This window comes from Chenopodium quinoa, unplaced genomic scaffold (assembly GCF_001683475.1).
Source record: "Chenopodium quinoa cultivar QQ74 unplaced genomic scaffold, ASM168347v1, whole genome shotgun sequence".
In the NCBI taxonomy this organism is placed as follows: Eukaryota; Viridiplantae; Streptophyta; class Magnoliopsida; order Caryophyllales; family Amaranthaceae; genus Chenopodium; species Chenopodium quinoa.
In genome coordinates, this window is record NW_018743285.1 from 2,898,639 (window position 1) to 2,970,727 (window position 72,089).

At 36.2% G+C, this 72,089-nt stretch overlaps 5 protein-coding genes and 1 long non-coding RNA gene across 6 annotated transcripts; 2 read left to right on the forward strand and 4 right to left on the reverse strand.

Annotated features, from left to right (window-relative positions):
• Positions 1-11,739: 11,739 nt before the first annotated feature.
• LOC110735562 (vacuolar iron transporter homolog 4-like) lies at positions 11,740-12,700 on the reverse strand. Its single transcript, XM_021915753.1, has one exon. The coding sequence runs from the start codon at positions 12,606-12,608 to the stop codon at positions 11,943-11,945; it is 666 nt and encodes a 221-aa protein (XP_021771445.1). The 5' UTR covers positions 12,609-12,700; the 3' UTR covers positions 11,740-11,942.
• A 5,010-nt stretch (positions 12,701-17,710) lies between these two features.
• LOC110735734 (vacuolar iron transporter homolog 2-like) lies at positions 17,711-19,170 on the reverse strand. Its single transcript, XM_021915915.1, has one exon. The coding sequence runs from the start codon at positions 18,595-18,597 to the stop codon at positions 17,923-17,925; it is 675 nt and encodes a 224-aa protein (XP_021771607.1). The 5' UTR covers positions 18,598-19,170; the 3' UTR covers positions 17,711-17,922.
• Positions 19,171-23,698: 4,528 nt separating this feature from the next.
• LOC110735813 lies at positions 23,699-25,042 on the reverse strand. Its single transcript, XM_021915999.1, has one exon. It carries the CDS (start codon positions 25,040-25,042, stop codon positions 23,699-23,701), a length of 1,344 nt encoding a protein of 447 aa, XP_021771691.1.
• A 2,136-nt stretch (positions 25,043-27,178) lies between these two features.
• On the forward strand, positions 27,179-29,709 carry LOC110735735. Its single transcript, XR_002514170.1, has 5 exons — positions 27,179-27,882; positions 28,194-28,519; positions 28,609-28,650; positions 28,756-28,846; positions 29,504-29,709. It is a non-coding gene; the product is annotated as an uncharacterized LOC110735735 (long non-coding RNA).
• Positions 29,710-31,930: 2,221 nt separating this feature from the next.
• On the forward strand, positions 31,931-41,940 carry LOC110735736 (transcription factor VIP1-like). The gene is made up of 4 exons (XM_021915916.1): positions 31,931-32,794; positions 37,628-37,760; positions 41,175-41,259; positions 41,409-41,940. Exons 1-4 carry the CDS (start codon positions 32,193-32,195, stop codon positions 41,735-41,737), a joined length of 1,149 nt encoding a protein of 382 aa, XP_021771608.1. The 5' UTR covers positions 31,931-32,192; the 3' UTR covers positions 41,738-41,940.
• An 848-nt stretch (positions 41,941-42,788) lies between these two features.
• LOC110735737 (galactinol--sucrose galactosyltransferase-like) lies at positions 42,789-47,237 on the reverse strand. The gene is made up of 4 exons (XM_021915917.1): positions 45,765-47,237; positions 44,436-44,613; positions 43,727-44,094; positions 42,789-43,576 (listed from the first exon to the last, which is right to left on the reverse strand). Exons 1-4 carry the CDS (start codon positions 46,995-46,997, stop codon positions 43,013-43,015), a joined length of 2,343 nt encoding a protein of 780 aa, XP_021771609.1. The 5' UTR covers positions 46,998-47,237; the 3' UTR covers positions 42,789-43,012.
• Between the last annotated feature and the right edge of the window lie 24,852 nt (positions 47,238-72,089).

A 72,089-nucleotide genomic window follows, 5' to 3' on the forward strand; every position in this document is an offset into this window, starting at 1 on the left:
CTGACTGGATCATTGCCATGCAAGAGGAACTTAACGAATTTAAACGAAATCAGGTATGGCATCTTGAACCTAAACCAGTAGATAAAAAAGTAATAGGTTTAAAATGGGTCTTTAGAAACAAACTTGATGAACATGGAACAATAATTAGGAACAAGGCTAGATTGGTTGTAAAAGGCTATAATCAACAAGAAGATATTGACTTTGAGGAAACTTTTGCTCCTGTTGCTAGACTAGAAGCTATTAGAATATTTATTTCATTTGCTAATTTTATGGGTTTTAAGTTGTATCAAATGGACGTAAAATGTGCATTCTTAAATGGTTTATTAAAGGAACATGTTTACGTTGAACAACCCCCTGGATTTGAAAATCCAAACTTTTCTAACCATGTCTTTAAACTTGATAAAGCGTTGTATGGATTAAAACAAGCCCCTAGGGCATGGTATGAAAGACTATCAAAGTTCCTTCTTGATAATGACTTTAAAAGAGGAAAAATCGATAAAACCTTGTTTTTAAAATCTAAAGGAACTCATATATTAGTTGTACAAATCTACGTTGATGACATTATTTTTGGTGCAACTAACGAATCTTTGTGTAAGTATTTTGCTGATTTGATGAGCAGTGAGTTTCAAATGAGTATGATGGGGGAACTCAATTTCTTTCTCGGTTTGCAAATCAAACAAACTGAAACAGGTATATTTATTCATCAGCAAAAATATGTCAAGGAACTTTTGAAAAAGTATGACCTTGAAACAGCAAAGATTAACCACACACCCATGGGCACTAATGTTAGACTAGACGAAGATCCCTTGGGAACTTGTGTGGATCAAACAAAATATAGAGGTATGATTGGTTCCTTATTATATTTAACTGCAAGTAGACCTGACATTTCTTTTAGTGTTGGTCTTTGTGCTAGGTTCCAATCCAATCCAAAAGAGTCACATCTAACTGCCGTAAAAAGAATACTGAGATATCTTAAAGGAACGGCTGACTTAAGTTTATTCTACCCAATAAGTGATACATTCGACCTTAAAGGATTTGCGGATGCTGATTATGCCGGAGATTTGGTAAATCGCAAGAGCACGTCAGGTATGGTTCAATTCTTAGGCTCTTGTCTAGTTTCTTGGAGTTCCAAGAAACAAAACACTGTTGCTCTATCCACTGCTGAAGCAGAATATGTAGTTGTTGCTGCATGTTGCTCCCAATTAATATGGATAAAGAAACAGTTGCGTGACTTTGGCATAATATTAGAATGTGTTCCTATATACTGTGATAATACTAGTGCCATATGCATCTCAAAAGATCCAGTACATCATTCTCGTGTGAAACACATTCATATCAGACATCATTTCCTTAAAGATAATGTAGAAAAAGGCTTAATAAGATTAGATTATGTTAATATTGAATATCAAATTGCTGATATCTTAACTAAGCCATTAAGTAGGGATAAATTTGAGAAGATGCGATTGGAACTCGGAATGATAAGGCTAAATTGAGTTGTTCTCTATCCAACCCCAAGGTACGTCATTTCAACACGATTGAGCACAGCTATATATAACCTTGGTGTGAAAAACATAATCTTGAATCATGCAATGAGAGAGTGTGCAAATGTATTTTGTGTGTGATCATATGTTTATGTCAATGAGTGAGAAAAATCGAGCCATGTTTACTTTCTGTCGTGTTTCAGAGTTTTGGAATTAGTCTTGCAACTGCCCATTATATATCTCTGAAACCTAAAAATACTTTAAGTGCAAGGGCACTGTCTAAATTAAATCGCAAAGTAGAAAATGGTGTAACAATTTTTGTTGAAAAACCGAGGGAACAAACTCAGGGGGAATCAATTTTTGAAGAAGATGAGGTCGAAAGTGAGGTTGATCTTTCTGAAGGGGAAAATGAGTTAGAAGAGAAAGTGGAGGGTGTATCAAAAAAAAAAAAAAAAAGATATGAAGGAGACCGAGGAACAGAAGGAGACAAAAGACATGATGGAAAACAAGGGATGTTAAAAAGGGTCCTACTTGGGTGACACCTATTCTACTAAGAAAAATACACAATTCACGTCTTGCTTCCAAGGAAGTCAACCCACCCAAGTCCCTAGTCCACATACACTTAAATCTGACTCCAAGGACATAAAACCAGATGAAGTTCCTAACTACCATGTTCCTTTTTCAAAAGAAACTTCACCAAGTTCCTTATCCTGACCCACCTCGTTCCTCTCCATTTGGTTTTGCTGCATTTAGTGGATATCTGCCCCTGTCCAAGCCTAAATAACCTACCTTATTTTGCAATCTATGTTGAACAATGATTTTATTTTGACATTTCTAGCTTGCCTTGAACTATTTTTGTTTTCGGTTTGTAATATTTGGAACTGGCTCTGTTTGTCTTGCTAATTGGTATTCCATGTTGATTGCATACTTTCTATGTGCGCATGCTTAAGCATTCCTGCATTCGGATTAACTACCCCCTCCGTAGCGTAGTACTATGTATAGCTTGTGCTCTGTCTTTTATTTTGATAATGCCAAAAGGGGGAAGAGGAGGACAAACTCAGCAAGGCCAAGTCAAACCGGTTTCATTCAAGTCGTCATTCAAATCAAGGGTAAAAATATTTCATGAATGATGCAAATTGTTACTTTGTTCTTGTTTAATTCTGTTGTTAGTTTTTTATATTAAGTGCCTGGATGATTATTTTGTCTGCCGAGTTTGTTTTGTTTGTCATCATCAAAAGGGGGGAATATTGTTGACCCTCTTGGTATTTTGATGATTGACATTAACAAAACAAACTTTGACTAATCATAGTTGTTAAGTCATGGTAGAACAAAAGGATTCAGGAAGCTGTTCCGGAGTAGGAGCACAAAAGGAATTGGAAGTCTTGATATTCATAAGCAAGCTTTCAAGACAAAGAGCAAACTCCAGTACTTAGATTCTCTGTAAAAGCACTAGAGTATTAATGTGGAGAAAGGAACTCAGTAAGGAACTTAATGGAAGTAAGGAACTTAATGTTTTAATCAGAAAACGTTTTTAACGTAAGATTTCAAATCAGTTTTATTCCTTAATTAAAGGATAAAATAAAATCAGTTTTTAAAGAGATATATTTTCTGTAAATAAATAAAAGATAAATAATTGTTTAATTAAAAGATAAGTTTGTTATTTTTAAATTAAATAATTAGTTAAAGTTTTATCTTTTAAATAATAATAAATATTTTCTAAATAAATATCTTTTAAACTGATTTTATCTTTTTGACCAAGTAATAGTTGGTTACCTAAAATTAAGGATGCATGTTGAAGCTTGAGAAAAAGTCAGGGAGACCTTTTTCCCACTCACTGATCAACGTGTACATTAACTTCCAAAAGTTAAGGAACATGGATCATGGGATGAGTGGGAAACAAGATTGAGGCTTTCTTTCTCTCTATAAAAAGCTTGCAACGACCTCTGATTTAATTGTGTAAAAACCAATCAGTTTTAAGAGCTTAAGAGTTTAGTATACTTACTTTAAAGCTGAGTTCCTATCTTGCTTATTCTTCTAAGTGCATTAAGAGTATCCTTGTAATTACTTTGTAATTTGGGATTGGGTTTGTGAGAGTTGTAATAGTGAGACTAGAGTGAATAGATCACACTGTAAGTGATTCAGAGTCGAATCACAGTGACTTAGAGAAACTGCGATTGATGGATCGTAGTTTGGGATACTTGAGTTCCTAGAGGAACTTGGGTCTAGGCAGATTTATCTCTTTTGTAATTGAGTTTTACATAGTGAAATAATTCTATAAGCCTATATAGTGTGTCCTTACTTCACTTAAATTTAAATTCCGCAAAAAGTTCACTAATTCCTTACAACTACAATTCACCCCCCCTCTTGTAGTGACTTAGTAGCTTGGCATCGAAATAACATATATGTTACCATTGCTATTTTCTACAGAAATTTGGGTTCTTTTACAATAAATTTAGTTGACCTCTACACTCCAAAGAACATAGCTCCAAGCCTCCAAACTTGGACAAGAATTCTTGGCCAAGGAGCTTGTAGAGTAAAAAATTGGTAAATAAATTGAAGAGTGTAATTTTTGTGGGTGTTGTATGATTTTGATACCGATATAAATAAAAAAAAAAATTGGTCATTGATGTAAACTGAATACACATCGGATAAACTGAATAGACACCAGATTATCAAAATTGAGATTAAATTGCTCCTTATAAATTTTCCTAAAAATAGTAATAATGATATGATAAAACTAAGTTCAATTTTATTTGGAAGTTTAAAAATTAAAGTCACAAGAATTAATTTTGGAGAGCAAAGAAGAATATCAAGAGTTTGGTTTGTTCAAAATAAAAAAGAGTTGAGTTTGGTTTGAAAATGGTGCTTTATTTTATCGGGAAGATGATAAGGTGAGAGATTTATTTATTTATTTACTTACTTATTTTAGTTAAATCAGTTTATTTGAAATTCTAGGCCTAAAAATAGTAAAGATATAGTGACACTTAGAAGATTTTAGAAAATTTTATCTACTTTTATTTCGCTAATTAATAACGTATGTACTCTTATTATAAATTAATGTAAAAATATCTATGTATAGTGTCCTTTTATTAAAATAAATAGTTTGCACCGACAAGTTTTTGTATTCCCTCCCTTTTTTAATGTTTGTTTCATTTGAATTTTTAAGAGACTGCATGGAAAATGGAATCGAAATTTGTTAAATTCGTCCTGATTTAATGCTTGAAATTATATATAATTTTTAAAAAGTTATAATTATACGTAATTTGAGATATTTTAATTATTTGAAGTGTATATGATAAATAAATAAGTAACTGAGGGTACTCAATTATGTTTTGAAATAAACTTTTGATGAATATGAATGACAAATATTAGGGTTGGTGAGTGTTTAGCGAATGCTAATTAAAGACATAGTGATTGAGAGATATTAATAAGGAGATAATTAAAAGCGAAACAAATAATAAAGCGAGAACACACAATATTTAACGTTGAAAGATAAATTCACAAAAATAAGTTCCTAAAATATTAGGAGTGATTACTGATAGTAGTATAATAACTCTAACAAAGGAGTAGTACAAAAGGAAAAGTAGATTCATAGTAGAGAAGTTGGATATTATACATAGATGTCAGGGTTGATATAGCAAGGCTTTTGAATGAGTATGGCTTCTTATGTATATCAGTATATATCTTGATTGAATTCCTATCACCAATATTTATAGTTAAAAATGACGGTTGAAAGAAATTACTAGAATTTTCCAGAACTCCCTTCATCATTCTTTAATTTTAGCCATAATATTGTATCATGAACCATATTTTTTAGTTGCTTTCAATGTCAAGAGTTCTTTAAATCATCTTAGTGGCTTGCATGACACAAGTTAATAGAAAAATCTAGACAAATGAAGAGCTATACTAACCATGCAATATGTATTCAGAAGTTTCTAGAACACCCATAAAATACTCCACCTGAATAATAGGCCTATAAAATTGGGCCACACCCAACCATAAGTGGCCCTTTGGACGATGGAAAAATATATAGGAGTGAAGATGAATCAATTCTATGCATGCATGCATTTCCAAGCTAAATGTCGTTTTCATTATTTGTGATTTAGTTTTGAGCATATATAAATTGCTCTTAATACATCAGTAAATACATCAATAATATAATACTAAAAACGAATCTGACATGACACTTGTCATGTTCTGATTAAAAAATTTCCCGCTACTTTCACTTTTTTTTTTTATTAATTTTTTTTCATGCATATTAATTGATATATCTTATAATATCTAACTTTCAATTTGACAACTATATTCTATATGCATTCAATGAAAATATTTTAACATATCTTTCATATATTTTATAATAGGTATTTTCTACTACGTATAATAAACAACATATACTACGTATATAAGGTAATATTATTAGAATAATGTACTACTCTAATATTCAGTATCATTCTACATCGTACTTTTTCCTTAGAAAGTTTTTTTGCTCCAACTAGGATTAACACTTTAACTTTTATTATATATTTGTTGATTTATTTATAATAATAACACTACAATTCAATAACTATAAATATAAAATTATAAAAAAAAAACCTTGATTATTAGTTGTCACAAAAAATAAGTCACTTAAATTTGTATAAAACGTTTGTGTCGGTTAAAGTATGCTGTAAAATATTGTGCTGGTCAAAACATGCCAACAAAATAAGGGCATATGGATTATATAACTACATTGCACGAGTTATAAATAAATAACATAAAATTTCATTCTTATATAAAATCCTATAATCATGAAATTTGTGTTTTTTTTAAATGTTTAGTGATCAATACGAGTAACTTTTGATATCAATATAACATAAAATTCAAGTTAGTTTTTTTTTTAAAAGAAATTCAAGTATTTGTTCAATTAAAAATATTGATTTTTTTAAAAAAAAAATTATTGTTAAATCAACATAGTAATTCATAATTAGGTTAAGTAAAAATGTGCGTTGTAGGAGACTTAAACTAGTTCATAAATAAATAATACATACTATCACAATATTGTTATCCATATGGTATGAAAACAATATACTCAGTATCATACAATCAATGTTTACTCTCGAATTGAAAACTAACACTTAATCTGATTCCCTAAATAAAAAAAAAATCCCTTAGATCCCTCCGTTCTGAAAAGATGGTTATGTTTATCATTATAGGTGTTCCCTTTGTTGATTACATCACTACAAAAATAAAAGCTTTTTAGCAACTAGTTTGACAATAGATTTTTAAAACGTTGCTAAATAGCAACGAAAATAATTTTTTCATTGCCTAATTAAAAGCGACATTTTATGCTTTAGTTTTTTAATAATTAATGACTACGTGTTTTTGATTTGTTGATGTTTAAAACAAGTTGTCTTATTAGTTGTTACTAAATGGCATCATATTTTTGTCTTGTTGCCATATAGCAACAAACTATGGCAACTGATATTTTATTTGTATTGATTTAGAAACAAACAAAAGGCAATGAATTTTTAAACTGTTGCCATTAGAAACAAGTCGTCTAAACTATTGTTGCTAGATGATAACATATTTTTTATTTGTAGCCATTTACCAATGTCAGTTAATGACAACGAAATTTTTATTTATTGCCATTGTAGATACTCTTCTTATTATTTGTTGCTATAATGACATCAAATTCTAGTTTGTTGCCATTGGAAACAAGTTGTGTTACAGTTTGTTGTTAATTTATATGTAGGTCACTTTTAGCTATTAAGTATAATATTATTTGGAGACACTCTTCTTATTATTTGTTGCTACAATGACATCAAATAGAAACGGATTTCAGTTCCGTCTCTAATTTAGAGACGGATTTTTTATTTCGTCCCTAATTTAGAGACAGATTTTTCGATTCCGTCTCTAATATTTTTTTCATTTATTATCAATTATGTGCATAGAAGTAAACAAATAGTACATGGTATAGTTGGTAAGAGTTTCACCATGTGATTTTGAGGTCACAAGATCGACTCCTACTAATTGCGATTCTTGAGAATGGGGATTCAAAGAGCCTTACATGCATGCAAAGCCGAGCCGAGTTGACCCGAGTGAGGTTTCGAATTAGTCAAGGGATCGGGTTGTAGTGTTGAGAGCAACCAATATTAATGATTTGTTGCTATTTTTAGGAACAAACATTAATAATTTGTTGCTATTTTTAGGAACCAGGATTAATAATTTGTTGCTATTTTTAGGAACCAACATTAATAATTTTTTGCTACTTTTAGCAACAACCAATGGTAATTTGTTGCCAAAATTGGCAACGCATGTACCAAGAACAGCAACCATCATAGAAACTATATTTAAATTAATGCAATATTGCAACAAAATTGCTTTGCAACTGGTAGCCAAAATCACATGGCAACAAGCCTTTTAGCAATAACAAATTTTCGTTTCCAACCCGTTGCTAACTAGAGTTGGCAATGGATTTTTGGTGAATAGCAACAAATTTTAGTTGTTGCTATATTGACTTAATTTTGTAGTGCATTACGACTATTTTCTATATATATTTTTTTACACATTTTCCCTCATACTTATACGTACGTACTTTAATAAGACCTGGTTATTGGACAAGTCGAGTGTAGGTCGGACACAAATTCTTAGGTGCATGCTTATGTAGCTATTCTAGCTGCATCACCCCTCAAACGCACCAAATACTTAATGAAACACAGCGGACCTTTCTTTCTTAAAATTTCTTAACGTTCTTCCCACGAGAACTTTCCTCTTTCTTAATTTTTTCTTTTCTTTTTTATGATTCTCTTTCTTTACTTTCATATTACAATAATTTTGATTGCAATTTTCTCTCTCCTTTTACATCTCTCTCATTCGATATTTTCTCTCTCCTCTTTCTTCTCTATAATTCGACATTTTCTCTATCCTCTGTTCTTTGGATTATAATGGATTTGCACTAGTGGAAAAAACGTTATTTGCAGCGCGCCCAAACCCCCCCCCTTTTGCATCGTTTTCGTGCGCTGCATATGTGGACGATGCAATTACTGGATATTATTTGCAGCGCGCATAAAACGCTGCATAAAACTGTTCTTTGCAGCGTGCCTAACCGTGTGCGTTGCAAAAAAAAGTTGAGTTATTTGCAGCATGCACAAGCTAATAATTGGACTATTTGCAGCTCACCCTATCTAGGCGCACTGCAAATAATTGGATTTTTGCAGCGCACCCTACCTAGGCACTCTGTAATAATTGGTTGTTATGCCTAATGAAATCATCAATGCAGGTTAGTTTTTGTGTTTTTTATAGCTTTAATTACATTAGCTTTTGGCTAAATTTGTAATTGTTTCTAATTTTATAATTTTATGATTTTGATGAACTTCAATTCACTGTTCATTAATTAATTTTGATGAATTTGATTAATTGATTTTCTGATTTTATAATTTTCATTTATTGATATTCTGATTTTGAGGAATTGAATCAATTTGATGAATTTTGTGATGCATTGTTTTATTAATTGATTTTGTGATTTTATAATCTGATGAATTTGGTGAATTTTGTGATGCATTTATTAATTGATTTTGTGATTTCATAATTTGATGAATTTGTTAAAGTTCAATAATTTACATTCTTCTAAATTTGATGAATTACAATATTTCGATTGGTTTTTCTGAGTATTGATTTAATTGATGAATTGTATTGTTGATATTTGTTATGAACATTCCTTATATTTGTGATATTTGTTGATATTTTTTTGAACACTATCATTTCATTATATACATTTCTTATAAACATTCCTCCCTACCTTATGAACATTCACTGTCCAGATTATGAACACTCTGTTATTGTTTATATTACAGACTGTATAAATGCAATTGTATTTAAAGAAGCCGAAGAATCTGAAATATAATAATGAGGAAAGAAGTTGCAAGTAAGCAACAAGCATATGATTCGTACAATGATTATGTCTTTAAGTTTGGTTTTATTATAAGGAAGGAGAATGTACGAACAGTTGGTAAGACTAATATTTGGCGAAGTAGGAAATATGTATGTTCAAATGCTGGTTTGAAGGATGTATGATTCTAAGAAGGATGTTAGGAGGTTTGAGAAGTTGGATTTTAGAACAAATTGTGGTGCTTTAGTTGAGTTCAATATTGATAAACAGGATGTATGGACTGTTGTGCTGCATGTTATGCAGCATGTTATGGAGCATAATCACCCTATGATACCAATTGATAAGAGACATTTGCTTAGGTCTCAATGAAAAGTCAATGAAGAACAATTGAAGGTGATTAGTGTCATGAAGTCTAGTGGTGTGCAAGTGACTAATTCTGTTCGTCTTTTGACGAAAGCTGTTGGTGGTTCCCCAAACGAACCTTGGGCGTACTAAGAAAGATATATATAATGTTTTGGATGCTGAAATAACCAAGACTTGATAGTTCAGATTGTAATTAATTGATCAAATATTTTGCTCATAGGCAAGCTAAGGAATTTGATTTTTACTACGAGTTTGAGGTATATGAAACTAATTCTCTTACTTATGTTTTTTGGAAGGATTGAAGAATGAAAAGGGACTATGAATGTTTTGGTGATTTGATGGTTTTTGATACTAGCTATAAAATCAACAAGTATGGTATGATACGTACCCCATTTGTAGGGATGAATCACTAGGCCATTGTAACAATATTGTGATGTTTGGCATGGGATTTATTCTTGATGAAAAAACTGGCAGTTTTATTTGGTTGTTTGAATCGTTCATGAGATCAATAGGAGGTGGGCCGGCTATTCGGGAAATTTTTCCAAGTTCTAGGCGTCGTTTGTGGACATGCATCTTAGGGAGAACTCAAAAACAAATATTGGAAAATTTAGAGCTATGAAGGGGTTCATAGTGCTATTTGATTATCTGATCAAGTATTGTGAAACTACTGTAGAATTCGAACATTATTGGCCAAGGTACATTGTTTTTATCCGATTGTAGGACAAATAAAAGAAAGTCACATTTTATAGGGCCAAAAGCAGAGCGGGCCAATGTGGGTCACATGCCAATAAACTATCAATTAAATAGAATAAATGACAAAGTCATAATTAAGTATATGTATGGATATGACCCATAAAAAGAAATATATATGAATGCAAAAATATTCTAGTAATTTTTTTATATTATCTATTTTCTTAAATTATTATATTGGAAAAATATTTGAGTCCTATATTGACCCTATACATTAAGGGCACTATGAAGGATTTATTTCTTCGTCAAGTGCAATGACTAGATATATAATGGATCAAATTATGGAGATAATTAAGTTCATTCTTTTGGGTCATCGTTATATCATAGATAGAGGTATTAACGATCTTTGGGCTAATAAAATAGGCCAAAACCCAATTGAACGGATCCTATAAGGTCACACAAATGGCCTAGATTGAGCATAAGAGGAAGAGGCCCATGATGGGCCTTATCACTCTAGCTAGGTGGCCGGTCATGAGGAATGGTTTGGAGGGCTTTGGGCTTCTAACCTAGTCTAGTTATAATAAGATTATAAATAGACTAGGCGCCTAGGGTTTTTTGTAGAACATTACTGTTAATCAAACCCAATTTAGCAAACACGAGACCCAACCCTCTAAAACTCCCCCTCTCTCTCTCACGGCTCTCTCCCCTCCTTGGCGCCGGTGTGTGTGCGGTGGTGGCCGGTTGTCCATAAAGGTGGTGATCGTGGTTTTCCCCTTCACTCGACCAATCTAGTATTGGTGGACAGCTCGTTCTAATCCCGTGGACTAAGTAGAGGAACAACGCTTGGGGCTCTATTCTCTCCCTGATTTGTCAATCAACTTGCTACGTGGAGATCACGCTCCAAAGATATAATTATATGATTCTTGTGTGTTATGCATGCGATCTTGTTTTAGGTGCGTATGAATATGATTCATGAAATTCTGCTTAGAGTACCTAAATCCTTACACTCTATCCATCAAAGACTCTATTTATTAAAGGCCTTTTAACCTTGTTCATGATCCTATTGTTATTGGATACTCTATCCCATAATCAGGTCTAATGTGTTTTTAATGCAAGTATTATCCATTTATCAAAATATTTACATACCCCAAAAAAAATTATTATTATTATGTACAAAAATATTTTCCAATTCCGAATGTAAATGTTATTATATTACTTCCAATGTTGACTTAACACCTTTCGTTGTTTGTGGGATCCAATCAATATTTTATATTATTTATTTTTCTTAATAATTGCATAAAATCACCAACTTTAACAATTTTTTAGGAAGAGAGGGATTACAATAAAACAAAAAAACAACTTTTTATTTTTTTGAACAGAAAACAAGTATGATACAACTTTGTCCAGGCCAATTGTTATTATTTCTCACATAGTGTAAGGTTTTTTTTTTTTTTTTTTCAAGCGAGGCAATGTAAGCTAAGCTACCCTCTTAATGACTACATTAGAATAAAAATAGCTAACAATACTTCGTAGTAATTAAGTTACAGCCCATGGGACCCAATCAACTTGGTTAAACCAAAGGTAATACCCATAGCAAACCAACCACCCAACAAAACCCTCAAAGAAGCCCTTAAAATCGGTGCTTTCCCTAGATACGCCCCTAACCACCCAAACACCACCAAAGCCACCGTAACAGCCGCCGGCACAACCCCGAGCCTCACCTTATGATTCTTTACACTCAATGCCGCCAGCAGTGGCACCACGGCCCCCACAGCAACCGCAAGAGCAGAAGCAAATGCCGCTTGTATAGGGCTTGGCAAACTCTCCTCCTCATCCTTATTATCCTTCTTCTCTCTTTTCCTTTGAGCTAGCTCGATGTCAACCTGCGAGTAGACCGACACGTACTCTCCGATGGCCATGCTGCACGCGGCAGCAACAAGGCCAGCGAATCCAGTGAGTATCATGGCCTTAACATCTTGCTTCACTGCACCTACACCCATCATTAGGGAGGCTGTAGTAATAAGCCCATCATTTGCTCCTAGGACCGCAGCTCGTAGCCACTGAGCTCGTTTCGTGTAGTCTAAATCATCGTTTTCCCCCTCTTCAGCACGTTTTTGACCTTGATTATTGTCTTCATCATACACGGTGTTTGCTCGGATTGTTTCTAGCTCAACGGTGTTACGATGCACGGTTCGTCCAGGCTCCATTTATAAGGAAGAAAAATAATTTATTGTTTTGATTGATGAATTCGAAAATTGTAGGTTTTGAAGAATTGGAAGGTATTAGTGAATGTGCTTGATACATGGCTCAAAACCGTGTTATTATAGATGTAGGTTAATAATAATTTGATAAATATATAAACTACGTAAGTGGTTATGGAGTTGTCCACTAAGATAAATACTTGTCCACTAAGATAACTAATTGCATGGAAAATGCTTCTGAATAACGTAAATGGAAAAGTAATGAAATTTGGTTTCTCCTTTTGACGCTTTGTTCATGCTTAGCTTCACTTAGTCATGCAATGTAATTGAGGTTTTTAAGTTATAGAATTGATTGAAAATGGATGGGTTATGTGATATTTCACGACGAGAAGAATTTGAACCATGTATAAGCTAGTCCGAAATTTCATCCCAAATCATTTAGCAATGTGAGAAGTAGATTAATTACGATCTACTCAAGCATAATTGATTAAACAATATCTTTTCTTTTTCACGTACTACAACTCATAGGTACACCATACTTCACAACACGTATTTTATGCTTCCTCTCCCCACCCTCTCATATGTGAGTGTTATGAGGATCAAAAAAGTCTAAAAGGTAGTAATCAACTCAATATCGATCGTGTGGTCATTATATAGGGGTTGGACATTTTGTAGGGGTAAATTTCTTTCTAACCTAATTGCTTATACTAAAGTTCAGGCGTTTAGATTCAAGGAAAAAAAAAAAAAAAAAAAAAAACCAACATCAACATTATTGGCTCTACTATCATGTTATACTATATTTTGAATAATATTGAGAACGGGCTTGGAATACCCAAGAACAAGGGGAAGAGTTTGGACCACACACTTACAAGCTTATAAGTAGTTACTCTACCGTATAACCAATTCACGCAATGGAGTTACGTACGTAGCTTCTCAAAGAACTAATTGTCTAAATGGTTAACATGGAACAAATCGCATTTTTTAACATGGGAGCTCAACAAAGGTTTAGTGAAGCCCCTTTTCTTCCTCTCAAAGGAAAAAGCACAATTGTACTTATTATTCCGAATAATCTATGTATTTGCTTAAAGCCTCCTTCATTGTTTAAACAATGGTCTTAGTTTGATAATGGTTAAGTACTTTATGTGTTTCAATGGATTCTTATATTCAAATTCCTTAATCTATCTTATATTAGCAAGAAGATTTTTGTTGAAATAATATGAGTAAGATATAACTAATCTACATGTAAATTGAGATTATACATTGATGATTGAATGAGAGGCTAGGGAAGTTAGAAACTGTTTTAGTTTCTTTATGTGATCAGACTCTCCTCTAACAAAACTTTAGTTTGGCTCTATAAAATTTATCAATTTCTTTGAAATGGATTTCTAAACCGAATAACAACTGTATAACAAACGTCTAACTTGAAACATGTATTAGTAAGCATGATGTAAGCTAAGTAATCCAAATTTTTGGTATAAGATTCAACAGGCCAAAGAAAGAGATATTTAAATATATCCAAGCCCTTGTTGTAAATTGTATGTATTCTCTTAAATTCTTGATACTCCTTTAAATTTCCACTAATAACAGAAAAAAGACCTACGAGAGATGGATTGCTGAGTGTGAGAGCACCAAATTAATAGTAGGAGCTAAGTCAAATGCAACTTTTAAGCATTTTTTATCAACTAGGAGTGTGTTATCCACACGAACACCACGAAGGTCCCATTATTTAATTCATTTAATCCTCCAACTTTAACTTGTACCCAACTAATTTTTGGAGTGTCCTTAATTGATATATTTCTCATGAATTATATATTACCAAAAAATAACTAACTTACCTTGTCCACTCTTACGGGTATGACAAAATTGCACGCAACATATTTTTGAGATTCATGTACTCTTTAGTCGAAAAGATACAATGAATACATTACTCTACTCAAGAGTTGGCTAATTAATTAGGTAAATTTTGCTTGTAAAAAAAATTAGGTTGATTTAAACTACAAAGTGTTTTGTTAACAATTATTTTATGGGAACTAAATTTCTAATGTTATCTTCTAATATTAACTATCAAGAAATAAAAATAGTTATTGGCAATTAGTAATTGTGAAGGTGATTTTGATATGATTCATCTGATTGTATATTGAAAATTGATTATTTATATATATTTCGACACCCCATAATTTCGATCAACATATATGTCAATTTGTATTAGACTGAACTCAATCAACAACTCAAGTAAGCATAATGAAAACAAAAACTTTAAATTTCATGAAACTTGAAGATAAAAATTGAATTAAACTAAGAATATGCATGGCCTTGTTTTTTTTTTTTTTTTTTAATGCAAGCCGAGAATTAGATAAACAAAAAGAGTTCAGCAATACAAAGCGGTTAAGGAGGTCTATCCTCCATAATTACAGTAGCTAGAAAGTTAGGATAATTGTCCAAAGTAATCATATTACAGCCATTGCTAGCATTCGTTCTACACTTCTTTGCCAAAAGATCTGCTGCCCTGATGCATCCTCTTGATTCATGGCTGAGCTGGACACTAGGCAACCCCTCTAATAGGTCCCTGCATTGTTTGACAATAAGCATGTTAGCATCTTAATATGCATGGCCTTAAATCCTCAACTTTTAAATTAAAAAATTAATTAATGGTAAACTTTGGGTGAGATGGACTCACCATGAGTCCGCCGTCAACACTCACAACACCATTTTTTCATCAACCCTTGCTAAAATCGAAATCTAACCATCATCACCTCGTTACCCACTTCAACCGTCTTCCTCCACCACCACTTCCACCATCTTCGTTATTCTAGGTTTCTTCGTCGGCGTTTTCAGCGGCTTGGATTCACAGTGAGTCCGGTCTCACGCAAAACCTTCTCTTAATTAATAAGTTTTTTTGGATCTTTACTGAACCAAAAACAATATACTCCGATAGATCCGTATATATAGAAGATGGAGGGATAGTGAAGAGGGGCGACTTTTTTTCACAATCATCTGCTATAACTATGATCGAGAGTGAAGTTCCTTACATAATCAACAAAAATTAGCGAACATAAAGTTATGTATATGCCTAGTAACCTAGGTCAAGGTTCACCTAAGTGATTTCCAATTGAAACATAATCCTAAAATGATAAGAAAGCAGTTTAAAACTTCAAATTTTATTTAAATCTTCCCCCCATTTATAATTATTATTTTTTTTTTTTTTTAATATTTAGGTGTGTAAACACAACCACTTATATACCCTAGTAAACAACTTGAATTTTTCAGCCAATATTCTAGTAGACATGGTGGACAATTATTGCTAGTAAAAAGATAGAACAATGCATATTCATTTATTATGCAACAAATAAAATATTTCTAATCTTTTTTAAACTTTACTACATTTGCAAAAAGGTTACTTGTTTTTATTGGATAATGGAATTTCAACAAGGATTAGACGCACTAAAAATCCTTAATTAGTGGTACGTTTAATATTATTAAAATCAAGGGAGTGTGCCCTTCACACGACTACCACAAGATACCTCCATAAAATATTGTTGCACTATCTAACTTTGACGCAAGTTTATCTTTGAACTCTTAGCAAAATTGCAAATCAACTTTCCACCCAAGAAAAATTGCGCATTTTCTGAGAAGTCTTTAGTATTTACTTAAAGAGCTTATCTTTTCGTTTTTTGGCCGTTGCAACATAATGGAGTGCTCTATATGTGTCTAATTTTATCTGTACCCTTTTAAACAACAACAATGACAATGGACGATGACACCATTACCAATCCCATCATAAATGTAGAGACGGGTCTGAAAAATATAGATAAAATTAATTAATAGGAACTATCTTAAGTTTTGCGGTTCTTTTCATTTTAATTCCAATTACATTTTAACTCTAAATAATTTCAATTATGCGAGGACAGTTCTTAAAGTAGTCTTTTTTTTGTGTTAACTTGTTCTAAAAATTCTAAAAATTGAAAGTCATCTTGGATGTTTTGAGAAGGGTCCCCACATAGTTGAGATTAATCTAAGTTAAAATGTAGTTTTGATTAAAATAAAAAAGAATCTAACTAATTGATATTATTCTTGTTAATTTTTTCAAATATATATCTTTAATCAATATTAAAAATTCTTGTAAGATTTTTTTTAATAGGATCTAATTTTTGTAAGGAAAATACTCTGGCCTATCAATTAAGCGGGATCAAATAGCCCCAAAACTGCCAATTTGCCTGCGCCCTTTAGCTAATTTTTGAATCAGACATGCGTACTATATATAAAAGGTTGTTTGCAAAATTATTAGGTGTTGGGTTTGAGACTTTGAGTTACAAATCATTTATTATTAATTTTTTTTTTTGTCACATTAAATAGAATTTTTCCTCCTTAAGATTAGATATTAGAGCACATGTTCAGTTTGTTTTTTATTTTTAAATTTTATATTTGAATAATGAAAAAATTAAATAGAACGTTGCCTTAAGATTAGATATTAGAGCACATGCATGTTCATTTTGTTTTTTTGTTTTTTTTTATCTTTATTTTTATATTTGAATAATGAAAAATTCTGAATTTTTCTCATGCAATGATGGTTCCATTTGGATTAAAACACAATCTTAATTCTTATGGGGGCTATTATTGTATGTGAAATTTTTTGATGGCAAGTCAATGAAGTCATGTACATGTTTTACATGGTACCATATTGTTAGCCAAACAGTACACGTTTTTTATGTATATGTTTAGATAAACCAAATTTTCATTTTCACATCATATATATAAACTTCCTTTGTTTCTCAATATTTTCCATCGCATGTATATATTAAGAAACGGATGATATATATATTCAATCAAAAATTCTATAATAATCAAAGTCTTCCTAAAGTGGATGATCACCTCCACAATTTTTTCCCGTATCTCTTAAACGAAAACGAGGGTATCCATGCAGTTTATATGGAGTATTTATTTTATCCAAAATAGAATTCCACAAGTTATGTATGTTTCGGGGTTTTTATTTCTTTTTTCCTACCTCTTAGTTGGAAAGAAGGCAACGAATAGCATTATAAATGAAGAATGTGATGAAAAACACAACTCAAGTAGTTGCACATGAAACTAAAAGCACTTATTAATCAAAGTTAACAAAAATAAACTTTTTACTCATTTAATTTTCCACAAATACCCATTTATCAAGCTAAGCATTAATTAGGTGCTTACAAAGGTAAGTACAACACGTGATGAAGTAGCCTAATTTTAATTTGTTACAACACCACCTCCCCAAAAAAAACAAAAAAAAAAACAAAAAAAAAACAAAAACCTTAATTTTTATATAACATTATTATCAACTTAATTAGAGGCCATATGTCCCCATCCACCTTGTTAAACCAAAAGTAATAGCCATAGCAAGCCAACCGCCCAATAAAACCCTAATAGAAGCCCTTACAACCGGTGCTCCTCCTAGGAACGCCCCTAACCAGCCGAACACGGCCAATGCCATTGTCACTGCCGCCACCACCACACCAACCCTCACCTTATACTCTTGTATAAAGGAGGCCGACAAAAGCGGGACCATAGCCCCCACCGAGAATGCCAAGGCCGAGGCTAATGCCGCTTGTAGAGGGTTTGGCAACCCCTCCTCATCTCTTTCCTCCTTTTGATCATCTCTTATGTTATCTCTTTTTCTTTGAGCAACCTCGGTATCGAGTTGAGAGTACACGGACAAGAATTCACCTATGGCCATGCTACAAGCCCCGGCGACTAGGCCAGCAAAACCAATGAGAATCATGGTTTTGACATCTTGTTTCACCGCACCAACTCCCATCATGAGTGATGCGGTGGAAACAAGCCCGTCATTGGCTCCTAAAACCGCGGCTCTTAGCCATTGAGCCCGTGTCGTGTAGTCAAACAAGTCCTCTTCTTTCTCCACATCTTGTTGGTGTTGGCTCTCTTCATCACCCATGTGGTGGTTTCCTCGAATTGTTTCGAGCTTGATGGTGTTGGGGCGTACGGTTTGTTTGGATTCCATGTGGGAAAAAACTCGAAAAGGGTTGATTTTGGAAGGAAGTTTAAGAAAGTAGGAGAGAATTTTGGCTTAGAATGAAGGTGATAGCTCTAGTGTTGTGAAAACATACTCTTTGAACTAAGCTTTATATAGAAGGAGGTTGAGGTACTTTTGTATATTTGTCTTAGTGGTTATTTTCCACTAAGATAAAATTATGTAATATTGCACATAATTGGACATTTATGTAATAATTAATTTGGGGAAAATACTGTGTTTTGCGTGGATAATGATCAAATGGATTTACTTTTTCCTAGTGGAGTGTGGCGGACACAAGCTCTTAATTAAACAATTTTATTTTATTTTTAATTTTTTAGACAGGGCCTAGTTTGAGAATTTTACGTTAAAAGGTTGGTTTCCCACTAAAATTAATTAGTGCAAGTGGCCAAATTTCTCTTACAAATATATGTAAGCCGACATCAAAATGAATATAAACCAAACTGCTCAGGGAAAATTGGATTTAGAATACTACATAATGAAACAAATTGAAATTTAAAAATTGAATTCAATTTTGTAAAATACATGTTTCGTTGCAAATATATGTGATGTGTTTGTTATCTCTCCAATAACTTGATCCTTATTTATGAAACAAATTGAAATTTATAAATTGAATTCAATTTTGTAAAATACATGTTTTGTTGCAAATATATGTGATGTGTTTGTTATCTCTCCAATAACTTTATCCTTATTTATGTATATGTGCGTACATCTTGTTTCTTATTTGATGACATAAGTAAGGACTTTCTTAAGGGTTAAATATTTATGTTGCGTAATTAAGGACTCTAATATACATGTTGTAGATATGATCTTGCTTTGGAGTCTTATGTTATGAGGAAAATGAATTATTGGTGTAGATATGTTGACAATATGTATAAACCTAAAAATAGTGGCACAATTTAACCAGTTGGGCTAAGTGATCAAAATTGTCATATCCATGTTTGCTCCTGAAAATTTTTACCTACACCCCCCTCTAGGGAAAGTTCCCTACTCCCCCCTCCCAAACTACGTCGTTTCTTCCTGCATTTCCATTTTTTTTTCTTTTTTTGTTACTTCATTCCTTTCTTATTTTTCAATATATATATATATAGGGTTGAGATCCGGTGAGAAGTATCCTAAACGTGAAAAGCGCGAGAAAATCAAATACATTGGTAATACATTGCGGATACATTGATAAAACACTGTAGATACATTAAAAATATGTTGCGGATACATTAAAATCTAGTGACACAAAATTATGATGAGCATTGTTAAAATTAATACTTTGTCACACACACTATGTATTAAATTATATTATGCATAAAAAAAAGGTATTAAATTATAGTATACATTTAAATCTAGTGTAGGTAAAATGGGTGAGATAAATTATCATTAGTATTACTTAAGTTAATACTAAATCATGCACTCACACAAAGCCATCTAAACCATTAATACCCAAATCATAATTTTAGCAACCACCTAAGAAAATTTAGGTACATAAGATCGTATAATTTGAGCTATGTTCTATATTTTAAAAATTACAGGTGCTCTGTTTTCATAGTGCTTAAGTTGAGTGATTCTTGTCAAATAAAATTACAAGAAATTGTACTCAGAACTTTATCTTCACAATGGGATGACATAAAGTGAACAAATTTAGAGACAAGTCTTGAAAAGTCAATTTAAAGGTTACAATATTTCATTTAAAGGTTAAAACAGGGGTTAAGTTGCCGATTTATTAACAGCTCTAGATACATTGGAAGAACATAATACATACATTCAAAGTAGAATACAAGTACATTGAAATCACCTTATAGATACATCAATTTCATTTTCTATAAAAATGGACCTAGAAAAATCAATTGCGTTTTTTTCTCCCAAAAACAATTGAATGAATATGAATTATAAATTCTCCATGTTTATCCAACAACAATATAACTCAAATTTTATCCTTCGCAATGGTAAAAACATCATTCAAAATTTCCATTAGAACCCGGCCTCACGAAAACCAATTTGTCAGAATAAGAAGTAGTACGTTGTTGTGGAGGCCAAAGAGCGATCAAGTGAGGTGGCAAGGACTTTGTTTGTGAGATGGCAAGGACTTTGTTTTCCAGGTGGTCAGAGTAGAAAGGGTTGAAGTAGTACAGGGGCAATTTGATTGTCGTTGGTTATTAGTGGGATATTAAGAGCAGTTTTTATTTGTGCAATAAAAGTTGGTGAAAATTACCAATAATATCATTAATGATGTGGGTTGAATAACAGCCATTGGATTTTCTAGACCTAAGGGTTGTAATTGCTTCTCACACTTCTCACGTGATCCCAAATATATATATATATATATATATATATATATATATATATATATATATATATATATATATATATATATATATATATTCTCTGGTAAGAACTCATCTTTATATAAGAACTCTCTTGTATATAAGAACCAATCAAGGTCATTGATCAAATTTGATCTAAACGTCCTAAATGCAACCTTAGTAATGACGTTTTTGTAAATTTCATAGCTAACCTCTTTCTTCTCTAGCTTTCCCGTATCACTTTCTCTCTCCAAAATATCCTTAGTTCTTTGTCTTTCTCTCTCTTCTTAATCTAATACTAAGAGTCTCCACGCCTATTTTTGATCAAATCGGCAGAATTCTTCATCAAATTGTTGTAAGGTTTGCAATTTCATCATCAAAATCTATTTTGTTATTTGAATTTCTTCATTGCATATAGTATGTTGTACAATGTTCAATTTTTTTTTTTTTTTTTTTTTTTTGTTTTTCGGCTCAATTTTTTATTGCTTTGCTTTTTCTACTTTTGGTTATTTAATGTATAATGTTCTATTTATTAATTTTGTCATTTTTTCGGCTTTATTGTTCAATTTGTGTTCAATTGTTTTGGCTTAAATTATTCAATTTGTGTTTGCTTTTTCCGGCCTAATTTTTTCAATTGTGTTCGATATTTTCGGCTTAAGTTTATCTGTCTATGTTCGATCTGTTCGGCTTAATTTTATCAATTTGTGTTCAGTTTTTTCAATGTCGTTATCAAATTTTCTATATTTTGTGCTTGTGTTCGATTTATCTTGATGATATTTTGCTGATTTTGTTGCATTTTATTGAATTATTAAGTCTAATTTAGCTACATTTTATCGAATGATTGAGTCTAATTTTTTTGCATTTTATTGATTGTGTGTCTATATTTTGAATTTCAAGTTTATCACTTTTTATTTTGGATCCTAAAGTTTATCTAATGAAGCCATCTTCTTCATCAGGTCAGTTATTCAATCAGGTTAATTTCTTGTAATTAATGTCAATGGTTAAATGTTTGAGATTTCTTTTCATATTTTAGTGCACATGTTCTAAACTATAATTGATCATGTTCTAAATATTTGTGAACATGTTCTAAACTATTATGCAAATGTTCTAAAGACTATTCATGTTCTATTGTACTTGGTGTTGTGAATGATTTTCATCTAAACAATGGCGAGAAGTCTGACAAATATCAGGTTGAGGACATTGATGATTTTTAAAGTACTCTATATTATGATGTATTTTTCATGTGATTATGTGAAGTTTTGTCGGATTTTTCATGATTTTGTTTTGTTTGGTTTGATCAATTAGATGATATTGTGTAAACTTTGTACATTTTAGTTATCACTTTAGTTAGATACTTCTGAACTTTGATTGCTTATAATTTTTGTTCCCTTTGCTCTAGTATACATAGCTCAGTTGAATCACCATGAGAATCCAGAATTAGTGTTCTAATGATCTGATTTGTGTCATACAAATTTAGGACATAAGATGCAAATACATATACAATGATTTGTGTTATAGAAATATAGGACATAAGATACAGAGACACATTCAAGCATACAACTACTAGTAACGATATGATAGAGATTTGATTTCATAACATTAGCCTACTAGCTCAACATATAGAGCATTGTGCAAATGCACAAAAAATGTGAGTTCAAATCCCACGTAGTCTCATTTGTTTATTTTAGAGACGCGAGTTTGTATGAGAGTATATTGTAACAAGGTTTTCATAGTCATTAATCGTTTCAAACCAATTTTTTTCTCGTATAACTGAGTACCAATTTAATTCACTTTTATTTATTTATTATTATTTTTTATAATACAGGACAATTTGTACTACATAGGTAAAAAAAAAAAATTAGAACACAGGGGAAAAATAATTTAGAACAAAGGTAGAAAAATTTTTGGAACGTAAGAAAAAAAATCTAGAACATAGGAAAAAAATTAAGATTATAGATAGAAAAAATAGTACATAAGTAAATATATATATACTTCCTCCGTAAACGGTTATTTGCAACGATGGGACATTTTCCCTCTCTACTTTATGTCTCATCGTTGCAAATAACCGTTTACGGAGGAAGTATATATATATATATATATAATATGTAAAAATAAGTGTAAAGGTGAAAACTAAAAAAGTCTATTGAATTTTAATCAACGGATGAGATTACAATCCCTTTTCCTTTTTATCCTTTCGTACTTTAGTTCTTTCTCTCTGCAATTCTAAGACCACTCTCAATGGTGAGCAAAAAAAATGCTCACCCACTTTCTCTCTACCCACTTTCTCTCTCAACAAATCAATTTTGCTCATGGGCAAATTTTAACCACATTTTCTCTCCCAATGGTGAGCAAAAAAAATGTCCACCCACCACTCTCTCTCTCTTACTTTTTCAATACCCCACCATTACTTTCTCTCTCCTACACAACACTTCTTTATTTATTTATTTCATTTATATTTTAACAATGTTACTCCAAATAAATAAAAACTAGTTTAAATTTGTGTAACTTATTTTTTTTATTTTTGTCTTTATCGTTAAAATTTGTCGTAAAATTAAGTACGGTATATAAAAAAATTGTAAAAAAAAGCTCAAAATTTGTTAAATGTTTTTATTTATTTTAAAAGCGGTACAATACTAGAAACCAATTACATTTGCAACGTCATGCGTAATTAAACTTAGGAAATCAAATAAACACAACAACTAAAAAATAACTCGACTGCGTACGGAAAAGTAGCTATGCCATAGTACTTGGCTTTATTTAAGTCGTCTAATTTCTCCCTAATTACGTGGCCCGTATCGTTGCCAAATATGTTCGACTAAATCACGTTTCAGAGATAGATGAATTTCTCTGTCACGGAGGGAAGCTTTTCGCTGTAGAAATGCGTTGAAGTCAAAGTTGGTAGGTCGGCCTACGTTGAATTCAAACGGTGGCGTTGTAGATGTTGATGCTGGTGTTGATTCTTGTTGATCTTCTTCGTAGAAGGCTCTTAGAACTTCGGCTCGAGTGTAGTTGTGGCGCTCATCTTCAACAATCATGTTGTGCATAATGATACATGCTCTCATTATGTCTCGCAGTATGTCCTCATCGTACGCCAGTGACGGTTTTCGTATTATTGCAAATCGAGCTTGCAAAACACCGAATGCTCTTTCAACGTCCTTTCGAGCAGCAGCCTGGTGGTCAGCGAACAATTTATCTTTTTGAAGTTGAGGGGTTGTGATACCCTGAACAAAAGTTGCCCACTTCGGATAAATACCGTCGGCTAAGTAATATGCCATGTTGTATTCATGGCCGTTAATGGTAAAATTTACTGGAGGAGCTCGACCATGCAGAACCTCATCGAACACTGGGGAACGGTATAAGACATTAAGGTCATTACAAGATCTAGGAATCCCAAAGAAGGAATGCCATATCCATAAATCCTGATCTGCAACGGCTTCCAGTATTAGCGTTGCTTTCTTGTTCCTACCGGCGTACTGCGCTTTCCATGCCGTTGGACAGTTCTTCCATTCCCAATGCATGCAATCAATGCTGCCTATCATGCCTGGAAAACCACGCAGTTCATTTTGATGCAGTATTCTTGCCAATTCATCAGTTGTAGGGTTTCGCATGTACTCGGTTCCGAACTGATCAATGACCCCGGTACAAAAACATTGAAGGGCAACTCGAGCGGTTGACTCACTGATCCGAACGTATTCATCCACGGCGTCCGCAGCCATGCCGTAGCCTAACATTCTTATCGCCGCTGTACATTTTTGCAGAGGTGATAAACCTAACCTTCCAGCTGCATCCCTACGCTGCTGGAAGTAAACATCACCTTCAACGACCTTGTTCATTATACGTACAAACAAAGGTCGTTGCATACAAAATCTTCTTCTAAATTGGGTGGTGTTGTACACAGGATTATCGGAAAAGTAATCATTAAACAACCTGGCATGTCCAATTTCCCTATCTCTTCTTTTCGTACCCCCTCTAGGTTTTTTTGAAGTGTGTTGGGATTGTGTTTGGGGCATGAGGACAGATGAGGTTTGGTATGTGAAGAGTTCATCAAAAAGTTGATCATATTCTTCAGTATTTGAAGAAGATGAGCTTGAACTTGAGCTTGATGATGGTCTAGAATACATCTCGTATTAATATTGTTACTTGATGAATGGGTGTGGTTGTGGATATGTGTCATGCCTACTATATATAGCGAAAATATCAAATGAATATGTGGTTACAAATCTGAATGACCACACCAAGTAAAGGAATCAAATTTTCAACCACGGAATAGGTATACTATGCTAGGTGTCAGTGACAAGTCTTGAGTGCAATAATGTCGGTATCAATGGCACAAAGGTAAAACATTATGATAAAGTTAATATAGGAAAACGTGGCATTAACCACACCACTAATACAACTTAAAAATAAAAGACTAAATTGCGCTTGATAAATAACAGACTACAGCCAAACATGCTTAAAGGCCTTGTAATTTACCCAGTAAAAAATTCTTGTACGACTCTTCTTCAGGAGTGAGTGGCGTAGGCGAATTCTTCATAGCTTGCACCATATCAAACCAGGTTTTCATCTTAAGAATGTCAAGTTCCTCTCTTTTCCTCTGTTCCTTGTCTTTTTCAATTTTGATCCTCTCTTCCTTCAGAATGGCCTCCCTCTCGCGAATTGTAGCGAATTCCTTCATTCGTTCGCTAAGCTCAGACGAACCACTTTCTGTTGCTGCTGCTTTCCCTTTATGCTTCGCCTTTGCTTTCTTGACACCCTCGGGTCGTTGTAAACCGCCAGATGAAAAACCATCCGTAGGGGTTTCATCCTCTACATCATCTCTGGACCTCTTCCCACTTCCAGCACTACCTTCTTCCTCAGCATCACAAGCGGCTTTCCTTTCCTTCAATGACATTGACCATCTCAGCTTTGGTCTCCACTTTGGATCCTTGTTAAGCATTTCAATTGCGTGAGGAAAAGTGAAATTGCGACCTTAGGCGACATGAAAAAGCTTCGCCGCACTTTTCATACGATCAGCTTCATTGTAACCACTCCCTCCCTCCGGAAGTCTACCTGCTTCATCATAGCAAGATATCCATTGCAGTGTGTCCGCTGCCAACCTTCTCTAGTGCGACGTCAGACTCTTAATAGGCCTTGGCGGAATTATATGCGGCTTCTGCTTATGCAAAGTTTGATATGCTGCGTGTACATTGCGCCATAGGCTAGTTGCTTTTTGGCTTGTACTTTTAATAGCATCCTCGCTAATCTGCAAGTACAACCCAATCAGAGCTTCATCTTCCGCAACAGACCAAATACGGGTAGCTCGTGCAGGAACCTGGTTGGGTTCCAACAAGCGAACTGCTGGAGGAGGATACTGCGGCGTCTTTGGTACGCTTTCCTCTTCGCTCTCATCGAAGAGTGTGTTACTACCAAGATCAGTTTCAGGTGTACGATCTTCATTAGCAGGGTTTTGTAGGGGAATCTCAGTGGGTGTCTTATGCAAGAACAATTGAAACTCGGGATTAGTTAGGAAATCATCACTAAAACCCGAAAATTGTTGACGAAAATTTGGGTTGTTTGGATCCATTAAAAGATTCTGCATCAAAAAACAAAAGATAAATATCGTTACAAACACTTACTCAAAAAACTAATTAAAATGATAACAAATCCACAAAAATATCAACAACTTTCTTCAATTGCATAATGCAATTACATTAAAATAACATATATACTAATTTTAACACATAACTACATGTACATATTAAAAAAAAATTAATTAACCAATACTTGCAACACTTAAGAACTATGAATTTAGAAATGTATTGAGAAAATATACACAACTTTGTTTAACTACATAATGCAATATAATTTCGTGGCCTAAAAATCGCATATATACTAATTTTATTACGTAACTACATTTATATATAGCAAAAAAAATTAACCAATAATTGCAACACCTTAAAAACTACAAATTTAGTAATTTATGGAGAAATTATACACAACTTTGTTTAATTACATAATGCAATTTCATTTCGTGGCCTATAATTTTTTTTTTCCATAAAATCACATATATACTAATTTTATTACGTAACTACATTTATGTATAGCAAAAAAAATTAACCACTAATTGCAACACTTTAATAACTACAAATTTAGAAATTTATGGAGAAAATATACACAACTTTGTTTAATTACATATTGCAATATAATTACATGGCCTACAATTTTTATTTTTATTTTAAAATCACATATATACTAATTATATTAGAAAAAAAAATTTAAAAATAAAAAAAACTAATTGTTACCTCAATATGGGTGAATTGCAACAACAATATTTTTCTACAAATTTAAAATACTTTTAAGAAAATTAAAATGTGGAGGATTTAAAGTGTTTACGAAATTATATCAAAATATATCAAAATGCATGTCTATTTATAGAGAATTTAATTTTATGACCGTTGGTAATTTTTTTATTTTTTTGTACAAAATATATTTTTCAGAAAATCAATTACAAATATATAACCGTTGTAAACGGCTATAATTTTTTGATTGGCTAGAACCTGCGCAAGCCACGTGTCATCGCCCCATTCGCCAACCCATTGTCACGCGTCAGATTCTCTCTTTTTTTTTTTTAAATCTGCTTTGATGAACAGTAACCCAACTACAAATATACTTATTTTTTCCATTCTGTCTGACAAAACTACGGCCCACTTGAATTACTGTTCATCAATAAAAATGCTCATGTTTTGAGCTTTTTTGGTTTTATTTATGGGCTTTTTTTTTGGATTTTATCATTTTCTCACCATTGTGGTTGGTGATCAAATTTTTTTGCTCACAAAAAATGCTTATGAGCAAAAAAAAACACTTACCATTGCTAGTGCTCTAAGCTTCCACTCTCTCTCCTCAGCTCAATATTAGCAGAAACTTTCTTTCTCTCTCCTCTCATTTCCAGCTTCTGCTACTCGGGGATTTCTTCGTTCTCCAGGTAACGACCTTTTGCTGGATTTCTGAGCTTCATTTCTATGTCGTTATTCTGATGTTATGATCAATTTAGTTCGAATTTCAGTGCGATTTTGCGACTTTTGCTCATCAATTTTTTCGACTTTTTTTCATCAATTTTGTTCGATTTTGCGATTTTCTGTTAGATTTTGTTCAATTTAGTTCGATTTCCTGTTTTACTAATTGATTAACTTTAGTTTCTTCCTTAATTTCATTGATTTGTTCGGTTCAGTCGAGTTTTTCCACCATTGTTAACTAATTTGAAGTTCAACTTGTTGATTTGATTGATTTTTGTAGTGGTAGAAGAAGCGTATGAGGAGATTGAAGAGGAAGCGCCGAAAGATGAGACAGAGATCAAAGTAGAAGAAGATCTACAGCTTTCATGATTTTTTCAGTGTTGTTGCAGCTTTTTTCTGGCGCCCATGGCGAATCGACGGCGGCGCCACCACCACCTCTACCACAGCAACACCAGCATCAGCCGCCTTTCTCGCTGATTTCTTCCCGCTGTTACCTCCATCGTCGGCGTCTTCTTCCTCTGCTTCTTCGCTCTCTCGCTTCTCGCTCCTCGTCCTTCTCGCCTCCTTCACCATGGCCACTCTCGCAGCTCATCTTCCATCTCTTTGGTATTCTCTCTCTTTCGCTTTCTCTCTCCTCTGACACTGTAATTGCAACAATTTTTTTGATTAATTTGTGTTTTTTTCGCTTTGTTTAGGTTGACGATGCTTCCGTCGGAGTTTCGATCTCTTCCGTTCCGGTTAGGGCTTCCGAATATTATTTTTGGTTTATTTGAATTCAATTTTGTGATTTTTAAGTGTTGCTTGGATCTGATTTTTTGATTTTGTTGTTTTCTGAAATGTAGGATATTGGAGGAAAATCTAAACTTGATATTTGGAGGTCTATAGATTCTGAATTTTTCTACTGTTGTAGCAATGCAAGCAGTAAATTTATCAGTATGTGTTCTGTTTTTTAGCTTGTTATTCCGATTCTTTTATTTTCTGCTGATTAATTCGGTCTCTATTATTTGCAGTATGAAGTAGTTTTGTGTATTTGTATGTATGTCGCAATGTCTGTTAATTTTTCCTACTTTCGTTTATCAGCAATAAGTTGGTTGATGATATATCTTTGCTCACTAATTTGCTCGCCTTGTTTTCATGATATAAATGGTATATTTCGAATTGTGAACTGCTGAATTTTGTGTGATAGTTAATGTGTGACTATCTCCGGTAATATTATCTATAAAAGGATGTTTGAACATAGTAAAACCTTGATATACTTTTTTGTCATAGATGTGAGTACTTTGTGAGGTTAAAAGAGTAATTAGATACTTCTGTTGTTTGGATTCTGTAATTAATTTAGTGTTTTTAATATGGTACAAGTCTTGTTACTATTTGTGTATGGTTGTCTTAATGTATAATCTCAATCTCATAACATGTCAAAAGATCTTGGATTCATTTTCATTTGTTTGAACCTGTGATTTCATTCTCATTGATAATTGATTACTCACATTGATTGCTCTAGTTGTTAATTGATTTTTGGTAGTTCATAGTGTGATTTAGTCAAAATTAATAATAGCTAATTATTTTCTTAGTGTAAATTTTAATGAGCAGGAGAAAGCATCATATGTTAATGAGCGGCAGAAGTTATCTTATGATAAGGAGCAGCGGGAGAAGGATGAGTTATCTGTTACCTTATTTTTGTAAATAGTGACTTCAATGTGGTCAATGTTGTCAAAATTGATATAATTACCTTATTTTTATATATAGTGACCTTCGTTATTTTTATATATAGTGACCTCTATATAAATGTGGTCAAAATTAATGTAGTTACCTTATTTTTGTATATAGTAACCTTTATGTAAATGTGGTCAAAATTGATATAATTACCCTATTTTTTATATAGTGACCTCTAAGTAAATATTGTAAAAATTAATATAGTTATCTTATTTCTATATATAATGACCTCGGTGTAAATGTCATCAAAATTAATATAACTTGATATAATTACCTTATTTTTGTATATAGTGACCTCTGGGTTGTTTCACACTATCAGATTATCTAGTGAACATTTAATGATTAAGATTGCTTGTTTTTAGTTTTCACCATAAGCTCTGTTTTCAGCGGAACTTTCCCGTATATATATATATATATATATATATATATATATATATATATATATATATCATTTCTAAACCTTTATTTTCTCTCTCTTCTCAGTTGTTTGTGAGAATTTTCTCTCTCATCATAATTTTTTTTCGATCTAATTTCTTCGCTCAATTAAAAAACCTTATTCTTCGTTGTTTTCATGGAGTTTTCTTCGATCGGAGGTTTTAATACTAATTGTGCAGTATTCTTCGATTTCAGATTTTGATCGTAATCCTAAGATTGTTGTGTTTCCTTCTGGTGTTGGATTGCTTGATTCGTTTGTTGATCAATGTGAATTTTAATTCAATTTGTCATTAATTTCATTGTTATTGTTTATTTTTCCTGGTGTTTTAATTCAATTTGTAATATTCTATTTTTAATTAATATTGCTTTTGTTTATCAATGTAAGTATTAATTTGGCGATTTTCATTAATTTTGTTGGTGTTATATTTCTCGTTGTTTTACTTCAATTCGCAATACTCTGTTTTTGTTAGGAAAAATTCACTGGAATAATCCCACCTTTCGACCATTTTAAATTAATAATTCCACCTTTCGATTATTATTTAATAATTCGACCTTTGGACATGTCTTTTTGAACAGGTTCGACCACTTAATAAATAGGACCAATAAAAATTAAAGGCACCCTAAATCCTAAGGGTTATTTTTAGTACCTCCAACAACATCCAAGTCAAACTTAATTAGTTCTTTACCAATTAATCAAGAATTTAATTGCTTCTACTTCAATAAGTCGATACTCTTTACAACTTTAATTCACTTTTGCACTGTAAAAAAGGGGATTATATTGTTTGATATATTATGAAATTCAACCTATCTTTGTTTAGGGTGTAATCTGAGTATGTTGTCCACCCTAAATCATAATTGTGCTAGTTGTCTGGTAACAACTCTGGTTCATATTCTAGTATGGTTATAAATATTTCATCTAGTAATGACATTCTTATACGGAGTACTCGTTAGAATCAAAATGTTTTGTGAAGTTTGAACATGCATCATCCTTTTTTGGAGCATGAACGTCATTATCAATCACCATATTACCCTCAAGCTCTATAGTTTCTTGTTCAATTCGAATTCTCTTGTAACATCAAGAAGAATCACCACCAATATTGTCTTTGTACACGATAAACTTGTTAATCAATTACGTATAGGAATTTTAATATCCTAATTATAACTCCTAAATCAGTACAAATTGGTTAACTAGTCAAAAAATAGCCCCAGCAAATTATCTTTCAATTTATTGACATTTTTGTCTACCTTTTCACACTTCCATGATAAAACATAAGCTTCTATCAAATTCTAAGGTTTCTAATTGAAAGATATGTAATTCTTTAACCGCTACTCCTAACTCTTTAAGAATCTTAGCTTGAAATTGCACTGATAAAATCATCGTGTTTTCGAGAAAGGAATGACTTATGCAATCCTCCCACCACACAAAAAAAAAGAGAATTCATATACATCGACTCATCATCTAATTCTCCCTTATCACTCGCTCTTCACATCACTGATCAAACCGATCACAACCATTTCAATCAGCTGATCGTACTTAACTTTCGCTTTGCACCTTATCCTTAACTATACCTTTGTAACCAAGACAACACTTTCAACTATTCTCTTTTCTACCTTAACTTTCGACAACATTATTATATCCTTTTCACTTACTTTAAGTACATGTACAAAGACACTGTACTACACCTAATTTAGATGCTCCTCCTTAATCCTTCAAAACAAAGGTACATACCTAACTACCTATTACTCTACTAGACAATTACCAAACCATAACTTATATCATGAATCATTGACCTTAATATTCCTCAAAACCAAAAGTAACCTCATAAATTAAAACCAAAAACAAAAAAAAAGACATAATTAAACACTTCATCTAATTAAGTATCTAAATAATCCTTAATCCAATAATTACTCCCATTTCCATCACACTTGTACAACACACATTAGCTGTAGCATCTTCATATAAATTCTCCCTTCTTTCACTCCCTTCTTTCTTTCTCTCTCTAAAAGTCCAATCCCTTTCTTTCTCTCTCCTAAATTCTCTCTTCCTCCTCTTTTCACTAGCATAATCAATTTCATTTTTTGTTCTAACGCCGGCAAACAACAAAACGACGTCGTTGTTGTCGCCGCCGTAATGAACCCTCATAATTACTCGAACCTACCCAAAATCGAATCGGACACTACACAGCCGCAGCATCGAGGTGTTCCGTTTCACCGCCGGGCACTTTCCGACACCACTTTCCGATTTTCCGGCTATGAAGATGATGATTTTCTCTTCGACATTGAGAATTTCAACCTCTCTTCTCTAGACATCCCGCCTTCGCCTCAAGGCGGTGTTGCTGCTGGTGGTAGTGCTCTTCCGATGGCCGTTGATTCGTCGAAGTCTGACGAATCAAGCGGCGATAATCGGTCTTCTTCTACCTCTTCTAGGGCTGCTAACCAGCCCCCTGTAGCTCCGCACCTTCGGAGTTTGTCTGTTGATGCTGATTTCTTTGATGGGTTGTCGTTCGGTGGTGTTGGTGGTGGCGGCGGCGGTGGTGATAGGAGGTTTAGTAGTGAGGGTGGTGGGAATGGTGAGAGGAAAGTCGGGATGCATCGAAGAACGAGTTCGATGGATGGTGCTTCGAGTTCGATGATGTTTGAAGGTGAGTCTATGATGGTGGATGGAATCAAGAAGGCTATGCCTCCTGAGAGACTTGCTGAGCTTGCTCTGATTGACCCTAAGCGCGCTAAACGGTTTGATTCTATCCTCTTGTTTTGATTTCTGCATTTTTTTGGCTTCGATTTTTGTATTAGTTATGTGTTTTTGTTTGATTGTTGGGTCATTTTGTTGTATTATATAAATCCTAAGTTGAATTTGGGTTTAACCGTTTAATTGATTCTTGGTGGTTGAAATTCGAGTCTTAATTTCGTCGAAAAATTGTGTGGTTTAATTACCTTAATATTAGATGTCATAGTATTATTTGTGGTAGAATGTGGGTAAAGTTTACTGAAGCAGAAGAGTGATGCATTTAAGGGATAGGATGAAATGAGTTGGCAGTGAATGGGATAGAGTTTGGAGTTATGAAGTTCGAGCTCGAATGGTAAAAGAATCAAGAATGGATGTTGTTGGGGGAGCTAAATGAATTCTTTACCATATATGTTAAGGATGAGGGATTGGGTTCTTGATAAAGAAGCTTGTTTGATATTGAATGTTCTGATAATGAGTTTAATGTTCTGATATTGAGTTTAATGTGTATGATTTTCATTTTGATTATAGTTCTTTGCTGGATTTTGATTATTCGTACAGTTCAGTTGTTTGTGGTTAAACCACCATAAGGAAAAAAGATTTTTTTTTGTTTTGGAATGACATTGTTTTTCTGGTTTGGCTGGAGATAGATTTACCGTGTCAAATCGATTCTTACCTATAAAAAGTGGGGATTTAGTTGAATGAAGTTTATGCTTAGGATGCCACAGTCTTTATTGTTATGATGTGCAGTATTTTTGATAGTGTGGGTTAGGCTTTTATGGCTTTTTTAACGAAGAGATTACAGTGCACCACCAACTCTTTTAAGGACAAGCTACCAGACAAAAACTGAAGTAACACATAAGCTGTTTACCACATTTGTTAAGGAAAAATTATGGGGTTGTGGAGGAAGTTGACTTGCCCACAAGAGTGTTACACCATAGGAGGATAGTTTTCAACTTAGTGTCGAAGAAGCGTCTTTCAAAGGTTGTGTATCACATACATGTGAGACTGATAATGGGCTTATGACCTAGAAAAGGCCTTCTTGATTTTGGAATATAAAATTAAATCTTTTGACATCTGTCAAGTATTATTCTAAATCTAGATAATTTCCTTAAAAGTTCATCCAAAGGTCTTTAATCACATACAAATGTAATCGAACGGTGGAAAGCTTTGGAAGCTTAAGTTTCCTTGTGAAACTCTAATTACCAAAAACTGAATCTAACAAGTAGTGAGGAGTAAAACATTTATCTTTTTCCAATATTTGTATGTGGCCTAATCAACATTAAAGCCTTGTTTAGCAATCATAAGATCATATATAGTACTCCCTCTGTCCTTTTATTTTTCTCCATTTGACTTTTCACGGTTTCCGAGACACGTTTTAAATGTTTATACCTCCTATTTCATACGCGTAAAAATTATATAAACTTGATATTAATTTAATATAAAATGAGTCGAATCAAACAAGATTTGACATGGCTATATTATCTTCTGTAAAATAACGAAAATTTATAGTCAAAACTTTGGCAATGGGGGAAAAAAATAAGGATGGAGGGAGTATTAGCCATGTGTTGGGTAAAAGGACCAATAAAGGCGTTTTACACAATAATTGTTAGGTGTTAATTTTTTTAATTTATGGTGAGTTTAATATATATTGTACTAATATAGAATAATTGAAACAATTTTCCTCCAAACATTAAATGACCACTAGAAATATTAATAAAATATTAAGATACTTAAAGTTTATTTAAATTAATGTTTAGTTGTTTACTATCAAATTGATATTTATTTTGTTTTCAATATTTTTTATAGTTAATTTTTTTTAAAAAATTAATTACTTAAAAAAGGGAAGTAATGGGGCTTTCTAATAAATTAAAACCATTTAATAATGTAGTAAAATTTATTTCACCAAATTTTCCAAAAAAGGGAAAAGGTAAGTGAAATAATGGTGAGAAGTAGGCAATAAGAAAAGCATCTCAAATTTCATCAATATTGTAAAGCCTATGTGACCTATCCTCCTTTTGCTCCTCCATCTCCTCTTCTTTGTTCCTTCACTTCAAGTCAATCAAAAGACTTCAACTACGCCTTCCGTTTCGTAATAATTGCAATACTTTGACTTATTCATATATAGTTACTTTCACTCTACTTTTTATCAATATATAAAAAATATATACTGCCATGTAAAAGTTTTGGATTAGTCTTTATGTATATTTTCATTAGATGAGGCTTTTATACTTTTTGATGTTATACTCGCTACGTTTTCTTTTCACTTCCTTATCATGGGTGTTTTTTTTACATGCATCACTTATATATTTGGTAACTTTACATATTTTATCATTTCTCTCTCTTACTCTAGACCCCATTCGAATTATTTTTTCATTTCTATCTCTTATGGTCCCCTCTTAAATAATAAAAAAAATCTACTCTTTCTCACATATTCTCTTTCATAATCCCCATTTTACTTTTACTATAATTTATTATTCATCCACTCACAATATTATGTTATACAATTTACTCCTAAAACTTCCTGTAATCCCAAGTGATGCATTTATAAAAGAGAGAGTAATTACAAATATTAATGGTCAAAATTGTGCATTGGCACGTGTGTCGGTCAAAAGTGTTACGATTATTGTGAAATTTAGAGAGTACTATAATGACTATTGCTTACCCCATAAGCTCACAGTTAGACAAATTTACTTATTTTGCCAATATTGGTCATCTTACGCAATTAAATAATTCCCGATAATTAAATATATATGCTCCCTCCATCACAAAAAACCACATTTAATTTTTCACGGTCTAAAAAAAACACCTTTGGTTGCGAATATCTTAAACTACTTGTCAGTATAATTTTAAAAATATTACATATTATAAAACTACATGCTACATATCCATCGAAATAATATCTTTCTATGCAAATCCGGTTAGTGGTTTTCAAAGAAATTGGTAAGCATCCTATGGGAGTGCTTAAAGTAGAGTAGCTAAAGCAGGCCAGCATTCTTTTAACCTTGATTAATTACCAAATCTTGTTTGAGGGTGTGAGATGAAGGGGACTTTTTCCCTGAATAAAATTCTACAGTATATTTATCCTTTAAGGTCCTTCTGTGTCAGCTAAGTGGCAACCAGAAACTCTAACCCCCTATCTGTTCTCTAATGGCTGTTCCACTTCCATTTTTTTGGCTGTTTTGAAATAGTTGTTTCACTTCCCTTATTGCTAAAACCCTAAGAAATGACATCCTTACCCTTATTTTATAACTGAACCTCCCTAATGACCTTATTTAACCCCACCTACCCTCACTCATAACTCCCTTCTTTGATATTACCATCCCCTAATAAACCTTCTTTCTCTCTCTTCCTTTTCACTCATCTCCTTACCAACCACCAGCCCCCTTCCTGTCTTTTCTCCAACGTGACAGCTAATCTGGAGGCAAACACCCTTTCTCTCTCTTCTCACTCGTGAGTGTTGTTATCTGGCGAAATGTGGTAATTTTTAGTTTATTTGTCTGCTGATTTGAAACTCTTATAGGTCTGACAATCCATAGATCTGTATTTTAATCTGTGTTATTCTTTTGTTTCATTCAGTTGTCCAATACTAACTTTATTTCTTATAATTGTGATGATTTTCATATTTTGGTGGAATACGGGTGAGGCTGGTGGTAGTAAGGGAAGGTGTGGTGGGATAGTTGTGGTGTACAGATGATGGTGACAATGGTGGTAGTGGGTGGATATAGCTCACAGCGATATGTGATGAACAGTGGTGAATATAGCTGCCCTACATACCTATGTTTTGCTTAGGGGTGAAAATTATTAGGATTTAATCTAAAGTCAAATCCAATCCAACCTGAATCTTGCTTATTCGGATTGGATTATTTTTTAAAATGGATTGGAATGGATTGGATTGAATTTTTGGATTAGATCGGATTGAGGGTGTTTGGAAATTGGAATCTTGGATCCAAAATAGCCTAACTACCCGTTATTGATTGGATAACTAGTCCACTTTAAAAGTTAAAAAAATGTTGATACTATGTTTTTTAAAGACAGTGTTATGCTAAGAAAGATGTGTTTAAGGCTTATGGGTCAATGTTTGGGCTTGTTAGGGTCAATGTGTATATACATTGTAAGTCTCTTATAGTAGAATATAAGGTTTAGAGGCCATTGCTCAACATAATAATAAAATAAAATAAAATAAAAAGAGAGTGAAGTGATAATATAAATTTGGATTTTTGGATTGGAACCAAATTACCTAATTCTAAGTCAGATTGGATTAGAGTTGGTGGAAATTCATTTGGATTTTTGGATTGGAACCAAATTACCTAATTTTAATTCTTATTGTTCTAGAGTTGGTGGAAATTCAGATTGGATTGAATTTGAGCCAAATCCAAATCGAAAACCAAAATTTTCACCCCTACTTTGCTTACAGGGGCTAATCTGATGCATTTTAACTGTATTTGAACTCCTGTAGAAGATGGTGGTGATAGTATATATTTGTGGTGATCGGAAAGCTGTAGTGCTGGATCGAATGCTTTGATGTGGAATAGTTGTTTAATATGAAAAAAAAGGATACCTTATAATATTAGAAAAAGAATGACTATAGTTTCAGATTGTAACTATTATTTTTACTTCGTACTCTTGCTTAGGTTTCTGCTAATTAATGTCCCTACTTTTTGGCATAAGTTCTCTTTTTTCTTTATAATCAAATTGTTTTCTAACTGATTTCCCTGTGGCCTAATTAATATAGAATCATTTTTGAACACATTCAACAATTATTGCTATGTAATTTTGTGTAAAATTGTCTTTTTGGTCAATCAGACCCCTTGCCTGATCCTTCTCATTATTTTTTACAGGATTCTTGCAAACAGACAATCTGCAGCAAGATCGAAGGAAAGAAAAATAAGATACACTGGTGAGTTGGAGAGGAGGGTACAAACGCTGCAGACAGAAGCAACTACCCTCTCTGCACAAGTTACATTGATGCAGGTAAGTACAACAAATCACTATGAACCTCTGTTTGGTTTTCTTCATGATTCAATCCCTTTTGACGGTGCATCATCTTGTTCTCTTTTTCTTTGATCCCACTCCCTGTTTAGCATTCATGTGTTGTTCTCTTTCGTTGGTGTAAATCCTCTCTGTTTGACATGTTATCCCTCCCATGCATGTCACCACGAAATTCATTTCCGTGGCGTCAATAGAGTTGCTGTTTGATCATTTCAATGGCATTTAATATGTGGGTTAACATTTTGATCAAGTTGATATGCTAATTTGAATTTTAAATGAATAAATCAATTTGTGACCTCCATTTGCTTGTATCAGAAATGCTTTTCGATAAATTAACTTTTATTTATTAGCATACTACTTTGTAGCTGTACAAAAACCTATGCAAATTAAATTACTAATTTATCAAACACCTTTAATGTTTGGAAATCTTGTCATCCTATCTACCAATGGCTTATCACTGTTGCTATTTACTGGCATGCAGACAGTGCATGATACTATATATAATTTGGTATATTTTACCAAGCTGAAATGATTTGTTGATAAAACTTATTTTTACTGACTTTTTTTTTCTTTTTTTCTTGGGTGCTATTTATGTTAGATTTTACTGATTAAAACTGTTTTTTTTTCTTCTTCCTATTCTCTACTTCTAAAGTGCTTATCACTTGTGGAGTTGTCCAGTGATTAAAACCAATTCGTATTGAGTAAAATTATTTTGACCTATTAAAATTATTAAAATGATTTCTCTGATTGGCTGTTACTGAATATTATGATTGTATCCAGGAGAGCAGGGCCTTTGTAGTTTCATTTACAGTATGGTTGCTAGTCAAAAGGATTAAACATTTTTCATTAATAGAAGTTGTCTAGATGCTTGTGTCAGATTTATTGGAAACATTAATTGGACCTACACTAGTATTTACAAAGTATTTTGTAATGATTTTAGAAATATATTACATGGTAACTATGAACTTTGTTTTCCTAAGATAACCCTAATGTTTTAAGAAATCCCATAGTATTCATAAAGTTTCAAAATATCTTTCAAAGTAGTCTTATATGTAACAGAATAGTTTTGGTCTTTATGGTAGCTCTGGTCACTTACCTATTGCTAGTCTATGAGTTTTGGCCTCTAAGTCAGGATTTTTTTTTTAATTTTTGATTTTATTTTGTTAGGTTTTAGCGTTTTACTCCACTTCTGTTCGGGTTATGTTGGAGCTAGAAAGATTATATTGTATTTATCTGCCCTGTAAACAACTAAGGATATATGTAAATTTGAAGTGATTATCACCTCAGCAACCTGCTGAATGGATTGAAGAAAATGCTTTATGCTGGGGATATTATAATTTGATTTGTTTCTTAGTCAATCCTCAACCTAATCAGATCATAGTCCAATATTATTGGGCTGTGATGTATCTCTTATGTTAGTTCATGTTCCAGTCTTGAGTCTTCACTCTCCTCCGAATGTAGTTTTTGACACCACTATTATATTTTTACTTTTAAGAATTTTTTGAGCCAAAAATAATCTTTTATCATGAAAAAGTAATACAGTGAAAAAAACTGAAAAAGGCAAAACCTTTTGAATCATTGCGCGACACTGAACTCAAAATTTCTTGTAATTGTTGAACATTACCCAAGCTGGAATTTAATTTTGTAATAAAATAACAGCTACAGATGCTTGGAGTATATTAGTTTAGGGTTTCAATGTGGTGTCTTTCAGTCCAATGTAACTAAAAAGATTGGGGTGTGCCTGCTGAAGTGATGCTAATGTGTACTTGCTTGAGAGTTCCAAAATATAGATATCTGTATGGCATATCTCTGTTTTTGTCATCACTCTTTTCTTTTTCTAGTCAGAAAGCAAAAGGCTATTGTGGGTTGGGGGGTGTCCGGGTGATAGAGAGGGAAAGGTGAAGAAGTGAACAGTCGAATCTTTGATAGCTTTGTTTGGCTCATAGAAATTGTCATAAATGATCTTTGACAACTCAGGGCAAAGCCACTTCTTTTCTTGACCAGCAATGATTTTCCCCCTCACAATTTTCTAGGTTTCAGTATGATTGTTTCTTTCTATTAAGTATCAATCTTTAATAATTCTAAGTCAACTAACTCATATACCTTTGTTATATAATTAATTTTTTTTTTTGAAAAGACCTTTGTTATATAATTTACGAATGATAGATTAAAGATTTAAGGTTTCTTGGAAAAAATAGCAGTTCATTATTCCAGTTTTTATTCTCATGTTTATTGATTTTTTTTCCTAACTGTGTTTCACTTGCTCCTGTCTCTGTGTTCCTGTTTCCTGTAATAAAGTTTAACCCTGGGTGTGTTTGGTTGATGTAAAGTGTTTCATGGAAAATCATTTTCCCATTTTCCCTCATTCTCCTTTGTTTGGTTTATAAAGGGTGAAATACAATTTTCCAAATGGTGGAAAATTACACCCTAAATGGTGGAAAACATTTTCCTTTACAAAAGAAAGGAAGCCACATTTTCCTACCTCCTTTTTACTTCCCTCTCATCCATCCATACCATTCCGCTCCTATTTCAATTTTTATTTTTATATAACTTTTCTTGTAAGGAAACAAACAAAGGAATACTAAATTGCAATTGGAATTTTCTTTGAAAATATGTTCTCTATTGTTTCATTGAAAATGTTTTTCGTCAAACCAAACAGAGCCTCCATGGGCCAAAATTATTTGTGATGTGGGATTGAGGCCCTAGATCTAATGGACATTACATGCAGGCTTCGTATATTTTGACGGAAAACCTTTTCTAGCTTCAGTTGTTTGGTTTGTAAGGGTGAATAATGATTGTCCAAAGGTGGAGTGGAAAACCTTTTCCTGTTGAAAGGACAAAATGCTACAATTCCCTCCCTACTCCTGAGTCCTGACATCCCTTTCTTATCCTCCCATCTATTTCTTCCCATACACTCGCATTGTCCTTTTCCTCTCCTCCCATCTATTTCCTCTGTAGAATTTCTGAAGGACATAAACAAAGGAATACTATTTTAATAATTATGATTTTCCTTGTAAATTAATTCCCATGGAAAATTCTTTTCCTGGAAAATGTTTTCCAATCAAAAAATGAAGCCGTAGTTGGCATAAAGGCCTGATGGCCTTTTTATAATCTTGAAAAGGAACTCAAAATTTTCTTACCTTTGAGTAAGCTTGGGCTCTTTGGAAGAACCATTTGGCACTCTAGCTTTAAAACTAGGTTTTAAATTTTATGAAACATGCAGCAAAATCTAGATGGCATGTAATCAATACTTAGTTAACTACGGAGTACTAAGAAACATGCATTTAGATTTATGAAGAAGTCTTAAATCCTTTGGAAGATTTGTTAGTATTTATTCTGCGCTTTTTTTTTATTGTAATAATCCACCTAGGCTAATTATATGTCTTTTTTATGCAGAGAGATACTTCAGGATTGAATGTCGAGAACAAGGAACTAAAATTGCGTCTGCAGGCTTTGGAGCAACAGGCGCAACTGAGAGATGGTAATATCTGTTTCCATAAAAACAAAATTGTATTTGCATATGCACTTTGGTATTAAATGTAACCTAGTAATTTGTGACCATTTATTAAAACAAGTTTTATGAGTTTTATTGATCATCCCTTACCCCTGCTTTGTCTTTGTTGGCTGCAGCTCTAAATGAAGCATTGAGGGCAGAAGTTCAGAGACTGAGGATAGCAACTGGGCAAAATCTATCAGGCATCAACCTTTCTGCTGGCAGGGGGCGGTATGCTCAATTCCCGACACATTTGCAGAATGCACCATCCTTTGGTGGCCAGCAGAACCAGCAGCAGCAAGCTCAGATACTCCAGCAGCAAGCCCAGATACTCCAGCAGCAGCAACAACAGCAGCAGCAGCAGCAGCAGCAGCAGTTCCAAATGCCTGATCAGGCAGCTGGCAACAACCTGAGTGCTCATAAGGATCTGAAGCCGAACTTCATGGAATTCAATCACAAGGGTTAAGGTGATTCATGAAGCTTTGACTTTCTTCTAGAAAGTTGATCTTGCTGTAAATATAATTGTTGTTGACCAACATTTTCTGTACTTGTAGTTTGTCATAGACCCACAGTTTCAATACTCGTAGAGTCGTAGTCTGTTGTAGACCCACATTTCGTTGTTGTAAAATTGCTTAAAAATTTATTTTAGATGAACCACAGTTAGAAATTTTTTCTCCAACATCCCCCTTCCCCTAATCCCCTCCCATTTGTGCAGCTTTATACTGTGGTTCTTTACTGCCAACTATTGATTCATGGTTTTATTTAACATAAGAATTTTAAACTTTGATTAAAGATGAGTTTGAAATGATTTCCAAAAGCTTTAGGGAATGAAATTGAAATATTTGTGTTTGAACCTTTTTTTTTTTTTTGTTATGCTTCCTCCAAAAGAAAATTGTTCAACGGTTTGCTCATCGTTTAAGGTAGATAAACTCATTGGGTAGATGTAGCATGTATCAATCTTCTTACTCTAAGAGATCTATCAAATAAGGCAACGAACATATAAGAAACATGTTTCAAAACTCCGTACTATATATTTGTTACCACCCTTTTCTTGAAGATATTATCATTTTTTGTTCGAAAATTTTCACGGTTTTAAAGAGGAAGAATAGTAATGATGTTTTAATTTATTTGTTATTGATGACTTTGAATGCAATTATGGAGACATGTGCTTAAACTTGTCAATTTCTTATGTTATACATATCTTGTATAATGTCAAGAACCCACGTTAAAAATGTTTGACAAAATAAATGTTTTGCTTGACTTGATGCTTTGCCGTATTCCTAACACAAGTGATATCCCATAATGGAGACGTGGACCAATAGTAATGAATTTAAAATAAAAATAATTAAGACGTGTATGTGTTTGGAGAAATTTAAGTATCAAGAAGCAATATCATAAATATTTGTCACAAGACTTTTTTTTGCGAAAAATACATATAAATTCATTACCAACACAAACTGAAATATATAGGTTGTGAACTGGTATTATAATCTAGCTAATAGAAAGTAAACGCCTAGTGAAATACAAAATGCTTATTGCACAAAAACATCAAAGAAACATTTTCATAATTATTCAAGAAAACTACGATCGTGACGATAAAATTAATCACTCGTGATTTTCAAGTACATCATCTTGCAATGGAAGTAAAAGAAATAAAGTACTTCATAGTTTAGAAATAATTAGTTACACACATACTACACTCTCATCAACTAGTTAGTAACGTTAAGAAAGTTGTTGAAGCTCAAAATAAGTACTCAACCGTGGAAAAACCATCATTCCATGGAACTTGAACCTTAACCATGTTCTCTTCATATTCAAACTCCATGTCTTCCCCATTGACTCTACATGATTTCGGCTTTTCAGAAGCGAAAACCCTCATTTCTCCAGCCCCTTTCACACCAACTCGAACCACCTTCTCCTCATTTTCCTCACTGATGTCAAAGGACTTAACTGCTCCTCCGGAGTTGAGCATGTTTACAAGTCCAATAGGGGCAAGCTCGACGAAGTTCCAAGGTAAGATTGTCACCGGAGAGACTACAATGAGCTCATAATCGAAGGGATCAAGCGATATTTCAATGGTCTCGGATGGCTTTGAGAGGACTAGTTGTTGTGCCTTGCAAAGGTACATGGCAAAACATTCCACTCCTTCAATAGGGAAGGGCTTGTGACCATTTTTCCATTCCACATCTTTTGGGCCAGTCTTACATGATATAGGTTTGGAATACTCTGAATAACATTGATTTTTTCTAAATTCGCGGTTCCATCCTCCTCCTTGGCAATTAAATACTCCAAGAACTCCATTAAACTGCAATAAGTAAACACACAATCTTTGTTAAGCTTAAGAAAGTAATCAACAATTAGAACCCCTAGATGGATATCGCTATGAGTTCAGCTAATTGTCTAACAGTTTGGCACGTAAACTTTAAAAAAAGTTACTAGAAAAATGCTTAGCTACCTTATTGAGGTTCCAAATTTTGAGCATTGTTTTGCCATCATGCAAAGGATCAACAAAGAGACAATCCCTTGTAGGAAGTGCATAGTACTCGCAACGAAGGATTGAACCATCAGGCATGACAAGCCTCTTGAGTAACGAGAAGTTGTGCTTGCCAACGGCATCACTAACGTAAATTGGTCCACCAGAGATAGCACGAGAAGCAGCATGAAACTCGGCACATGGGTGGGTTGATTGAAACATGTCCCAGTCAGGGTGTATGAAGTTGCCCATCCATAAGCTGTTGTACGCACAATGGACCATGTGACAGCCTTGAAGCCAATATGTACCATTTATGTCACCATATGGATCAGTTGGCCAAAAGTCGTCCCCTGTTTAAATACCGTCACCCCACATAAAGAGTTACGACCACGTGTCAATACAAATGCTTAAATCATAAATAGAATTTTAAAAAGGTCCTCAACTCCTTAGTTTAGTAATGTTATGTTCTATTCATTTAAATTTCTCTTATCTCAATTTATTTTCCATTATTTAAACAGTTAAACTTGTGGTCTGGACTTATTTTAGGCCGACTTATGATTGTAAAAGAGAGCTAATAGCCCTTAATTGTATTATTAAACATTAACTGAACTTATGCTAATTTGTTTGTCCGGAAACTTATTTTTTTTAAGGGAAAGGAACAAAGTCTAAGAACGAAGAGGTTTAAACGTACCAACACGACCGAGACAAATGGTCTCAGTGCCAAGGAGCATGAAATCGTTACATTGCTCCATGCTAGCAATAACACCATTGCCTTTGAAATGCTTCTTTACTGATTCAGTTATTGCCTTGTAGTATTTTTTGGCAAGTTCAACCCTCCCTCCATGGTCCTCTGCCATCATCTCCAACAACTGCAACATCACCAATCAACCAAAAATAATGGTCATTTAAAGAAGTAATGACAAATGATGATTGCTTTCTACTCATCATTTTCAAGTTAATAGGGGAATTTGATAGGTGATGACCTTAGTTAGAAGGGTGTTAACATCTAATTAGTGGGTACAAATTAAATATTAAAGGTGGGTCGTTGTATTTTTTAAGAGTATATTACATCAATACATCATAAACTATAAAATTAAGTCAAAATTGGCATCAACACCCTAAACTATAACTTGGGTGCAACCAACACTCCGAACTATAATTAGCAGATATAACACCACCAACTATTGATTTGGGTGCAATGCGTGCCATCAATTACTCTCAATTTACCAAAAATGTCTCAGTTTAAGTGTCCAAAAATACCTATGGATGTTACACATTGCATCCGAATTAATAGTTGATGGTGTTTTAGCCGCTAGTCAAAGTTTAGAGTGTTGGCTGCACCCAAGATATAGTTGAGGCCAATTTTGCCTAAAATTAATTGGACAAAATAAAAAATCATTCTAAAAATGAGTCATAAAATTTGCACATGGCCTCCATATCCCACCAGCAGTCCACCACCAAGTTACCAACCCCTCTTTTCGGACAATATAAACAATACTCGTCTCAACTTTCAGACTTTTAAGACAAATACATATATTTCGTAGGATATGCATACAACTATACAAGTCACGTGTCTGTTATTGGCTATTTATGATGGTAGTTTTATTGTACTATCCTCATTAGACGGTTACAGCTTGTTAACAAGTTAGTTCCGTAGTTCGCCATTGCTTAAGATGAATATTTCTTGACTAGGACAAGAGGAAAATTACAGGCCATAACTAGCTTATCCAATTCCAATACATTTCATTTATGCCTAATAAATATTTGCTAAGGTCATTGGTCAAAATAATATAATGTCAACTTTTTTATAGACATATAGTGATGTGTGAATAGCCTTAAATTATTCTTCTAAAAACTTTTCTTTGCAGTTTATTCTATGGTAATCAATTGTAACTTGTATCCAATATATGACACATGCAAATATAATTGCTATAAAGTCAAGTTCATGGTAAAAATATTAATAATTGTATAAAATAAAATATGGAATTAAATTAAGGGATAAAAAATACTGAAAACTTACATGGATGACATCAACTTTGACTCCATCAATTCCACAATCCTCCAGGTGAGAATGTAACCCTTCATAAAGTTCATGGGCCAATTCAGGCTGGACCAGCCCAACACCATTATTAACAATTTTATCCACAGCTAGATCCTCCATTGTCATCTCAAGCCCCGGAGAGAGCTTCGGGGCAATAACTTGGGCCTTTGGTAAGCCTGGCACATTGGGCCTTACCCCTCCCCAATAGCCCATAAAAGCATGCCATACATACACATTCTCAACAGTCTTGAACTCCTCCTTAAGATCCTTTACAAAGGCCTTCAACCCCATATTGGGCCTATCATAATTGTTGTTATCCTTTGGACTCTTATAGTCCCTAAATTTGAAATTCTCCTCATACTTGATCAATCTACATGGCATTTGCTCCCCGGCCGATGTACGGTTTATCCCTTCTTGGTCGGTGATCGGGTCATCGTCGTGGCAAATAGATTGCCACCCGTCATCTATAAGCACGAGGCCGGGTGGGATGCCATTTTCGACTAGCCCCTTGACGCCTTCCCAAACACCTTGAGGCTCCACTTTGAGGTAAAATGCATCCCAAGTACACCATCCAAACTTGTCCACTATCCCTGGTGGACATTTCTCCTCCAATAGCTTGAATGTCCCTAAATGGGCCTGGACCTCCTTCATCATATCCTTAACCAACTTAAATGGGTCAGGCCCGGCCCTAACATAAAGGACAGCCCCAAACGAGTCGTCAACCACTTTTGTGGACCCACTCTCAACACAAACGTCTACATAATCTTCAACCGAACCGGGCTGGAGCGAGGCCCTAAATGGGCCCTCAATCAGTGGAAGAATCACAACATAAGGCCGGCCCAATTCCTCATCCGACTTAAGGATAAGAATTTGGGTCTCGTGCTCGAGGTCCCGCCCATTGGACCCGGTCCAATGGGTGGTCCACCACACTTTAAACCTGAAAATACTCATGAAAGGAACATCCTTGAGCTGGCCAACAGGCACAACATGACGGGCTTCCGGCCCAGAATCATCAAAGCCCACAAAAAGCCCACCAAAACCCGCCTTCGTAGTCCCCTTGATGTTAGATGGTACGTTGGACAATATCACATGACCATCCACCATGAAATTTGACTCTTTCAAGGTAACAACCGGAGACGTGCCATCACAACCATCGTGATTAGTAACTACATCGGACGTCCCAGTTTTTGCCTTGCTTATGCTCGGAGCCATATCTATGGACAATTTGTTGCTCAAAATTGTATGAAAAAATGAGCTCAAAAGAAATGAGAACTTTTTTTTTTTTTTTGGTAAACTACACAAAAACTAAAGAATATGGTAGTAACAATATAGATATATATACACCTTAAAATTAAATAAATTAAAATGGGAATAAATGGTGATAATTTTTTTAACTTTAATGGAATTCGCTAGAAGTTTGAGGTAGAGCTTGTAGTTGAGGATGTAAAGAACATGATCGGAAGGTGCTTAATTTATAGGCATTTATATGTATGATAGCATGAAAATAATGGTGGGGTCACAAATTTTTTATACAAAAAATAAATAAAATTAAAGGGGAATCACCGAGTCTAAGCTAAATTTGGTAAAATATGTAGAAAATATTTTGGTTGTATTATGAAGAGGGTCCCACTCTTTAAAATTTTTGGACTAAGATCATGTTAAAATGTTTTCTTAAATTGACATAAAATAAGATGATGTGGGGTTTTAGTTTTAGTTTGAAGGATTATCCATTGAATTGTATCTTTTTCTTGGGCGTGATTTATGGTGATGGAATAGTTATGTGCCGACGATTTTAATTTTTAGAGTAAATAACTAAATGACATTTAATTAAGATTGGCGTGTATATATTATACTCCTACTCTATGGAGTATGTAGATTTTGTATAGTTTGCAACTTTAATTGAGTCAGATGAGTCAGTTTGGGTTAGGTTTAATGCGATCTGTTATTTATGGAGTAATTTCTAACTTTGTAGTGCATTATATTTTTGTACCAACTTTTAGAACGAGATATATATTTTATGTATTTCTTTTTTTGTGCAAAGTATTGTATTATTTAGTAAAAAAAACTATATAGTAACATGTAGTATATATATTCGGATTTTTTTTTGTAAGAAACTACTTAATAAAATTCAGAGTTTATGAAAAACTAGCTAATAAAAAAAATTATAATAAACTACCTAATAAAAGATAAAATGTTGTAAAAATTACCTCTGGCTAGGTTTCCATCGTTGACCTAATTTTCCAGCGTTGACCCACCTCTAAACAACGGGAAACACCATCTTATAGTCCGAAACTACCCCCACCAACTCGAAATATCCTCAAACCACCCTGAAAATAGCCTAACCATCTTAAAAACCAACCCTCGTGGTGGTTTCGAGGGTGTTTTAGGGTAGGTCAACGCCGAAGAATTTGGTCAATGGTGGAAATTCGGTCAGAGGTAGTATTTTACAACATTTTACCTTTTATTAGGTAGTTTATTACAACATTTTTTTTATTAGGTAGTTTCTTACAAAATCTCAATTTTATTAGGTAGTTTCTAACAAAAAATCCTATATTTAAATAGAAGGTATTGGGTGTAGACTGTCATACGCAAATTGTTTCACTTGTTAGCTGATATGTTTCATTTGTTGGCTGATAGGATTTTTGTGTTGCCTGATATATTCATTTTGTTAGCTAATATGTTTTTTTTAATATTTGATATGTTCCTTTTGTTGGCTGCTATCAGACATCAGTTGACTGATATGTTTCTTTAGTTTTCTTATATCTTTATTTTGTTGGCTGATATGTTTGATTTGTTGGCTTATATGTTTCATTTTTGTTAGCTGATATGTTTATTTTGTTGGCTTATATGTTGCTTTTGTTTGTTGATTTTATCCTTTTGTTGGCTAATAAGTTTCAATTTGTTGGTTGTTATGTTTATTTTGTTGGCTTATATGTTCCTAATGTTGGCTTATATTTATCTTTTGTTGGCTGATATATTCCTTTTGTTAGTTGATATGTTTCATTTGTTGGTTGATATGATCCTTTTGTTGTTGTTTTTTTTGTGGCTAATATGTTCCCCCTTTTTTTTTTGGCTGATATATTCCTTTTGTTGGCTGATACGTTTTTATTGATGTCTGATATATTCCTAATGTTGACTGATATCAGACATCAATTGGCTGATATTGGTATTTTGTTGGCTAATCCACATTAATTAACCATTTCATCCAACAAAAAATAAAAGTAACACAAATTCAAAAAGTAACATATCATCTCCCAATTCGATCACCACAACCACCGCCACAACCACAACACACTCCCTAACTGCCCAACCAACAACAGCACCACCGCTGCTCCTAGGGCTGAGCAAAACTATCTGATAATCCGAAATTCCGATCCGCATCCGTTCCGAAAATTTCGGATATCAGATATCAAAAATTCCGATTTCGGATATCCGAATATCCAAAAAAAAAAGTCGGACATCGGATTGGGTGTCTGATCCGAAATCCGAAAAAACACTTCTTTTTTTTACCATTTTAAAATATTTTCGGATAAAAACCTAGATCTACTTATACGGTTATACCGCCCCCTACTCATTTCTCTCTCATCCCTCTTCCTTCATTCTCCCCCATCCTTCTTTATCTTCAGCATCTTATTCATTTTAGATCTAAGCGCTGCCCGCCCCCCTTATTCTCTCTATTCCCTCTTTCTTCTTAAACATTGTCTCTTTTTTCATTTTCGAAAATAATCATCGAACGGAGGATAAGTCTGTTTCACAAGTTGAAGAGGTGACGACGGTGGCGGCAGGTTCTGATAAATCCTGAGATTTGAACTTTTCTCAGAAATCTCCTGATGTTCAAGTCAAAGGTAAGCCTTTTAGTTTATTTGCATGTTTTGATTTTCCGCGATTTTTTTTTATATTTCGATTAGGGTTTTGTAAATTGGGGGCAGAATTTCGGAGACCCAATCGACTTAGAGATGGAGAATAAAGAGCACGTGTAAACGAAGGAGAAAAGTTCAAAATTATTTTGAGAGGGTAAATCTTTAAAGGGCGAAAAAAATAATCAGGGGTGTATATTCAAATTTCAGCCTATTGGGTGAAAAACAGAGAGCAAATTGCCAAAGCTGTGCTGAAGAGGAGAGAGAAAAAGTAGAAGAACGGTGAAGAAGAAGATGGTGAATCCTTCAATGGCGGAAAATCCTAAAGCCTACTTTTCTACGTTTCCAGATTTTTGTTTTTTGCAACATTTTATCATTACGTCTGCTTAGTTTTCGACGATCATCATTTTCTGGTCTAACCTCTTCAACCAAATGATTCTCTCTCTCCAGAATTTGATATTATTGCAATTTTAGTTTATAATTGTAGTTTATACTTATATAATTAATTACTTTAATTTCTAATTTTTGGACTTTTTTATGTATAATTGTTTTGCGATAATTGTACAAGTAGATCTAGGTTTTTATTAAAGAAGTCAGATATAGGATGTCCGACTTATCCGATCCGAAAATTTCGGATTTTCGGATCGGATACGATATCAAATATCCTGATTTTTGCCTAGCTGCTCCCCAACTGCCGCACAACCAGCCACCATCAACCAACGAACTTTACCAATGAGTCACAACCACCGTCCACAACAGCCTCGACCTGCAATTGCACCTCCCCTGCGACCTGCACCTCTACTCCCCAACTGCGCAACCAGCAACAGCACCACCGCTGCTCCCCAATTACCGCCCAACCAGCCACCAGCAAACTCCACCAATCAGTCACAACCACCGTCCACAACAGCCGCGACCTGCAACTGCACCTCCCCTTTGACCTGAACCAGCGAATCGCGGCTGAAGTACACTTCTCCGGGGAAACACTACTCTCGGTTGAAGCTTAACGTCGATGCTGTAACACCCCAATAGTTCTCCCTTCTCCAAACCACTTAGTTTAAATAAAATAGAGGAGAACCATTGGCATGTTACCGCCACGTGTTAAAACGTTAAGGCTTTATCAAAGTATCGTAGCGGAAAAACCAAACTTAAGTCTTTAAAATAACAAAGTTTAGAAAACCAATAAGTCAAAGCTTACAAACTGGAACCATAAACGCCCTTATTTAAAACCGAACCAATATTCAAAACCTAAATCATAAATGAAATAACAAAATATAAATAAGTTCAACACAAAGAACGAATACTCTCAATCACACTAATTCCTTGACAATGCGTATGCCAAATCCTTGAACTTTACATCATCAAGATAATCTGTGCAATACTGCTCCCCAATAATACAAGTGTAATAATTGGATCATCACAGGGTCATTCAAAGGCGAAGGCCATGACCAAAAGAAAACACACAAAAGCATGCAATCAGCAAAGCTGAGTACATACAAGCTACAACGCAACAAACTTAACATGCTCAACTAATTCAAGTAAATAAACATACATCACGAATTCATTAATCAAGACTCGTCACTTAAATAGTTCAATCAACTCAACATGCTTACTTACCAATTCCAAACACTTGACTCTTTATATTTAATTTAAGTAATTTAATTTGGAGTAAGCAATAGACGAGGTTGTCCAATCCACCAAATCATTTTGGTCCCAAATGACCATTTAAAATAAAAATGTAGCGCGATGCAAGAATGGGCGCGACTCCATTCTCACAAAGTTATTCCAGGATCCCATTTAACTTTCATTATAAAATAAAAATGTAAATACCAAAAGAAAAGAGGACATGTTGATCAAACAAGCCTTGGAAAGCCACGAGCTACCATCGTGTACCCTAACCATAATTGTCAATACTCTAGAAGTGCACCATATCCAGAGTTTTATTGCTCATCCATGTGTTCACTTTACGTGATTACAGTTTAATTAATAGCCGACTCATTCGAGTAAACCGTACATAATAACCATACATATAATTCACTTTTAATCTTATTTAGGACAACTATGGTCACATCACAAATTGACCTTTAATTCCATTAAACTTCCTAGATATCCAAAAATTTTGAACATAGCCAACCCACCTAACCATTTCGGCTTAATCCACCTTTACTCAACATACTAAAAAGTCATGCTTGAGTAATAAATAAAATAATAATAACCTCATGGAATAATTAATATATTCATTGTATTTAAACCATTCAATTCCAATCCTTCAATAATCCAAATGTGGTTAACAAACCAATCCAATAAACACATGCTTGTATCAACATTCCATACAAATAATTAATAATCCCATTCAACATGTTTGCATCCATAATTTCATATAAACATCCAATTCACCAAAACATGTCTCATAAACATAAGCACATGAATTAATTCAATGTTTAAACAAACAATTTCCATTCAAGAGTTCTCTAGACATGAAACTAAGTTCTTTCCCTTTTGGTACCTAAACATGATACTACTTACAACGAAGTAGACATGTACGTACCTAGTATAAACAATCCTTTGTGCCACTTTTAATCAATCAAAAGTCTCTTAGGGAATAATCACCTTCTATAAAACAACCAACAACCAAATATTAATTCACAAAAGTAATACAAATTTGATTAAAACTCCCTTAAAAATATGTTTTCATGCTTAATTAATCATTGAAAATTCAATAGGAACAAAAGCCCCAATTTAATTAATTATTAGAACCCTAAAATCCCAATTTGAATAAATTAAAACCCTAGGTTTTAGAATCATAAAATCTGAAAAATTAAAACATGTATAAAATCTGAAAACACGAATTTAAACAACCAAAATATGGTTTTTCATACTAATAAAACTAATTTCAAACAATTAAATCAAAAACCCAATACAATACTTATATAATTATGCAAATATAAATAGAAATAAGGGTGAAAGAAGAAGAGGAAAACCAGCCAAGGTGGGAGGCCGGGCTGGTGGTTGATCGTTGGCGGTCAGGGGAAGCCGGCGCCTGTTTCCGGCGAGAACAAGTGGCGGTAGCAGCTGAGCAGCGGTGGCAGCAAAGTGAGCAGTAGCTCACGTAGGAAGGAGGGGAAAAAAAAAGAAAAGAAAAATAAAGGAAAAATAAAAAAAATAATATAAAGAGAAAAGAAATTAACTAATTAACCTTTTTGTGTGGGGAAAAATTTAAGGATTCATAGGGTATTTATAGGAGAGAATTGTAGGGTAAAATTAGACCTCATGAAAATAATGGGTCAATTAAATAAACAAATGGGTTAGACTTTGTTTTTATGATCATGAATTGTAGGATATAGGTTCATAAAATAATTTAGCCTAAAATAATTTTGACCCAAATTAATAATTTGAAGCTTTAAAATAAAATTATGGAAAAATACAAATAAATATTATAAATAAAATAAATTTTCATTTATAAATTATTTAAAAATATGGGGGATTACAGATGCTTTGAAGATCATTCAATTAGGGTTAACGTTGGTGGATTGAAATGGAAATCTGCCGAATCTCAGAAATTGCGAACTCCACACCTGCAATCGCACCACCAAATTGCAAATTCATTGCTTCACATCTGAAATTGAAACCCTAGAATACGATAATCGGAGGAATTTTTTCAGGCGGAAAAAATGAACATGGAGTTTTCCAGGTGGAAGAAAGAAGAAAGAGGAGAGAGAAAGGATCTGCAACTTTTTTGATTTTCAGAGAGAAGAAAAATGAAGAAAGCATAAATTGGAGAAAGGAGAAATAAATGTGCCGCACGAAACATTTGGTGCGAATTGCCGCACCCAATAGTTTGTGTATATTAAATTCGTGTTTAAATGAAGTATGGAGTAGTATGTGAAAATTATTGTATTAGATAACACTTTGAATGAAATAGAGGGATATTGATTGATGAGTTGTATGACCAAGTGAAATAGAATATTATAAATCAATACTCCATATAACCCAATTTAGTAATAGAAAATTAATATAATTAAAACTCGATCAACACACTTATATTCATAAATTCAACGCAAGTTATAAACATTTGAGTATGAATAAAGCTTTGCAAAACAAGATGTGCATATGTACAAACATTAATGCAATGGAAGCCAAAAAACTTTGAATTCATACCCAACACATAGGTCACGATATTAAAATATACGAGTATACAAGTAAGTTCATACACCCATATGATCAAACCATAATGAACCCAAATAAACAACTTGCTGATTAATGTTTTTATAAAAGCAAGTGCCAAACCCATACTTGCTTTCGTCATACTTCCTTCGTAATGAATAAAAAGACATTATCCGTCATCAAATTGGTAATTGAATCCAATCAAGATATCTTCAAAAATAAAATCTAGCCTCGAAAAAAACTTGAGCTAAAAAATAGAGATAACCAAAATTGCAATGTAATCCAGTCTCCTTAATTTCTCATAATCATTTCAAGTAATATTTTGACAAATTCTAAAATCAAAATTACTTTGTCAAATCAGAAAAACATATCAGGAAAAAGAGCTAGTTTAAAATGAACCTTCTTTGAATTAAATCAAGTGACGTAAATAATGAGTCTTCAATTCTCTTGATATATGTTTGTCTTCATTATAAACCAAGGCTTTAAGATGCCATCATAAATCAGCAATAACTTGAGCAGCTAGTGACAAACCAGCAATTGGAAATAAAGCCCCATGTATCATGAACAAGCTCCCAAAATTTGAACAAGATTGGACCATAGATGACCTTCAATTTGATCGAGAGTGGTCTTTGGGGTTGTTTTTACTACCTCTGTTAAATATTAGTTGCAACTTTGGAATATTTTATATCTCACAAATAATACCCCAAAATAGCAACTAATACATAATGGATGTAGTAGAATAAATGTGAAGATACAACTCTTTAAAAATGTTTTGAATATCCTTTCATTTACAAACGAGCTATTATTATTATTATTATTATTATTATTATTATTATTATTATTATTTGTTAGGTTTTACAATAATTCAAACAATAAAGAATTACTTAAAAATTTTGTGGGAACAAAACCTAAATAGTGTATAATAATCAAATTATACAACAACCAAATACTTAATCAAAGTATTACAACCAAGCACCAAAATTACAATGTATTTCAGAAATTACAAATGAAAACACTAATGTAAATAATCTAAACTTGCCTCAACACCAAGCCTTGAAGATGATGAACATGAACATGAGAAAATGATGACCACTTGAGTCTCAAACCTTGATACACTGTCAAAGGCGTGTATACACTTTCCTAAAGAGGTTTATTTCCCCCACACGGTGCTTGGGTTAAATCCTCTTTGAGATACAATTGACAGCAAACTTCGTTATTAGCACTAGAATCGAAGCACGATGAAGAATTCACAAGAAGGTTAAATTTCAAGAGTTTTCTCACAATAGTTTGCAAGAAAATTGAGAGAAAATTGTGGAGAATTTCTTTTGGAGAGGAAGAAGGAAAATTCTCTGTCTTTTTTTCGTTTTTTCACGAAATTCTCTGTTATAAGAGAAATAACCGTCAGCAAATAACCGCAGAACTTGGAAGCAACGCGGGCGCGCCTCCTGGCGGAGCGGGCGCTCCTCCCAAAAAACCTGCAAATGAATCTTGAAGACAGTGAGGGGCGCAGTCTGAAGCGCGGGCGCGCTTCCAGGCAGCGCGGGCGCGCCCCCACTTTCATTCAACATGCTGATTTCCAGAGAGGTGCGCGGTTTAGGCTGCTCTCTTCGCGGCCGGGCCTACCTGGCGCGGGCGCGCTTAACATGGGCGCGAGCGCGCACCATACAACACTCTAAATCATCAACAATCCTCCCCCATTTAGAGTGTTCCTATAAAACATTCTCCACTTCTATCAATTTAGCCACATCTCATGCATCAATGCCAATGTCCCTACGGATTGAATTGACACCTAGTACAACACACTTAACGATGATCATATGCCAATGTCCATACGGATTGAATCACACGGATATATCCAACCATTCGAAGGTGAAGTACACACAAGACAAATCGAATTAATCATCACTTGACACTTTTAAATATCATGTGTCCGTATCTTTCATAAGTTCATCAAAGTCTATATGTCCATTTAGACTTCTTGAAGCGGCTAAACTTCGAACTTATATAGGTAGGTTCTCATATACGTAATAGTGCCCTTGTGATAATACACCTTCATTTAGAGCTTCTCAACTCTAAATCTTTGAGAACTTTAAATAGACGCTACCTTTAACATCACAAGTATCTTAGCAATATGGGTCACAAACATTGCTCACAAACAACAAAAATGCAATTCAACCACATTGAATCTAAGACTTGATGTTTCTTCAAGCGTTAGATTGGGTTTCACAAATTCGTGTTTTTGGACATAAACTCATTCCATTCATAGCAAATATGATGGAATGTCTTGGCATTGCTTTAGTAAAACAATCCGCCAAATTTAACTTTGTTGGAACATAGTCAAGACTTATGACCCCATCATTGATAAGCTCTTTCACTGGGCTATGCCTAAGTGAAATATGCTGAGACTTACCATTATACACTTGACTATAGACCTTTATCAACGCCGAATTAGAATCACAATGGATTGCCACCGGTGGCATTGGCTTTGGCAATAAAGGCAATTTTATCATGAGATTCCTCAACCACTCAGCTTCCTTACTAGCTGAAGCAAGAGCAATAAATTTTGCTGCCATATTGGAGTCCGCAATGCAAGTCTGTTTCTTGGAAGACCATGAAATGGCACCTCCCCCAAACATGAATACCCAACCACTAACAGAAGAGTCATCCTCTTTGTAAGTGATCCAACTTGCATCAGAATACCCTTCTAAACCGAAGGAAATCCACTATAAGGTACCTCAAGACCCTCCGAATTGCAAACCAATGATGTACACCCGGGTTACTAGTAAATCTACTAAGTTTCCCTACAGCCAATGCAATATCCGGTCTTGTACTAGTCATGGCATACATCAAGGATCCAATTATCCTTGAATATCTGGGAAACGGTTTTCCCTGAATTCTTAACCAATTTAACATTAGGTTCCATGGGGGTGTTCACGGGACACTTATCAAACATATTAAACCGTTTGATTATCTTCTCAATATAATGAGATTGACTTAAAATAAGTCTACCATTGTCCCTGATAATCTTGATGCCCAAAATGACATCTGCCTCCCCCAAATCCTTCATCTGAACAGATGAGGATAAGAATTCCTTGGTCAATTCTAATTGTTGTAGACTTGTACCAAAGATAAGCATATCATCAACATATAGACAAATGATGACACCAAGACCTTTGTCATCAAATTTTCTATATATACACTTATCAGATTGATTCACTTTGAATCCAAAGGAAAAAATCGTGTCATCAAATTTTCGATGCCACTGTTTTGGTGCTTGTTTAAGTCCATACAATGACTTAACCAATTTACACACCTTATTTTCCTGTCCTTCTAAAACAAACCCTTCGGGCTGTTTCATATACACTTCTTCCTCTAGATCTCCATAAAGGAATGTCGTCTTGACATCCATTTGATGAATCACTAGATTATATACCGAAGCCATTGCAATCAATAACCTTATAGAGGTAATTCTTGCAACTAGTGCATAGGTATCGAAATAATTAACACCATGCTTTTGCCTAAAGCCTGGGATAACCAATCTGGCTTTAAATTTCACTATGGAGCCATCCGGTCTCCTTTTCCTAGTGAAAATCCACTTGCAACCAAGAGGTTTGCAACCGGGAGGTAAATCTTCTAAGACCCATGTATTATTTCCCATGATGTAATCCATCTCATCATTTATAGCTTCATTCCAAAATGAACTATATTGAGAAGAAATGGCCTTGCTATAACTTTTTGGATCACTATCCACATTAAAACAATGTGGAATGTAGAACTAAGGACATCCCTAGAACCTTCGACTAAATAAATTATAAAGTCATCAAGAGGGTTCCTAGCTAGTTTTTCTTTCCCTAGCACTTCTCCTAACTTGAGGAGATTCAACATTCTCATTATCGAATGTATCTTCATGAGATTCAAGTTGATCATTCAACTCTACTATCTCCCTATCATTGGCACTAATTTGTAGATCTTTTGGTCTACTCATTGATGAAAACCGATTTTCATCAAAAATTGCATCTCTTGACTCAATAACCGAATGAATCGATATATAGTCATTTTGTTCTATTACATAGAACCTATAGGTTTTGCTATGCTCAGCATAACCTATAAAAATGCAATCCAAGCCCCTTTCACCGAGCTTTCTTTTCTTGTTGCCAGGCACTCTTACGATTGCCCTACAACCCCAAACCTTGAAATACTTCAAGTTTGGCTTTCTTTTGTACCATAGTTCATAAGGAGTAGATTGTTTTACCTTAGTGGGAACCCGGTTAAGAATGTGACAATCTGTCAACATTGCTTCACCCCAGAACCCTTCACTCAAACCAGAGTAAAATAACATGGAATTAACCATTTCTTCAAGAGTTCTGTTTTTCCTCTCAGCTACACCATTTGATTGTGGTGCATAACCTGCTGTAGTCTCATGAATTATACCCAAAGATTGGAAATAAGCTGGATCATAATATTCCCCTCCCTTATCAATTCTAATTCTCTTAATTAAGGATTCTACTTGCAGTTCTACTTCCCTTTTATAAATATCAAACTTTATTAAAGCTTCATCTTTGGAGTGTAAAAGATACACATAACAAAACCTATAATAATCATCTATAAACGTAATCATGTATTTTTTATTCCCCAAAGAAGGAGTACTATGAAAATCACACAAGTCACTATGGATCAGTTCTAAAATGTTAGAACTTCTTTCAACTCTCTTAAAAGGAGTTCTAGTGATCTTGTTCAACATGCAAGTAGAACATTTATTAGGAGAAATATCACAAGAAGGTATCAATTCTTGCTTTGACATGAAAAGCATTTTATTATAATTCACATGTCCTAACCTAGAATGCCATAAATCAAAAAAATTCAAACCAACATGATTGTCATTGACATCAACATTCAAACATAAATATCCAAAATACCACTCTTTTTCAAAGAGAGTTTAAACAAACCATTATCCATAGCAACGACCAACAAATGTTACACCCCTATTAATAATGCATCTATTAGCTTCAAATACAAGCTTATAGCCAAGACTATTCAGGGTAGGCCCAGATACAAGATTTTTGCTAATTTCAGGAGCATATAAAACATTTCTTAGAACAATTGCAGTCCCTGTACTAAACACTAGCTCAACTTGTCCTCTTCCAAGAACCTTGATGGTAGAGTTGTTCCCCATGTAGAGGTTTTCTCCATCAACAACCTTTTGAAAGGTTTTGAACCAATGTTTATTCTTGCACACATGCCTTGAAGCCCCCGAATTAATCCACCATGATTCATCATCCTGCACCATAAAAATGTTAGGATCCGTTACATTTAAATCCAAACCGAAATTAAATTCAACCTCATGAAATGGATTACCTTTGATGGATGGGTCCTTGCTTTCAATAGCACGACCCTCCTTGACTTTCTCCATTCTTCTCTTAAAAGAGAAACAGTCCTTCTTGCGGTGACCAACTTTACCGCATTCCCAACAAGTAAACTTGTTACTTGTCATTTTCTTTTTGGACTGATTTTTGAAAGAATAGTTATTGTTTCTCTTTCCACTAGTATATGCACTAGCTCTTCCTTCATCTACCATATTAACGGTAGATGTGCTAGGATTCCCATCCTTAGCACCTTCCATGGCTCGAATCTCTTCTTCAATTTGAAGATGGGTGGCCAAACCGGACAATGTCATGTCCTCTTTCTTATGTTTCAAATCATGTTTCACATTCTTCCAACCAGGGGGTAATTTTTCAATAATACTTGAAACAACAAATAATTCATTCATGGCTATCCCATGTTGTTCCTAGCTACCATAGATACGTTGCAATTCATGAAATTGGTCCATTATGGACCGACCATCAACAAATTTAAAATTATTAAAATTGCTAACTAAAAATTTCTTACTTGAAGCGTCTTCCGCCATGTATTTGCTTTCCAAGGACTTCCAAAGCACCATAGCCGATTCAACATTTTGGTAGACATCAAAAAGATCATCCTCCAACCCATTCAATATGTGACCACGACATATGAAATCGTCGTTGTCCCACTTCGATCTCTCCCGAATGGATTCCAAGGTTTCATTCTCATGTTCATCTGGCCTTGGAGTACTTATTGTTTCGGGGTTTTCTGAGGTGTCCTGCGGGAGAGTCACAATTCCAAGAATGACCTCTGGCTGCCTGTACCTGCAAAATCACGGAGACCCCTGTTGGTAGGAGCTCCTCCTCCGACGTTCAAGTTAGAACGCGCTTTAGGAGTTAAGTACAGAAAGTAAAGCCTCTCTCGGGTTCCGAGAAAGGACCTGCAAAGTAAATTGCTCTATTTGGGATGTCAGGTGACTGACTTGTTCTCTGTTTAAAGAGTTAAGGTGTTTGGCTGATTTCTGAATTTCTGAATGATGTTTCTTTAGAAGAAACATCTGTATTTATAGTGTGAGAGTCAACCTCCTGTTAAGCTTCCTAAAAAGATAGACTTTATAGTCTAAAATGATAGACTTTGACAGCCGGAAAGATAGACTCTTTTTACTGGATATCTGTCTAGGACACGTATCATGCCCCCATTGGTTCTAAGGGAACCTCTCACAGGCTGACACGTGGCAGACTCTGATTTGCCCACGTACTTGACACGTGGCGCTTACTGATTGGTCCACGTGGAGACACGTGGCAGCACCTAGATTGGTCCACGTGGAGGGATTAGAAATCCCCTAAACATTTTCCCCTCACAAGGTGATGTGGCTTGCCACGTGGCCTTGTGACAGGTGTCAAACGTGGATTGGCTACGGCTTTTTACCGTTTTTTTTTTACCCTGACTCTTGGAATTCACCCTCTTATAAATAAGAGGGCTATCCTAATAATTTCTTTCATTACAAACCCTCAAGACTAAATACTGCCGCCTGTTCTGACTTAAAGGACTTAGGACGACTAATCTGACACCTGACCGCTTGCTTTAACGGACCGCCTGATCTTTAAGGACCGCCTGAACAAACTACCACCTGTTCAAAGGACCGCTTGCTTCAAGAATCTCAAGCTTAGTAATCCAACCCCAACCTCTTTGCCAGGTAAACAATTGCTGTTTATTTTATTTTCTTTCCTTTTCAATCATGGTAGCCCAAAAACAGGCGGCACGGCCTAGGTTAGCGATCAGTCGGTCACCGGGAACGGCTGAATCTAGAACTGGGAGTGCCGATTGTTCCTTGCTGAACCATACTAAACGAATTGCCAAGTGTCCGACTGTATACACGTCTGTGCAGGACATTATGGCGAGAACAAAAAGGACTCAAAGAATTTATAACTCCGACCGCTCTTCTTTCCATATTCCGGTCAGCGAAGTTTCTCTGGTACCGCCTGGTACCCCAAGCACCCCAAATGACTCAATTTTAGAGGAGTCAGGGGACGAGGCGGGAACCTCGGTACCCTTTATAGACCTATCTGGGCAGGCGGCTGCCCTGCCCGACTCTTCAAGTGAGTCCGACTCCAGCTCGAACAGCCGGTGCTCTGATGACTCTGAAGAAAAGCATTGTCGTCTGCATGTGGCCAGAGAGAGCCACGCCATTGACAAGGGGGACGACTGGGCGGAGCCGTCTGCCACAAGAAGAGAGTCGCACACCGCCTATTATTGCCATGTTCCTCAGGGCAGGCGCAAAGCAATGTCCGACCGCATCGGGAGCTTTCGTGCTGAATTCTTCATGGGCCGTGAATACATTCTCACGGTACCGGATGCAGTAGATACGATCGTCTGGCCGGAGGGGGTAAGCTACGGCGATGAATGCTTTGGTTGCTACAAGGCGGCCATTAAAGCTGGTCTAAGGTTTCCTCTACATCCGGCTGTAGAGAGGATATTAGACGGGTACCAGCTGGGCCTCTGGCAGTTGGCCCCAAATTCATGGTTAAATATAATCGGCTACGTAGCCGGTTGCGAAATGATGGGGGTGGACGACTCCTTTGAGGCCTTCGCCACATGAACTACCTCAGTCGGACCCCTTAGGCAAGCGGGACCGGCTGGTATCAAATTTCTAGCCATAGAGGCTATTGTATGACTAGTGGGAAAGAGAACAAGTGGAAGGACTGGAGAAACACGTTTTACATTGTTTCTTATCCACATAAATCCCTGAATAAAAAGTTTAACAGGTGGAATCGTAACCCACCCTTCCTAGCAGGCGGCTTTATGGACCTGCCGCCTGTTCCAAAACAAGCAAGGGAGGAGATCCTTGACAAGGGAGGAGATCCTTGACTAGGGTCTCTTCCAAGTGTATATTCAGGCGAACCCCCAAACAGGGGTTAGGGAATTCATCCCTAAACACTACATTCCCAAATACAATTGGTTGTATGATGGGATTTACTTGGCCGCCTGTGGCCTGAGTCAAGAGATGCCGAGAGGTAGCCGTCCGCTTGTTTCTTGACGTTTCCTCTAGAGTTGTGTTTATTATTTTCTTTGTCTAACCCTGACTCCTTATGTTTTATGTAGACAAGGCTTTGGAGAGAATGTCGGCATCAAAAAGAGCAGCCGCACAGCCGTCTTGGGCAAGCGGCCTGCCGAGGAGTCTCCTGCAAAGGCGGCGCCTAGGGTAAGCTAACTTGGACCTTGCCTCTCTTTTCATGCTAATTTCTTTGAATTGTAGCTAACTGTTTCGTCTTTTAAGGGAACTATTGCCAGACCCTCCTCTTCAACTCAGCCGGACCCTAAAGTTCGTAAACAGACGGCTGGGGATGTGTCTACGCCTGGTAACACCAGGCGTACAACTGAAAGACATGGGAGGCCCCAACTACCCCTGGAAGCAGCCGTCCCCCAAGAGAAAAGGAGGCGGCTAGAGGTACTTGCACTTCCTCAATTCCTTTAGCAAAGGTCGCCTGTTTCAAACAGGCGGCCTGTCTTCTATTGTTTTGTTGGAATATTGATTGAGACCGTCCTTGCAGGCGCCCCTTAAGAGGCTGACCTGGTTACCATGGCCAAGACCATGCTCAGAGCCATTCCAGTAGATGAGAGGGACTCTGTTAGGGGAGTCGGCACCCTTAATATTGACGGTATCCTCGCCCTCATTGTCGAGGTAACCTTAGCTTTATTCTTCTCACTTTCTGTCTGATAACTTGGCGCCTGTATTTCTGACGACTGCATGTTGGCCGACTGCAAACCTTGCTGCGAGTTCACGGTCTCCGAAGGCCCATCAACGAGAAAAACAAAGAGGTAAAGGCGGCGAAGGCCATGGCCGTCTTTGATTCTGACCGAGCTATGTTTCAAATAGCTCAAAATGAAGTCCTGACTACTGACATTTTGTATTATCACGCGCAGGCCACCTTGCAGGCCAAGAAGGATTTGGAGGCGGCCAAGGACAAGATTGCGGAGCTGGAAAAGACCGTCAATGACCTCAAGGAGGAGATGGCCCCTCTCAAGAATGCGGACAAGGACGCCGAGACTCTTCGCAAGAGGGTCACTAAACTGAAGGGCCGCCTGGAGAACCAAGAGGCTGAGCTCTCCCAAATATTTAAGGAGCAAGCGGATCGTGAAAAACAGGCCCTGGTCAAGGATATGATGGAGGACTGTTCCTCTATCATGAAGATGACTTGGGCAAACCTCTTTCCAGACGCCAGCTATGACAAGTGGGAGGGCCAGTTTTACCAATGCACTTATCAGTTTGATCAACAGATTATGGCTCAAACAGGCGGTGAGGTCGGCGCCGAAGGCGAAGGGTGCGACTCTACTTCTGGGGAGTCGAACGATGCGGAGGGGTCGGCTGGTCAAGAGGAGCCGCATCAGAAGGAGGGTGACGCTGAACAAGAGCAGGCGCCCGTACCCGAGAAGGAGCAGGCGGCTGAAACCCCTGAAGTCCCTTCATCTGCTTAATTTTTAAGCTTTTTATGTCTTTCTCCGGCCTGCGTGCCGTGTACTCTTTGTATCATTACCCGGCCAAGGGGTCGAGGTTTTTAAACAATTGTGTCAACATTTTGTCGGCCATAAGGCCGACTTATTTTTTATCAATCATCTGGCCAGGTGGTCGGCTTTATTTGAATTCCTTGAATGTTCCAAATTTTTGCTTTTTCAATTTTTGCCAAGTATAGATAGCTCGTATGCTTAGAACGTCGACTGGTATTGCCCCTGGACGCCTGGTTCTGATAACCAGTCGTCCAGGCGGCCATTCACGCAGATGAAACTACGATTTGCAGAAATTTGCCAAGTGTAGTAGGTCAGCTTAATTCGTTGATGGTCCATCATTTTTTGAATGTAGCAGTAGCCGCCTGTTATTACCCCAAGTATCGACTGTGTCTTGATAACAAGCGCGCTATAACTTGATGTTTGTTGAAGCCGTCTATTTTAAAAAACAAACAAAATATAGGGTCTGCTGGTCTCGTACCGCCTATTTTTTGAAAAACAGGCGGTCGCCTGACCTCCCTTGGTCCCTATTTTGGATTTAATAGTAGAGGAAATAGGCGGCTATGACTTAAGTCAACTTCGTCGCTTGATCCTTGTAAATGGTCCTTAGAAGGGATAGGGGCTGAATGCCGGTTGTTCCCTCTAAGGTGTGACTATGGAGTAACCCTTTGGATTAACCAATCTTTGCCACGGCATTGAGCAAGTAGAAGAAACATGCGGCTTAGGCCATCTATTTCCCCTTTATTCACCAAGTATTGTTTTGGCTAATTCACCCAAATTGGCCGCCTGTTACTTCATTACATAATAATAGGCGACATGTACCTTGTTCGAAGGGTTGGTGGTCAGGAGCCGTCTATTTTCTAAAAAACAGGCGGCTCCCCATGTTTTAGGACGATTTGGTGATCTGATACCGCCTGTTTTCTGAAGAACAGGCGGTTCTCAGATTTTTCTTATTTCCTTCAAGGTTGGTGGCTCTGGATAAATCTTGAGATTTGGTCCATCTTGGCCACGCATTGAGTAGTAAAGGAAGCAGGCGGTGGAGGCCACATGATCCCCTGATTCGCCAAGTTTTGCTTGGCTATTTACTCAACCAGTGCCGACTGTTTTAATAATAGGCGACCCTTTGAATGAAGAAAGAAAGGAGGCCAAGGGCCGTCTGTTTTCCAAAAAACATGCGGTACACTGGCTTTAAAAGAATTGGGGGTCTGGTGTCGCCTGTTTTTCAGAAAACAGGCGGTTCCCAGACCTCCTTTATTCCTTTTCAAGTTTGGTAGCTCTGGGTAAATCTTGTGAGTTGATCCATCTTTGCCCTATATTGAGTAGTAGAGGAAGCAGGCGGCGGAGGCCACATGATCCCCTTGATTCGCCAAGTCTTGTTGGTTGTTTACTCAATCGTTATACCGACTGTACTTTTTCCCAAGTAAGTAGAGTTGGCTTCTGATGCAGACTTGAGCTAGTTACCACTAATGGGGGTACGCTTGATCTTTGCCTCAAGGGTCCGCTTAGTAAACGACGAGATGTCACAGGGGACACCCGGTAGGGTCGTTTGACGCTAGCGATTAAGAGACGACTGCGAGATGTCGCATAGGACGCTCGGTAGGGCCGTCTGTTATTTATAGAGCAATGTGCCACCCAAAATGGGAGATGCTCTGTGCGACGAATTCACCCAGAAGGATGTCGCCGGACGCCTGCTTTGTTTTGGGACAGGCGTATTTGTTAATATAGGGGATCACCCGGCCATGTGTTATGGGGTGATCATTCGGCCCACAGCTTTGATAAGCTATAGACTTTATTGGTTTAAAGTAGAATTAGCGCTGAACATTTGTTTCCAGTTCATAGGTGCTAGTGCTAAAGGATTTCAGGGCCGACTGAAGTTAATTCGGCTTGTCTCTGCAAGGAGACACTTAGGGCCGACTGCTTTCGGTCGGCTAGCCCCTTTATGGAGGTTTTAATGGCCGACTGATGTTCAGTCGGCTAGCCCTTTTAGGGAGGCTTTAATGGCCGACTGATGATTAGTCGGTCTGTATCTTCAAGGAGACTTTTAGGGCCGACGGATATTCAGTCGGCGTGTCTCGCCAGGGAGACTTTTAGGGCCGACAGATATTCAGTCGGCGTGTCTCGCCAGGGAGACTTTAAGGGCCGACGGATATTCAGTCGGCGTGTCTCGCCAGGGAGACTTTAAGGGCCGACTGATATTCAGTCGGCTTGTCTCGCCAGGGAGACTTTTAGGGCCGACTGATATTCAGTCGGCTAGTCTCTTTTAGGGAATGAATATCATGGCTCCCAGTTTTTCAGTTGGCTAGTTCCTTCAAGGGAGTATTTAGAGCCGACTGATTAAACAGGCATTGAACCCTACCAAAGAGACTTAGAATAATTCATAAAAGTTTATTGATGTAATTACACAATATACAAATCCTAGAAGTAGTACTTTTTTAAATTGTCTACATTCCAGGTTCTGGCTAGCTGCCTGCCGTCTGGTGTTTCCAGGCGGTAGGTGCCGCCTCTAACCTCTTCATAGATGGGGTAGGGTCCTTCCCAGTTGGGAGTTAATTTTCCTTGTTCATTGGCCCTACCGACTGCTTCCAACTTCCTGAGTACGAAGTCCCCCACTTTGAGGGGCCGCTTCCGTACTTTCTTATTGTAAGCCCTGGTCATTCTCAGCCGATAGATTTCATGGCGCAGGGCCGCATTGCCCCGGCGTTCTGGAATTGAGTCTAGTGCCAACCGCATGGCTTCCCAGTTGGCCTTTTTGTCATACAGCATGACTCGAAGAGTTGGCTCATAATGTTCGATAGGTAGAACAGCCTCGGCCCCATAGACCATGAGGAAGGGGGTTTCACCAGTCGCCCCTTTTTCAGTCGTCCTGATGGCCCACAAAACATGCGGTAGCTCGTCAGCCCATAGGCCGCCAGCCCTTTCGATTTTCTTTTTTATGCCATCAGAGATCAGTTTATTGAAGGCCTCGACTTGACCGTTTGCTTGGGGGCGGCCGACTGATGCAAAGCAATGAGAGATTCCCTGGTCCTTTAACCAGTTTGTGAGAGCAGACGTCTCAAACTGAGGTCCATTGTCGAAAACCATTGACATGGGGACGCCATACCGAGTGATGACATTTCTCCAAATGAAGGAAATGACATCCTTAGTTTTTATCCCCTTAACTGCCTCGCCTCTACCCATTTAGTAAAGTAGTCGACTGCTACCAAGATATATCTCCGTCCGCCTGTAGCAGGTGTGTAGGGACCTAGAATGTCCATGCCCCATTTGGAGAAGGGTAATGGGCTATGGATGGCCGTCAGATCAGTGGTCGGGCGATGGATTAGCTTGCCAAACCTTTGGCACTTGTCACATTTTTTAACCATCTTCATGGCGTCTGCTTCTAGGGTAGGCCAGAAATAGCCTTGCCGCCTGACTCTTTTTGCAAGCGCCCTGCCGCCTATATGCGAGGCACGGAACCCTGAATGCAAGTCCTCCAGGACCTCTTGGCCTTTTTCTAGGGTAACACATTTCAGTAGGGGTTGTAGATATCCCTTTTTAAATAGTTCTCTTTGGTGCACTTCAAAGTTAGACGCACGTTTTTTAACTATGGTTTTATCTGGGTTAGCATCCGGCAAGGTACCGTTTGTTAAGTAGGACCGGATGTCATCCATCCATGTTGAGCTTCTATCAAGAACTCCAATTGGTTCTTCCTCAACACTTCTCTTTTCCATAACTTCCCAGAAAACGGACCGAGGAATGTCACAAGAGGCGGATGATGCCAACTTGGAGAGGGCATCCGCCTGGTTATTCTCAGACCTGGGCACCTGGCTGAGATGGAACTCCTCAAGCGTCTCGGCCTCTTCTCTGACCGCCTGTAAGTATTTTATCATGGCCGGATGAGTGGCTTCATAGTCGCCATGAAATTGGCTAACAATCAATTGTGAATCAGAACAGGCGGCCACCTTTCTTGCCCCTGCCGCCTTACACATGCGGATGCCAACAAGAAGGGCTTCATATTCAGCTTCATTGTTTGATGCTTGAAACTTGAAACGTAGAGCATACTCATACTTGTCTCCTTCAGGAGACTGACATATGACGCCTGCTCCACAGCCGTTCATTGTGGAGCTTCCGTCCACATGTACTTTCCAGACTTGGTCAGAATTGTCTGGAAGAGTCGGCCTAGTCATTTCCACAATGAAGTCGGCCAGTGCCTGCCCCTTCACTGCCTTCCTTGGTTCAAAAGATATCTCCAAGCTTTGTATTTCAATGGCCCATTTAATTATTCGGCCTGACGACTCCATGGTCGTTAGTGGCCGCTTGATTTGCTGGTCAGTGTATACTACGACCGGATGCGCCAAGAAGTAAGGTTTCAATTTTTTCATTGTCATATAGAGAGCTAGGCCAAATTTCTCAACCATAGGGTACCGTAACTCGGCATTTTTTAGAACATGGCTAATAAAGTAAACAGGGAGTTGGCTGCCGTCTCTTTCAGCGAGTAGGACGGCACTGAGAGCATGATTGGAGACGGCCAAATACATATACAACTTTTCTTTGACCAGAGGGCTAACCAGCCTTGGCAAAGAATGCAGATGTTCCTTCAAACTTTGGAGGGCCGCCTCTGCATCCGTGCCCTATTCAAACTTAGCTTTTTTCTTGACAGCTTGGAAGAAATAAAGGCACTTGTCGCCTGACCGACTGAGGAACCTCCCCAATGCCGCCAGGCAACCTTTTAGTTTTTGAACTTCCCTTACAGTGCGGGGCGACTGCATGTCTATGACCGCCTGTATTTTTTCAAGATTCGCCTCTATCCCTTTTTGCCCAATTAGAAATCCGAGGAACTTCCCAGACTCAACACCAAAAACACATTTTTTAGGATTAAGCATAACATGGTGCCGCCTGAGTGTGGCGAATGTTTCTCGGAGGTCTGTGATGTGGTCCATCTGGAGTTTGGATTTGACTATCATATCATCAATGTATGCTTCAACATTCCTTCCCATTTGATTTACAAAGACCGTGTTTATCATTCTTTGGAAGGTAGCAGGCGCATTCTTCAAACCAAACGACATCACAGTATAGCAAAATAACCCTTGGTCCGTGACAAAAGCTGTCTTTTCTTGGTCCTTTTTCAACAAGGGTATCTGATGGAAGCCTGAGTAGGCGTCCATGAAGCTCATTAAGGCATGGCCGGCTGTTGAGTTGACCAAACTGTCAATCTTTGGAAGAGGATAGCTATCCTTCGGGCATGCCTTGTTGAGGTCTGTGTAGTCCACACACATGCGCCAGGTTCCATTCGTCTTTTTAACAAGAACTATATTTGCAACCCAATCCGGGAAGTAGCAAGGCCGAATGAACTTAGCATCTAGAAGCTTTTTTACTTCGGCGGCAGCCGCCTGACTTCTCTCCTCACCATGGTTTCTTTTCTTTTGCCTAACCGGCTTTATTTTAGGATCCACGGCGAGTTTGTGGACGGCCAGATCCGGGCGGATGCCAGGCATCTCGTCCACTTCAAAGGAAAAGATGTCTTTGAATTCTTTTAACAAGTGGTGCAGGTCTGCACCAAGTTCAGCAAAAGCAGTCGTCCCAACTTTGACAGTTCGTTCAGGACGAGAGTCGTCTAGGACTATGTCCATGTGCTCACCAGCCGGCTGGGGACGGAGTTCATCCGGCCTTTGGCCAGTCAGTGACTGCTATTGTTTATCTTTTCTCTCGGCCACCATTTGGTTGGCCTTTCTTTTCTTGCCGGCTGTTGCAGCAACAGGCGCGGCTACCCTAAATAAGTCAAGGTCAGCATGTTCTCCACTAGGACAAGATGTGGCCGTAGTGGGCTTGACATCAAAGAGATAGCACTCCCTGGCCATTTTTTGAATTCCCTGTAGGGAGCCGACTGTTCCGTCATCCTTCTCAAATTTGAGAAGCGTAAGAGACGGGATGATAACAGCCTTGGATTCATTAAGGGTGGGACGCCCCAGAATCATGTTGTAGGTCGACAGTTCCTCAACAACTAGGAACCGGACCACCATGTGACGTCTCTTTCCCTTATCGCCCAGGCGGACGGGTAGGTCTATGCGGCCTACCAGGTGTACTACACCGCCCCAAAATCCCACTAAGGGATGAGAGACCTTGTGCATACATTCAGGTTTGTACTTGAGTTTGGTTAGACATTTGAGACTGATGAGGTCAGAAGAACTCCCAGTATCTATGAGGATGCGACCAACTCTTTGGTTGGCCACCTTGCATTCGATGACCACAGGGTCATCATGCGGTCTCCTTACTTGTCCTCGATCCTCTTCAGTTATGACGACTTCAGGGAAAGGGTCCTAGGACGCCTGCCCCTTGTCTACTGAATTAATGTCGAGGCCCCTGATGTAATCTTTATTACCCCGAATAGTCGGGCCGCCTCCTGCGAAGCCGCCTGCTATAGTATAGATCAGAACTTCATCCGTATCCGAACTGTTAGCGGAGCTAGGCTTCTTTTTAGAGGTTTGCCCAGCGTTAGCTTGTTGGGTAACCTTAGACTTCAAAAGGTACGGCTTGAGTACCCCTTTATCAGCCAGCCGATCCAACAGGCGCTTAAGACTGAAGCACTCGTTGGTATCGTGACCGATATTTTCATGAGGATGGAGTAGCAATCGTGACCGATAAAGACAGTATTTGTTTTTGTTCCGATTTTTGGCGGAACTTTTCATGGGAGCCGGCTTCTCAAAGGAGACCCGGTCCTTTATCTCCATGAGGATGGAGTAACAATTTTTGTTAAACTCGTACTTAGGGGAGTACGGCTTCCCTCCTTTCTTTTTCTCCTGGGGTGACTGTTCAGAAGTCTCAGCCACCCAAAAATGTTTTCTTTTTTGTTCTTCTCTTTTAGCCGGCTGTTGAGGCCGACTCTCTTTTCTTTCGGAATTCTTTGAGTCCGACTGCTTTCCAACGTTACAGAGGTCGGTCGCCTGAACATAGGCGTCCGCCTCCATTAACGCCTCTTGAAGGGTAGCAACCGTTTTTCTGACGAGGTCGAACTTAAAAGTCGACCCGACCTTTAGACCTTTGAAAAAGTCAGTGAAGGCGACCTCATCAGGGAGGCCCTGAATCTGAATCCGCATCAGATTGAAGCGCCTGATGTAGGAGCGTAGCCCTTCCTTCTCCCCCTGCTGTATAGTGCCTAGGTCAAGACTAGTTTTCTTTGCAGGGATGTTCATAGAGAAGTTGGACATAAATAAATAGGCTAACTTCCTAAAGTTATTTATACACCCGGCCGGCAAGTTGCCGAACCATTGTTGGGCGACTCCCCTTAAGGTTGCTGGGAAGCACTTGCACCAAGTGGCGTCCTCCAACCCTTGTAAATACATAAGGTTGGTGTAGGCCATAAGGTGATCTTCTGGATTAGTAGTACCGTCGTAGGCACCTACCAATACATTCTTAACTTTAGCCGGTTGGGCGGCCTTGGTTATTTATTTGGAGAATGCCGTAGGCTGTTCCCCAAGTCTTTGGAGCCGAAGCTGCCAGTCTAGTGGTTGGAGTCCGGGTGCCGCCTGTCCTCCAAAGGGAGTAGGCTGCACGAAAAACTGTAGGGCCCGTACTGCTGTATAGTGCCTAGGTCAAGACTAGTTTTCTTTGCAGGGATGTTCATAGAGAAGTTGGACGTAAATAAATAGGCTAACGTCCTTCTCCCCCTGCTGTATAGTGCCTAGGTCAAGACTAGTTTTCTTTGCAGGGATGTTCATAGAGAAGTTGGACGTAAATAAATAGGCTAACGTCCTAAAGTTATTTATACACCCGGCCGGCAAGTTGCCGAACCATTGTTGGGCGACTCCCCTTAAGGTTGCTGGGAAGCACTTGCACCAAGTGGCGTCCTCCAACCCTTGTAAATACATAAGGTTGGTGTAGGCCATAAGGTGATCTTCTGGATTAGTAGTACCGTCGTAGGCACCTACCAATACATTCTTAACTTTAGCCGGTTGGGCGGCCTCGGTTATTTCTTTGGAGAATGCCGTAGGCTGTTCCCCAAGTCTTTGGAGCCAAAACTGCCAGTCCAGTGGCTGGAGTCCGGGTGCCGCCTGTCCTCCAAAGGGAGTAGGCTGCACGAAAAACTGTCCATAGGGCCTGTACTGCTGTTGTGGAATGTAGGGGGGTGCCTGGAACATATGAGGAGTAGATTGGACAGACATGCCGCATGTCTAACCTCCTTGGTTTAAAGTAGAATACCTCATGGGGGTATTCTGAAAGCTATCATTGAGGTTCGACGTGGAGGTCGACCCTGATAGCTGCATACTCTTCTTTTGCTGGATTATCATCCGAGCATCAGAGTATGCTTTTTTGGAACCATCCGGCTGAATATGTCGGATGGCTTTCCTCTTTCCTGCCGCGGGACATTGAAGTCTGGCCAGGTTTATTAAAGGTTTCCGCCCCTCCTTAGGTTTAGGATACGGGGTAGCCTTTCGAGTGTTGACCGGTTTATCCCTCCCAGAATGGGAGT

Bases quoted from the DNA above. Each gene is read 5' to 3' on its own strand.
- LOC110735562 (XM_021915753.1), bottom strand. From the start codon at position 12,608: ATGGAGCCTGGACGAACCGTGCATCGTAACACCGTTGAGCTAGAAACA.
- LOC110735734 (XM_021915915.1), bottom strand. From the start codon at position 18,597: ATGGAATCCAAACAAACCGTACGCCCCAACACCATCAAGCTCGAAACA.
- LOC110735813 (XM_021915999.1), bottom strand. From the start codon at position 25,042: ATGTATTCTAGACCATCATCAAGCTCAAGTTCAAGCTCATCTTCTTCA.
- LOC110735736 (XM_021915916.1), top strand. From the start codon at position 32,193: ATGAACCCTCATAATTACTCGAACCTACCCAAAATCGAATCGGACACT. The intron at 37,761-41,174 runs GTAAGTACAACA...TTTTTTATGCAG, and splicing joins CACAAGTTACATTGATGCAG to AGAGATACTTCAGGATTGAA. The intron at 41,260-41,408 runs GTAATATCTGTT...TGTTGGCTGCAG, and splicing joins ACAGGCGCAACTGAGAGATG to CTCTAAATGAAGCATTGAGG.
- LOC110735737 (XM_021915917.1), bottom strand. From the start codon at position 46,997: ATGGCTCCGAGCATAAGCAAGGCAAAAACTGGGACGTCCGATGTAGTT. The intron at 44,095-44,435 runs GTACGTTTAAAC...GTATTTAAACAG, and splicing joins CATTTGTCTCGGTCGTGTTG to GGGACGACTTTTGGCCAACT. The intron at 43,577-43,726 runs GTAGCTAAGCAT...TACTTATTGCAG, and splicing joins AAATTTGGAACCTCAATAAG to TTTAATGGAGTTCTTGGAGT.